The sequence below is a fragment of the Tamandua tetradactyla genome, chromosome 9, assembly GCF_023851605.1.
Source record: "Tamandua tetradactyla isolate mTamTet1 chromosome 9, mTamTet1.pri, whole genome shotgun sequence".
NCBI lineage: Eukaryota > Metazoa > Chordata > Mammalia > Pilosa > Myrmecophagidae > Tamandua > Tamandua tetradactyla.
Window position 1 is genome coordinate 54,902,779 of NC_135335.1, and position 72,089 is coordinate 54,974,867.

At 41.3% G+C, this 72,089-nt stretch overlaps 1 non-coding gene and 1 pseudogene across 1 annotated transcript; one reads left to right on the forward strand and one right to left on the reverse strand.

The window, feature by feature from the left end:
• Positions 1-259: 259 nt before the first annotated feature.
• LOC143645699 (cytoplasmic dynein 1 intermediate chain 2-like) lies at positions 260-48,609 on the forward strand (annotated as a pseudogene).
• Positions 36,677-36,783, reverse strand: LOC143647441 (U6 spliceosomal RNA). Its single transcript, XR_013158068.1, has one exon. It is a non-coding gene; the product is annotated as a U6 spliceosomal RNA (small nuclear RNA).
• Positions 48,610-72,089: the final 23,480 nt, after the last annotated feature.

Below are 72,089 nucleotides of genomic sequence, written 5' to 3' on the forward strand. Positions count from 1 at the left end.
CATGTGCTTACTGCGAGTCTGCTGAGCAGACGCCGCTGGAGAACATGGCTAGGCCCTCTCCCCACTGCACCCCACTTTTGATGAGGTTTCGGGAAGCACAAAGTGCCATATGATGGGAGGGCTGTGGAGAAAGGGGATGAGTGCCGGGTGCGCTGTGAATAGGACCGAGCAGGAACCTTGGAGCGGGGAGCCCAGTGGCCTGAGTGGGCAGAGCCGTGTGCAGAGCTGGGCACTTTCCAGGCAGGGAGCAGCCGGCACCATGCCCGAGGTGGCAGGGAGCCTCCTGAGCAGGGGCCTCTGCCTGCGGGCCTGTGCGCCATGGCGGCGTGCAGAAGCAGAGACCAGGGGAGATGCTTCGGGACAGCTAACTGGATTAACCAGGCCAGGTCATAGCATCCCTGAGCACCAGTGGGCGCCTCTCAAAGCGACTGGCCGCTCTGGGTAGGGTGGGCTGTGGGAGCAGAGGCAGGAGAGGCCCCAGTGGTCCGGGTGCTAGAGGGTGGCCACTCTGCCCTGGTGGAGGGGGTGAAATGGATGATTTAAGATTAAATTCGAGGGTTGAGCCGGCGAGACCTCTGATGGGCTGGATGTGGGTGAGAAGTGAGGCCGTGCCCTCCCCCAGAGCCTCGAGACTTGCAGAGGAGCTAGTGAACTGGTGACCCAACAAGGAGAGGCAGGATTGCAGAGCCGTGAGATGGTCCTGCTCACTGAGTGTTCCCCGGAGTTCAGGGAGGAGCGGCGGTGTGCTTGTGCTGAGTAGGGGCACTGACCTCTGTGGACTCGCGGGGGGCGGGGGTATGCGAGAAGTGCCCACTCCCCGCTGCTGGCTGGTGTGACACCAGCCGGAGTGTCAGCCATGCTCAGATCATATGTAGTTGCCTTGTCTCAGGATCCTGTTGGCTCTAAATCCTGACTCCTGAAAACTCATGATTAGGGTTCCATAATTTTTGAGTTGTTGCAGGATCTTATGTGCTGAGCCTAAATATTCCCATCTGAAATATGTAGTGGTCCCTGTAGGCTGATTCACACAGCTTCGCTGGACCTGGGCACCAGTTGACACACAGTAGTGGGCAGGGGTGGGTTTGGACCTTAGTCCAAACACCTGTCACGGGCGGGGAGAAGAATCCAAACACATCTGTCACAGGTGGACATGTGGAATGATCTAACCTGAACGATTTACAACAGCATGCCTTATCCTGCCACTTAACAATTTTCAAGATTTTTGCTTATCCTTAGGTGGTACAGGTGACCCACGGGAAGCTAATTTAGAGAAGTGAGTGGCTACCATTAAAACACATGACCCAAACACGCCCGCCCACCCCACAAACTTGGGGCTAATTCTTATCACTTAAGAAGGGTTCAAAAATGTGTTTTGTTTATGGGGTTCCATGACTCCTGGGGCGGGGGCATCACAAATAATTAATAGATTAAGAGGGGACTTAAGGCAAACCGCCTGGGGATATCAGTCCTGCTCAGAGTCACAGCAGCATTTGATCTGAGGAAGGACCTACCTGTGACTGCAAACGTTAGCAAGATAAAGAAACCTGGGCTTTCATGGGTCTTAGAAAAAGAAAGCACTGATGAGTGGCCCCTAGAGGCTGACTTGGCCTTCAGGAGAGGTGGTGTGGGCAGCACCCACATGTGGGAGTGGCTACTTGTGAGTCACTTAAATGCTTGCTGAGTTTGTTACGGGAGGCAGATTTCTATTAATCCTGTGCATATTTCATCAAAAACAGGGTTTTGGGGTTAATGGATGTAGACAGCTGTGGCTACAACCCAAGTATAATCAACAGACCCAAACACCTCCCCAGAACTGCCAGAGAGTTTCTAAGTTGGGAAGAGTCTTAGAGATGAAGAAACTTGAGTGCAGAGATGTGACATGTAAGTTGCTTCTCTGGGCCACTCTGCTAAGCAGTGCCAGAGATAAAATGCTGACGCTTTGGACCCCTGCTCTCTGCAAACTGCTCGGGACCCCTTGCTCTTCTCTGATGAGTTCTAGTGATGTCGCTGGGAATTTAGACTGAAAAACATACACTTGTTTTGCACTGCTATTGCAGCCCCGAGGTTCCCTGTAGGTAAAATCTGCCCGAGGATGCACAGCATCTCATCAGCAATGGGAGCAAGGTCGGGGCGCAGCTGGGGTTGGGATGTTTAAATGGTTGTGATAAATCCTCTGTGACTCATGAAATACCAGAGATTTCCTGCTGCACTTCGTTTTGGTTGGTGTTGATACTGGCCCTGTTAAAGAACTGGTTTCTGGGAAAGGTTGCTCTGATGGGTTTTAATGCCGCACAGCTCCTTCCTGGCTTGCTCCCTGTGTGGTCTCGTGGCTGGTGCCTGGCCCCTGGGCCTACCCTCATTCTCCTTCAGCTTCTGCAACAAGGACTCCAGCCCTACATGGTTGTCCTTCGATGGCAGCCCCCTGGCCAAACCCAGTCCTGGATCGTCCTTCCGCCGCCCCGGCCTCGGCGCCCCTGCTTCCCAGGTTGGCCCACAAGCAGACAGCCAGTGGTGTTGCCCACCCTCGGGCTGCCAGCTCTGGGCACACATCCTTCCCTGGCACCTGAGCTGACGCTGCCGAAGATCCGGAGGCCTCGCGTAGCCTTTCCCAGGTGAGCGGACCAAGACGCTGAGATAGCGCAGGTGTTGGAGGGGCGATGAGAACGTTACGTGCCCATATTTCGGTGCTCTCTGCAGTCCTCCGCCTTCCTTCCCCTTTCCCACTAAGCCCAAACTCACGACTCCCCACCTCCCTGCTCTCCATACCCCCTCGGGAGATGGCCGAGCCCCCCTGGCTGCCTGCCCCACCTACAGGCACATAGGTGACAAGGTGTTCTGCCGCCTGGGGACAGAGGCCTGCCCGCGCTGGGGACCCCACTAATCTCTGGCCTCCCTCATCAGACTCCCCTTCCATGTCCCACCAGCCTGGAAAGGCCCCCGAGTCCCTCTGGTCCTGAAAAGCCGCTCCCCCACCTCCGCAGGCCTGCAACCACCTCTGCAGGCCTGCTTGCTCTCTCCTTCCTTCCATCCTGTCTGCTCTGGTTTCCTCCAGCCTCCACCTCCCAGTGGTGCTGTACCCGGCACAGTCTCTCACTCCTACCCCCCAGGTGATCACCATGACCCAGCGAGACCCCACAGCCAGCTGCAGCCCCACCTTCCCCACAGGACACCTCTCCTCTGCCCCTCACTGGCCCTGGCCCCTCCTGAATCTCCCTCTAAAGGCCGGTTCCCAGGGCACAGGCCCTGCTCGGGGGCTTCACCCTCTCAGCCAGGCCATGGCTCTGGCGGTCGCCCTGGCCGAGCCCCACACAAGGGGTGGGTCTCCTGGCCCCAAACCAAGGGGATCCCCCCCACCGCCAACTCGCCAAGTCTGTCTGTGCTGTGCCCAGGGCCGGCTTCCAAAGCCTGCTCCTCTCCTGAACAGTGGCCGCCTGGGCAGTCGTCTCAGCAGCCCAGCATCTGCTCCTCTCCTCTCTCCTTCCCCAGATCTGCTGACTCGGCCTCCACAGGAACTCGAGCCAGCCACCCCTCTGTCCTGCTGCCCTGTGCGTGTTCTCGTCCTTTTATGACCGAGTCACAGAGAGGAGAGCCTTCCCCTTGCCACCGCCTGTGGACAACAGGATGAGTGTAATTACTCACTGCCCACCCCTGCCGTAGCATCTGCCATCACACACTCTTCCATGGGGTTCTATCTCATTAAAAAGAAATTCAGGATCCACTGATGCGCCAACACATGGACTTTGAAAGACATGTCCCTAAAACAGGGAGAGGGGCTGGCTGGAACCTGCCTCCTAGGCTGGAGCTAAGGGCTGGGCCTGGACTGGTCTCTCTCGGGGGTGGGGAGGGGGCTTCTCAGCCTGGCACTCCCCTGTCCCCATCATGAGGCCATGAGTTCCCATTGCGTCCCCATGTCCTGGACACAGCGTGAGCATCAGCTGTCACTGGGGTGACCCCGTCCCCCTCCCCTCCACCCTCCCCGTGGGAGGTGGATGATCAGACTCCTGGGTGTGGGGTCATGGAGGAAATGTGCAGCGGTCTCTGGAAGGGTCATCAACAAGACCTCCAGTGACAGGTGTGGGTTCAAGCCCATCGGCTTGAGTGCTGTGCAGCTTTTAGTGTGGCACAGCATGCAGCAGTCTTGGTTCACTAGCCCCCAAAAATCTGCTCAAATTCTCACACATCCAACTGCTTTGAAAATAGCCCACATAAATGCGTTTTAGTCATTTAGCGTTGACCTGATCTGCATGCCTTGTGAAACTGCACTCAACACCTGCTGGCCATAGAAAAGAGAAGCTCTGGCTGTTTAATGCCCCAATTTGCTTCATCCCTTAGAGCTCTCTGACCCAGAGACTCTCCATCATGCGAACTTTTAACATCACTTGGATGTGCAAACTCTTCCCCCCAGTTCCCCTCTCTCCCAGTGGTTTTCCCATGTCCTGCTTCCCCTTTTGTGGCTCCCTTTTGCCCACATCTCTGGAAGGTCTTCTCATTGAAGGACCTCTCTCACCCAACCTGTCAAAGCCGCTCCCCAATAAATAGCTTATGTGCTGCTGCCATCTAGTGTCACATATTTTATTTGCTCAACTCTGAAATCCTCAAACGCGCTCTCCAAGGACAGACCACTCAGCAACTGGGCTGGAAAGCCCCTGACCTGTTTGACAAGGAGCTTTCTGGGAAGGGAAGTCTCTGGGAACTGCCATGTAGTTAAAACTTCCATTTCTTGTCCCAAGACATGAGGCCCAGGTGATTGGCAGGTAGAATGTGGCTTTACTGACTGAGATTTTGGTGACATGCACCTGTGGCACTCCAAGATAAAATCACCTGGATTGGCCACATAAGTTCATCCACTCAGGGCATGTGGGAAGTAGAATAATGTCCCCTCCAAGACGTCCACATCCAATCCTCAAACCTGTGAGTGTTGCCTTCCAAGGCAGATATGATCAAGTTAAGAGCTTTGTGATGGGGAGATACCTTGGATTATCTGGGTGGGTCCCAAATGCCATTACAACGTCCCCCACGAGGGAGGTAGAGGGGAATTTTACTTCAGCAGAGGAGAGAGTGACGTGATGATGGGAGCAGAGATGGGAGTGATGTGGCCACAAGCCAAGGAGTGCTACCAGCCACAAGAAGCTGGAAGAGGCAGAGGGGAATTCTCTCTTGGAGCCTCCGGAAGGAACCAGCCCTATGGATGCCTTGACTTTAGCCCAGTGAAACTGCTTTTGGACCATGCCTCCAGAACTGTAGAATACATTTGTGTAATTTCAAACCCCCAAGTTTGTATTAAACTGTAACAGTAGCAATGGGGAACGAATCCCCAGGGCACTGCTTCACTTTCCCAAGACATAAGGGTGGCATCCAGAGTTCCTCACATCCTCCTTTCACTCAGTTTTTCCATCAGTAGGCTCAAAGAGGAAGTGAGAGCGATGGATGCATATAGAGTCAGTGAAAGAAAGTGCGGGACTAAGGTTGCTTAAATTAGGGACAGAATTGCACAGTGTCCTAAAGGGCAGTAAAGACATAGTCTTTGGAGACTTTTTTTCCTGCTTCCCAGAAATCATTGACACCTTATCAACAGCCACAAGTTCATGTCTAACTTGCTTGGTTCTAGCAATAGTAATGACATCAAATTAGAGTGTCTTTTCCCAGAAGGTATTTCAGGCAATGCTTCAGGATGGCACTGAAAGGATACATTGTCATACCCTTGCCTTGTTTACAAACTTTGACACATTTTCTTAACACCCTTAGATGTTTCCCACTGCCATGTGGATGAAGCATTCTCAGTGTCTCCTGTGCACAGGGGTGAATCCCAAGGGCACAGGGCAATGGATGTGCCTCTGACAGCCCCTCTGTGTGTGATGGGGAGAGGGTCCTGGGCACTCAGCCTTCACACAGAGCAGGGAAATACCTTCACCTCTGGAATTGCTCTCCCCCAAGATCTTAGAATTGCTTTTAAATATGAGTGGTAAATATGCTATTGGTTTATTTTGTGACGTCACCATTTCTCATCATGCACATGCCCATAAATGAAGCCACATACTTATGCCCTTCTTATTACACTCTCGGCAAAATGAAATCTCTTGCTTTTATCCCCTTGTTGCTTTTGGTTGATACTCATGCGGTCCAGCAAGCTAGCTCTGACAGCAGTTTTCATGTTTGCTCTTTTTATTTTTTATTGATAGTTATTCATATACTATGCGATTATCCAAAGTGTACAGTCAGTGGTTCACAATATCATCACAATCAACTTTTTTTCTTTTTTGTAAAAAATAACATACATACAAAAAAGCAGTGAATTTCAAAGCACTGCAACAATTAATTGTAGAGCAGAGTTTAGAATTTGTTATGGGTTACAATTCCACAATTTTATGTTTTTACTTCTAGCTGCTCTAAGATACTGGAGACTAAGAGAAATATCAATATACTGATTTAGCACTCATACTCATTTGTTAAACTCCTTTGATCTTTCTCCTACTCTTTAGGGGTATTTGGGCTACGGCCTTTCTAAGTTTTTCATGTTGGAAGGGGCTGTCAATAATATGGGATGGAGGATAGAGTTACATGATGTTCTGGAAAAGCTGGCCTCTCTGCATTTCAGGACTTATCTGGTCCAGGGACCCATTTGTAGGTTGCATGTTTCTGGAAAGTTATCCTAGTACATGGAACCCTTGTAGAATCCCACATATTGCCCTAGGTGTTCTTTAGGATTGGCAGGAATGATTTTGGTTGGGGTTTGGCAAGTTTTGCAGGTAGCAATGTTTAACTGAAACTTGCATAAGAGTGACCTTCAGAGTAGCCTCTCGACTCCATTTGAACTCTCTCAATCACTGATACCTTATTTGTTTCACTTCTTTCCCCCTTTTGGCCAGGATGGCATTGTCAGTCCCACGGTGCCAGGACCAGACTCATCCTTGGGGATTGTATTGGGGCACCCGAGATCACCCTTAGTTTCAGTAATTTGCTAGGAAGACTCATAGGACTCAGCATGTTGTCCTAAGCCTGGCTATGATTTATTACAGAAAAAGAAAACAAAGCAAAATGAGCAAAGGGAAAAGGTACATGGGGGGAAGTTCAGAGGAAACCAGGCCTGAGTTTCCAAGAGTACTCTCCCAGTGGAGTCACGTGAGACACGGTTTCTTCTTCCAGCATCGAGTTGTGACAGTGCATATGAAACGTTTTCTACCAGAGAAGCTCATTACAGAGCCAGAGTCCTGAGTTTTTTCCGGGTCACACTGGCCACTCTGCTAGGCATGTACCCATGTTCCAGACTCCTGAACACCTGAAAGCAGGTGTTCACCATAAACCACGTTGTCTGCACAAACAGTCTAGGTCCTGGGTGCCTCTCATATCAGTTTGGGGAATGGTGGGAACCCTCCTGAAACCCGCTGTGATCCCTCTTTCCTGCACAGGGCTGTGTCACAAATGTCTTCTTGCATTTCTGTCTCAGGAAGGGATGCTGGTAGGCAAGGAAGACAGTAGGGAGGGGAGGGCAGTGACCCTCTTGGCCTGTGGTTTCTACCTGCAGCCAAAGGTCTTTCTCCCTTACTGAAAATGACTGCAGGTGCCGTTGCGCACGTGAGTCCGACCTGAGCTCCAGAGTCTGAGCTCTGAGGCCAGGGGGCACTTCCTGGGCAGCGTATTCTTTCCTCTTGTCTTCCTTGTACTGGTTTTCATGAGGTTTGAGGTCGGCACATGGCATCATCCATCTAAGCAAAGCTTGTTCTGTGTTTTGTCTTCTGTCCCCCCTCACCAGCTGTGGAAGTTTGGGTGAATTAATAAACCTCTCTGTGCATCAGTCTCCTCACCTAGAAGATGGGGAGAGGAAGCTTTGGGCCTAACCCACAGGTCGTGAGGGTTACATCAGTGCATTCCGCACAGTGCAGATGTGTGTGATTTCTGCTCCCTCCTGTTGAATTTATGCTTAACACTTCCATTTTAGAGAGAATGCCCCTCTGCTGTACACATGTCCCTGCACTGTTGTGGACCCTGCTTCCTCACACCCAAGATGCTCGTGCCATCTTCCCATGGAGCTGAAGAAAGATGCAAAGGGCAGCAGGTAGATGGGAAATTTCATATGTCCAAATCTCCCTTGAAAATGACTTACGGCCATCCATGCTGGAGGCTGACTTGCCATCTCTTAGAAGCTCCAACATGGAGAGCTCTTTGTCCAGGCCAAGGCCAATGTGCTGTTTCTTTAATTGCACACCGAAGGAGGGTGCTGGTGGGCCTGTGGGAGGCCGTGTCATGTGAAATGGGCACTTGTAGATGCTGGGCACTGTGCATGGCCAGGGTGACCTCCAGACATGTGGCCTTCAGCTGGCACGGGGCAGAGTCACTGACACCTGTTGGCAATTGCTCCTTAAGTTGGTTGCCAGGCACAATGAGCTCCTGTGCTCCTGTGCTGTCCTTCTGTGCTGACTCCAGTCCTTTTCTACTCTGCTGGGCGACCACCAACCTCCTGGTTGATGAACCCAATGAATATTCCAATCTTCATTTTATGAGACCCCTGCCTCTCAGCCCCGTGAGCTGCTTGCCACCTGCTGACACTCTTGCTTCTGGTGGCTCCTGGCCCACCCACTCTCCCAGTGTCCCACGCCCAGGGCTCCTTTTCTATCTCCCTCTCCAGCCATGGGGCTCTGCCCTAGGTTCTTGGCCTCACCCCACATTTCCTGATGGGTGATTTCACGCCCCCCTCTTGGCTTCCCTTATCATTGCTGCAGATTCCCGGTGACCCCTCCTGACCTCCAGACTTGTGCACTGCACCTTCTGCTTGGCTCCGTGTGGGAAGCTCAGGCAAGCACACCTGCCTCCACACCAGTGCTCCTCATCAAGGAATGGCTTCTCACCTACACCCACTAAGGCAGGGCCTCTGGGGTCTGCCTACTCCCCCCTACTGCTCATGGGTCCCCAAGTTCCCTGATGCAGCTTCTTCGCCTCTCCATTATGGCTTTCTCTGCAGGATTGCTGACACTCTTTCTCACCTGTAATTCAGCAATCCCCAAACTCAGCTCCCAGCCTCCTCTGGCCTCTGCCAATCCACTCTCCACATTACACCCTCCACTGACTTTAGAGCCTCTAAATTTTAGCACTGTATTGGCTGACTGCTCCTCTTGGATCAAGTCAGGCTGCTCATGGATTCCTCGACTTCTGTGGTAGGTTCCTTGCAGCTGTCTGGGTCTCAGATTGCTCACCACTCCTCTCCCCTTCAGCACCCACTGCATAGGAGCCAGAGCTGTAGAAACTCTCTCTCTGCCTGAAATATTCCACTCTTATTCACGCACTCACTCATTCATTCACTTGCTCACTTTCATGGAATTTAATGGTGTTTCTGTGCCAGGTACCCCATGAGATTCTGGAATATGTCCTTCTCCTTCTCTCTTCTTTTCTGGCAAGCCCTTCTTTTTGAGAGCAGGGCTGTTAATCCATCCTGGAAATCTTCTTAGCCCTCACCTGTGGGTTTGCTTTTCTGCCACATATTTCTCCAATACCGTGTTGCTCCATGAAGCTACAGGTTGGAAAATCTTTTAGGGATGCCCATTTGGTATTCAAAGTCTAACGTGGTATTTAACATGCACTCAGCAGATGTTCGTTGTAAGAAGGAATGAGTGAAGATGGGGCAGATGGATGTGGCGTACAGAACACTCCTTGGGTCTGGTCCTCTACCCTAGGCAGTGTGGCAAGAGTCCCACAATGCTCTGCTCTATCCTACTCTCTCCCAGCCTTTGAGCTGGGCTGGCTCAGCTGGACAGTGATTTTCAAGCAACACTAAATTCACTGCTCCCTATTAGCCAGATATGAGATTTCAGGGCAGGGATTTCTAAATCCTTTGACCTCCATTTTTCCCCTGCTGGATCTTTGGTGTTCTTGGCACCCTTTTGCACACACGGATGCACACCCATTGTTGACTTGTTAAGTGAAGGGCCAATGCCAGAACAGACAGCTGTGATTGGGGATGGTGTGTACAGTTGGCTTTGCCCTTGGTCACCAGCTCCCCCTGAAGCCTGGGCCAGAAGGAAGTTTCCTACTAAGCACCAGGTTTCTGGTGGGAATGGGTGTGCTCCTGGGACACAGCAGACGGTTGGTGTGACAAGTAGCCCAATGCATTCCCCACCATCTGAGAACTGGGGCATTGCTACATCTGATGGGGGCCATGTGCCCTGGGCTGATTTCTTCTTTGCTGTCTCTCTGACTCACTCTTCTGGGAAGAGCAAGCAAGGTGTCCTGGAAGCAGGCGGACAGGATACAATGATTAAGAAGAACAAGGAATTGAACTTTGCAAGCAGGAAACTTGAGATCTACCTTCCTTGTTGCTGCTTGGCCAGTGGAGGAAGCCACACTAATTCTGTGGTCTGTCCTCACTGGAACAGGTACTGCTTCCATTCCATGAGTCTTGGGCTCAGGACACACACAGCATTTGTGTCTGCCTTCAACTCCTCCATTTGACTGCTCAGTGGACTTTCAGTACCAGGGCTGCTGAGGCCCCCTGGGGATACCCTCTTGCCAGGGTGACCCGGACCCAGCACTGGGAAGGACTCAACTTGCCCTCAGGTCACTGGGAAGTCCTTTGAAGCCAGCTGAATCCCTCTCATATTTTACTGCCTGCTACCATCTCAAGAGGTCTGTGAGCTCCTCAGGCCCACCTTTGTTCTGTGCAACAGGAGGGGCTGGCTGGGGGGCCTTTGGGTTGAGATCCAAGCTGTGCATCCTGTGTCAGTCTTGGGGAGGAATGCCTCTTCCTAATTCTCATAAAAGCATCACATGAACTAGTTGGGGCCTTGACCCTTTGCAGTCTCAGGCAACACTGCTCAGCCTGGGGAGGCAGGCAAGGATTGGTAGTATGGCACAGGGCAGAAGAGGGTCTTTTTTTCATAGTGCATGCATTGAAGAGGGCACAGTTACTGGAGTTGCTTCTAAATGAATGGGGCTCTGAGTAGCTTTTGTAGGTTCTGGTGCAAACACAACAGTAGGGCCAGAGGAATAGGGTGGGAATGAGGGCCTCGAGCTGCTTGGGGCTCACAGAGCTTTGTCCTAATGCACTTGGTGGCCCAGGAAAGTATTAGATTTCAAAGTCTGAGAGTCATTTTTCTTCAGGGCTTTAGAAAGTGGCAGTCCCACCCTTTCCAAAGACCTACGCAGAGGCCTGTCTCTCTCTGAACACAATCTTGGGGGACACTGGGGAGACCACGTTTTTCTGGGCTCCACCCTCTCCAAGGATCAGGGACTCAGGCTCTCTGCCATCTCTGGGGCACACGCTCATGTGTGCCCCATGTGGTGGCAGCTAGGCTCTCCCCAACCCCCCAGGAATGTGTTTCACCCTTTCCAAGGCCTGAGGTGGCATGACTTTTCCACTGCAATGAGGTGGAAGGCCCATTCTCTGCCTTTGGGGCAAACTCACTCTTTCCATGTGCTTGGGTGGGTCCACTCTCCTGGCCTGAGGCTTCCTGACTTCAGACCTCAGCTTCCATGGTTTTGCCTTTGAAGTTATTTTTCCTCCGATGTGTCCCTTCTCTGTGCCTCTCAATCCTGACTGGCAGTGGTTCTCTTTATACAGATCCTGCAACACTCTCGTTAGCTTTCTATGCAGTAGTCTTAGATCGTGTCCATCAGACATAAGGAGTTTCCATTGATCCTTCCTGGATAACTCCATGTCCAATCCTGGCTTTCTCTAAAATGGCTGACTGGTTCCACATTTGGCCAGATCTTCACATGGGGCAATTCTCTAGGGTCTCCCTTCCTGGAACCCCAAAATTTTCCAAAACATCAATTTCTGGTTTCTTTGTACTCAAGAGTTCACTTTTCAGCTTATCTCTCTCCTGTTGCATTTCACTATAAGCTGTGAGGAGAAACCAGGCTGCACTTTCGACATTTAATTTGGATGTCTCTTCTGCTAAATATCCAAGTCCATGGCTTTTAAAATCTGTCTTCCAGCCAAAGCCACTAGTCAATGTTGCCAGATTATCTGCAATTTTAAAACAAGGCTTGCTTTCCTTCCAGTCTACAATAACATGTGCCTCATCTCTGTCTAAAGCCTGGACAGAGGTATCTTTAGAGTTCACATTTCTACCAACAGTCTCTTCAAAGCATTCTAAGGCCTTCTCTATCAAGCTTCTCACAACTCCTCCAGATTCTTCCCCTTATCCATTTAAAAAGCTGTTCCAACCTGTTTGGTATTTGCAAACTGCAGCAGCACCCCACTCTCCAGTACCAAAATCTGTTCTAGTTTGCTAGCTGCTGGAATGCAATATACCAGAGACAGAATGGCTTTTAAAAAGAGGAATGTAATAAGTTGCTAGTTTACAGTTCTAAGGCTGAGAAAATGTCTCAATTAAAACAAGTCTATTGAAATGTCCAATCTAAGGCATCCAGAGAAAGATACCTTGGTTTCAAGAAGGTGGATGAAGTTCAGGGTTTCTCGCTCAAGTGAGAAGTCACATGGTGAACACAGGGTCATCAGCTACCTTTTCTCCTGGATTCCTGTTTCATGAAGCTCCCCAGGAGGCATTTTCCTTCTTCATCTCCAAAGCTTGCCAGTTGGTAGACTCTCTGCTTCTCATGGTTATGTCTTTCTGCTCTCTCAGAATCTCTTGCTTTCTTCAAAATGTTTCCTCTTTTATAGGATTCCAGTAAACTAATCAAAACCCGCCTGGAATGTGTGGAGACTCATCTCCACCCAATCCAGTTTAACAACCACTCTTGACTGAGTCACATCTCCAGGGAGATGATCTCATTAAAGTTCGAACATTCAGTACTGAATAGGGATTAGAAGAAATGGCTGCCTTTACAAAATGGAGTTAGGATTAAAACATGGCTTTTCTAGGGCACATGCATCCTTTCAAACTGGCACAGTGACCTTATTGGGAAATAGGTCTTTGCAGATTTGATTGATTAAGGATGTCAAGATGCAATCATCCTGATTTTAGGGTGGGCCCTAGCTCCTATGACTAGTGCGATGGTTTGAAACTGTTATGTGCCTCAGGAAAGCCATGTTCTTCTAGTCCATTCTTGTGGGTGCAGACCTATTGTTGAGTGGAATCTTTTGATTAGGTTGTTTTCATGGAGATGTGACCCACCCAATACAAGGTGGGTCTTAATCCTTTTACTGGAGTCCTCTGTGAGAGGATAAAAAGACAGTAAAAGAGAGCCCAGAGATGTTTAGAGAGAGAAAATAAAGGTCTAGAGACATTTTGGAGAGAGCTTTACGAAGAACAGAGAGATGGAACCAAGTGAAGGACACAGAAGAAGAGAGATGCCCCAGAGATACTGAGAGGGGACCTACAAGACACAGAGAGCACAGAGAGGTGTCCCTAGAGAAGCAAGAAAGGACCCACAGATGCTCAGAGAAAAAGCCACTGGAAACAGAGTCTGAGAGCAATGGAGCCTAGGAGGAAGGGACTGGCAGATGTCACCATGTGCTTTCCCATGTGACAGAGGAACCGTGATGCTAACGGCCTTTCCTCAGAGTCAAGATACCTTCCTCTTGATGCCTTAATACGAGCATTTTCATGGCCTTAGAACTGTAAATTTGTAACCTAATAAACCCTCTTTGTAAAAGCCAATCCATTTCTGTATACTGCATTCCAGTAGCATTAGCAGACCCAAACAGCTGGGGTCCTCATAAGAGAAAGGAGAGAGACTTGAGACTCAGAGACACAGAGAACAGACAAAGAGAAGAAGGCCATGTGAAAAGGGAGTTGGAGATTGGGGTGGCATGTCCACAAGTCAAGGAATGTGTGCCAATTTGAATATGTGGTGGACCCCAGAAAAACCATGTCCTTTAATCTTCATTCAATATTGCTGGGTTCATTGTTTCCATGGAGATGTGACCCACTCAATTGTGGGTGGTAACTTTTGATTAGATGATTTCCATGGAGGTGTGTCTCCACCCGTTGAAGGTGGAGTTGCTTACTGGAATCCTTTGAAAGAGGAAACATTTTGAAGAGAGTCCCTTTTATAGAGCCATGAGAAAGCCAGTAGATGCCGCCATGTTCACCATGTGCCCTTCCAGCTGAGAGAGAAACATTAAACTTCATTGGCCTTTTTGAACCAAGGTATCTTTCCCTGGATGCCTTAGATTGGACATTTCTATAGACTTGTTTTAATTGGAACATTTTCTCAGCCTTAGAATTGTAAACTAGCAATTTACTAAATTCCTCTTTTTAAAAGCCAGTCCATTTCTGGTATATTGCATTTTAGCAGCTAGCAAACTAGAACAGAATGCAAACACCAGTAGCCAGGAGAAAGGCATAGAATGGATTCTCCCCCAGAGCCTCCAGAAAAAGTCAACCCTGCTGATACTTTGATTTCAGACTTTTGGCCTCCAGAACTATGAGCTAAGATATCTCTGTTGTTTTAAGCCACCCGGTGACTAGTAATATGTTACAGCAGCCATGGGGAACTAAACAGAGAGGTTTGCCTGAAGGTCTGGGCATTGGAGAAGACGTTGACTTCTGGCCTTGAAGGAAGCACAAAGAGCAGGAAGATTACACGTCTTGCTGTGTCTTGGCTGCGGCTAGGCTGTTGGTGAGGGGAGTTGATTATGTGAATGACCCAGAGCCTAAAGCTGGTCGGGACAGGCTGGGGGTGGTGGGGATGGGGTGAGGTGGAGTTCACGTCTGCCTAACCACAAAATCCAAGGGCTTCCTCTGAACTGGACTGCTTCCCCCATCTCTTGTCCTCCTTGTCTGGGAAACTCTACTTAGCTCCAAGACCCATTCCAACATCACCTTTTGTGTGAAGCTGTCCTTCCCCCAGCTTGAGTCTCTCAGGCAAAATTAATTAATTTTATTTATTTATATTATTATTACTTTTTGTATACTGTGCAGTGGGAGTCACAATTCATTCTTTTCCGTATGAATATTCTATTATCACAGCATCATTTGTTAATTTTTGTTTGTTTTTTTGGAGTATATGGGGCAGGAATTGAACTTGATCACCTGTAGGTGAGAATTCTCCCTAAATTAATTAATTTTAAAAGAAATACAGATTCATTCTCGTCTTTTTTGGACAGCATTTCATTGCAATAACTCACTCTGGAAAACGTTTGGAAAACTTAATTTGATGGAGTGGTTGTTAATACTCTCAGTGGGATGTGTGTGTGTGTATGCTTGTGTGTATGTGTGCATGTTAGAGGGTGTGAGAAAGACTGTGATAAGTCATCATAATCAGGAATCTGTCAAGCATCACCCAGGGGATGGGATGGGGCCCATTAATTTTCTCCTCTTATAATTATGTTTTTATCTAAAGCAATTTTTAGTTCCTTTCTGTTGGACAGGCAGCAAGTGAAATATATCTGACCTGGAAAATGACAGCAACACTTTTAATCTTTCCAATTTAACCTTTTCATCTGGGCTTAACCTTTACCTTCTTGACATCAGTGAAGAAATTAGGGCTTTTGACTGCTACTGATTTAAGGAAATGAAAGAGTCTCCACTTGGGAGAATGAACATGAGCAGTTAGCTCCTCCAGCTGAAAGAATAGGCTCCGTCTTTAGGGCTTGGGACCTCTGAGAAAAATTGTGTTCAGTCCAAAGCACAGCCTTATGATGGGCAGGATTCAGAGCTCAGAGCCTCAGTGAATTTCTACAGGGCTTCCTTCGTGTCAGTGTCTGTTTATGGAATTCTAACGACTGTCCTATGAGTTGAGCACTGTTGCTGTCCACTGTTTGTGGGTGAGGGACAGAGTGAGGTGATGTGCTGTGGGTGCAAACTAGTGCTCTGTCTGCCTTGATGCCTAGGTGAATGAATGAATGCATGAATGCATGAATGGCACTGATGAATATGGCCAGCACCTTAGTGTCCTGGGGCTGCCTTAACAAAGCACCACAAACTGGGTGCCTCAAAACAATAGCAGTTTACTCTCTCACAGATTTGGAGGCCAGAAATCCAAGAGCACAGTGTCGGTAAGGCTGTGTTCCCTCTGAAATCCATAATGAGCTTTCTTTGCCTTTTCCAGTTTCTCGTGGTTGCCGGTAATCCTTGGCATTCCTTGGCTTGTCCATGCTTTACTACATCTCTTTCTCCTCTGCCTTCACACAGCCTTCTCGCTGGTGTCTGTTTGTGTTTGTATCTATCTCTTCTTCCCTACTTATAAGGACATCTGCCATATTGGATTAGGCCCCATCTTATTCCAGCATGATGACTTTATTTTAACTAATCACATAGTCAAAAACCTATTTCAAATAAGGTCACATTCATGGGTCTTGAGGTTGAGAATTGCAGATGTCTTTTTTAGGGAACACAATTGAACCCGTAACAATAGCCTATGAAAACTAAGTCCTGTTCTTTACCCACCTTAACTTTGGGTTGATTCCACTCGACTTCCTACTCCTTGACTACAATTGTAGAAGTCTGTGAGCAGCAGTAAGAAAAAACCATTACAAAAATAGAAAATGATGTAAATAGAAAACTCATAGAAAAAGAAATTCAGATGACCAATAAACATGAGAAGATGGTTTACCTCAGTAGTTAATAATCAAGGAAGTAAAAATTAATAAAGTGAAATGCTATATTTTAACCAAGTATTATCAAAATTTTAAGTTAGAACATAAAAGTATGGTAAGGATATAGGAAATAGCTATTCTGGGAGTGTAAATAAATGGGTCCAGTCTATATAAAAGACTGTTAGCATCTGTGTTATAATCACAAAGATGCATTCCCTTTGACTTAAAAATTCTACATCCCTCATTTATTCCAGTGGTTCTCCGTGGGTGAGAGAGCTGTGATTTTGCTAGGTAGGGGGAAATAGTAAATTTTGTAAAAATTTACAAAGTATTAAAGTTGTGGCTTCTACTTGTCCTTTCCTATCATAATAGCCCTCATCCCATGAGTCAGGGAAACAATGTGGGGATCCTGCCGGTTTCTGATGTCAATTCCTATTATGCATTCTGGAACTTAGGAAATAACCACAGAATGGAACTAGGGACTCACTAGGTGTACCGTGAGTGGGACCTGAGCTAAAACTCCATTGATCACCTGACGTCCATAAGCCCCTACTCTGACTAGTGCACCAGAGTGATGTATGGGTCTCCTGGAATAAATGTCATGTCTGAGTCAGTTTCTAGTAATCCACAAGGTATCTGATCATTTCCTTTCCCCAGTGCACATTTTCCCTAGTAAAAGACCATAGGTCTCCTTGGGGAAGTCTGGGTGGAAGGTTAACAGTGTAAATTTTTGACAGTGTAACAGGTCCCTTCCCTAAGGGTACCCAGCCTTCTCCTCATTCAAAGGGCTCTGTCTGTCTCAAGTCTTAGAATTAAGGGGCAGTCACTCTCTGTTTGTAATTTAAGTTGGACTTCTGTTCACTTGACCTGGAATACTCTGCTTATATAGCTCGAACAAGAATTTTGTAGACTGCCCATCTATTTTACATCTAGGTATCCCATGATCTACTAGCCAATGCCACAGGTCTCTGCGAGTCAGATTATTTTGACTGCTGCTTTGAGTCTGCTGTCCATTATGGTAGTTACACCCATCTTGTCTATGGCAATTAACTGTTGCCACATGGCTTCTGCCAACTCAGGATCTAATCATTCCCATTATATTGAAAGATTCCAGCTCAGTGACAGCAGTTCTCACAGTAATATCTGACCTACAGAGAAGGGTGACTACAGAGCTTTTCGGGGATGATGGGACTAGTCTCACAAAGTTATTCCTCGAAGTCCTGGTAAAAGGTGCATCCTCTGGACATTCCTGAGGTGTATGAGCAGACCTTCCATGATAAATCCACACTCACTTTCCAATCTCTCTAAGCCTTTGGATCCCCTCATCTACATTATATGTTATACAGGGCAGTTCTGGCATTTGGAGCTCAGGTAATGTTGGACCTCTTTTGATCCTTATTTCAGCCAACCACCCAAAGTGTTAACACCCTTTCTAACCCCTCAAGCTATAACATCGAACGGGCAATCTCTGCTTATGGACCCATATCAATCAATTCAGCTTTATCCAACTTTGTACTTCTTACACCACTATCCCACATCCTTAATATCCATTCCCACATATTCCCCTGATTTTTGTCTATATAAGTTGGAGAATTCATGCAGTTCTTTTGAGTATAGCATACTTCCTCATGGGTCACACTTTGTACCTCACCTTTTGGGGCCTGCTGGGACATTAATCTAGCATATCTAAGATCAATCAGCTAGCATGATTACTCCAAAAAACTCCATTAAGGTGTCAAAAACACTTTCACCAAGAACTTTGCCTTGCATAATCATACAATTAACAGAATCTAATGGTGATATTTTGCATATCTCTATTGTCAACTCACACCGTGGACAGTCAGTGCCATGTTGATTATTGGAAATAGAGTCATTACTGTCTCTGACTCTAATCAGAGTAGAAAGTCAATTGCAAAAGCTCATTTTTAAGGTTCTGTTTCTCAAGAACAAATCTCAGTACAAAGCTATATTAGTCAGGGTTTTCTAGAGAAACAGAACCAACAGGAGATATCTGTAAATATGAGATTTATAAAAGTGTTACATGCAACCATGGAGATGAAAGAGACCAAAATTTGTAGGGCAGGCTGCGAGGCTGGCGACTTCATTGAAGTGCCTTGATGAACTCCACCCGAGTGGCTGGCTGGCTGAAGAAGTGAAAATTCTCTCTTCTCCCTTAAGAGTCTTCAACTGTTTGGATTAAGTTCATCAGATTAAGTTCTCTCATTGCAGAAGACACACCCTTTGTTAGACCATAGATATAATCAGTCACAGATGCAATCAATCGACTGATGATTTAATAACCCAGTCTTCTGGATTAATTAACCAGCCACAAAATATTCGTGCAGTAATGGTGAGGCCAGTGCTTGCCTGGCCAGACAACTGGGCACCATTATCTGGCCAAGTTCACTTGAACCTAACTATTACCACCTCACCATCATGTGAACCTAGGTTAAGTTCACAAGATCATGAAAAAACATTATTATAGTTATTCATTATAGCTGATCATCTACACTATGAGTCACTGTGTTGTGCAGACTTATGTTTTATCTTTTAAATTTTATTCCAGTAATATATATATCTGAAAGTTTCCTCTTTTTAACCACATTCATCTCTATAGTTCCATGCTGTTGATTACACTCAACCATAATGTCCTACCATCACCACCATCCATTTCCAAACCTTTGCCATCAACCTAAATAGAAATTCTGCATAAGTTGAGGATGAACTCTCCATTCTCTAATCCAAATCTAGCTCCTGGTAACCTATATTCTAGATTCTAAATCTGTGAGTTTCTTATTATAATTCATTTATAACAGTGAAATCATACAATGTTTGTCCTTTTATGTCTGACTTATTTGATTCAACATAATTGGCTCCTGAAGATTTATCCATGTTGTTGCATGTATCAGGACTTCATTCCTTCTTACAGCTGAATAATATTCGAATGTATGCATATACCACTATTTGCTTATCCATTTATTGATTGATGGACACTAGAGTTGCTTCCATCTTTTGGCAATTGTGAATAATGCTACCATGAACATCAGTGTGCAAATGTCTATTCTAGTCCCTGCTTTGAGTTCTTTTGGATATATACCTAGTAGTGGGATTGCTCGATCATATGGCAGTTCTATACTTAGCTTCCTGTGGAATTGCCACACTGTCTTCCACAGCAGCTGAACTATTTTATATTCCTATCAGTAGTCAATAAATATTCCCATTTCTCCACATTATTTTTGATACTTGTAGTTTTCTGTTTGTGTAATAGTGGCCATTCTAGTAAGTGAATGATAATTCATTGTGGTTTTGATTTGCATCTCCCTCATAGCTAGTGAAGTTGAGCATCTTTTCATATGACTTTAAGCCATTCATGTTTCCTCTTTTGAAAAATGTTTATTCAAGTCTTTTGCCAATTTTTAATTGGATTGTTTGTCTTTTTATTGTGGAGTTGTAGGATTCCTTTATCTATTCTGGATAATGTGGCGTTCAACTATTTTTCTCCCATTGAGTAGGCTGCCTTTGCACCTTTTTAACAAAGCCTTTTGAAACATAAAAGTCTTCACTTTTGAGGAAGTCCCATTTATCTACTTTTTCTTTTGTTGCTTGTGCTTTGGGTGTAAGGTCTAAGAAGTTACCATCTACCACAAGATCTTGAAGATGCTCCCCCACATTTTCTTATAGGAGTTTTATGGTCCTGGCTCTCATATTTAGGTCTTTGATCCATTTTGAGTTAAGTTTTTTCTTTTTTTAAAAAATTTTTATTGACAAACCAAAACAAGATACAAAAGTGAACATTCTTAACATACAAAATTCCATATTTGGTGCATAATCAATGGCGCACAATATCACCATGATCATTTTTAGAACATTTGCATCACTCCAGCAAAAGAAATAAAAAGAAAAAAGAAAAAACTCATACATGCCATACCCTTTGCCCCTCCCTCTTATTGACCACTAGTATTTCCATCTACCCAAAATATTTTAACCTTTGTTCCCACTACTTTTTTCTACACTCCTTATCGCTCCCATTCATTGATCACTAGTATTTCAATCTACTCAATTTATTTTAACATTTGTTCCCCCCTTTTATTTATTTATTTATTTTTTGCATGGGCAGGCACTGGGAATCAAACCCAGGTCTCCAGCACGGCAGGCAAGAACTCTGCCTGCTGAGCCACCATGGCCTGCCCTATTTATTTATTTTTTAATGCATGTTTTTTACTCATCTGTCCATGCCATAGATAAAAGGAGAATCAGACACAAGTTTTTCACAATCACACAGTCACTCGGCGAAAGCTACATAGTTATATTTTCATCTTCAAGAAACATGGCTACTGGAATATAGCTTTACAGTTTCAGGCACCCTCTAGCCTCTCTAATATACCATAAACTAAAAAGGGGGTATTTATATAATGCATAAGAATAACCTCCAGGATAACCTCTTGACTCTGAAATCTCTCAGTCATGGACACTTTATTTTGTCTCATTTCTCTCTTTCCCCTTTCAGTCGAGAACATTTTCTCAGTCCCTTGATGCTGAGTCCCAGCTCATTCTAGGATTTCTGTCCCACATTGCCAGGGAGGTTTACACCACTGAGAATCAAGTCCCGCATAGAGAGGGGAGGGCACTGAGTTTGCTTCCCATGTTATGTGTGAGAAAGAGGCCACATCTGAACAACAAAAGAGGTTTTGAGTTAATTTTTGTGTATAGGGTGAGATAGGGGTCCTCTTTCATTCTTTTGGATATGGGTAGCCAGTTTTCCCCATACCAATTGTTGAAGAGACTATTCTGTCCCAGTTGAGTGGACTTGGCAGCCTTGCCAAAGATCAATTGAGTATAAATGTGTGGGTCTATTTTGAACTCTCAATTTAGTTCCATTGAGCAATATGTCAATCTTTATGCCAGTACCATGCTGATATGTACACTGTAGCTTTGCAATATGCTTTAAAGTTAGGAATGTGAATCCTCCAAATTTGAATCTTTTTTCTTTTTTTGGCTGCCTCTTCACCTTTTTGACAAAGTCTTTTGAAGTGCAGAAGCATTTGATTCTGAGGAGTTCCCATTTATCTATTTTTCTTTTGTTGCTTGTGATTTGGGGGTAAAGTTTAGGAAGCTACCTCCTATTGCTAGGTCTTGAAGATGTTTCCCTACATTTTCTAGCAGATTTGTGTTGCTAGTTCTTATATTTAGGTGTTTGATCCACTTTGAGTTAATTTTTATGCAGGGTGTAAGATAGGGGTCCTCTTTCATTCTCTTGGCTATTGATATCCAGTTCTTCCATGCCCAATTATTGAAAAGACTTTTTTTTCCAGTTCAGAGCATTTGTGGGCCTTGTAAAAAATCACTTGACCTACAGTTTTGGTGGTCTATTTCTGCATTCTTGATTTGATTCCATTGGTCAATGCTTCTATCTTTGTGCCTGTACCATGCTGTTTTGACCACTCTGGCTTTATAATAGGTTTATAAAGTCGGGAGTGTTAATCCTCCCACTTTGTTGTTCTTTTTTAGTATGCTTTTAGCTATTTGGGGTCTCTTTCCCTTCCAGATGAATTTGACAATTAGCTTTTCCAAATCTTCAAAGTAGGTTGTTGGAATTTTGATTGGTACTGTGTTGAATCTGTAGATCAATTTGGGGAGGATTGATATCTTAACTATATTTAGTCTTCCTATCCATGAGCAGAGAATGTCTTTCCACCTATTTAGATCTCCTTTGATTTCTTTTAGCAGTGTTATGTAGTTTTCTGTGTACAAGTCCTTTCCGTTCCTTGTTAAGTTCATTCCTAAGTATTTGATTCTTTTTTTTTATTAATTAAAAAAAATTAACTAACACAACATTAGAAATCAATCCATTCTACATATGCAATCAGTAATTCTTAATATCATCACATAGGTGTATGGTCATCATTTCTCAGTACATATGCATCAATTTAGAGAAAGAAATAGCACGACAACAGAAAAAGAAATAAAGTGATAACACAGAGAAAACACAAATAAAAATAAAAAGTACAAAAATATATAAGAGAAAGAAAAAAAAACAAAAAAAAAACTATAGATCAGATGAAGCTTCATTCAGCGTTCCAACATAATTACATTACAGTTAGGCAGTATTGTGCTGACCATTTTTTTTTTAGACATCATACCATTCTACATATGCAATCAGTAATTCTTAACATCATCACATAGATGCATGATCATCGTTTCTTAGTACATTTGCATCGGTTTAGAAGAACTAGCAGTATAACAGAAAAAAATATAGAATGTTAATATAGAGAAAAAAAATAAAAGTAATAATAATAAGAACAAAACAAACAAAACAAAACAAGAACCTATCGCTCGGATGCAGCTTCGTTCAGTATTTTAACATGATTACTTTACAATTAGGTATTATTGTGCTGTCCATTTTTGAGTTTTTGTATCTAGTCCTATTGCACAGTCTGTATTCCATCAGCTCCAATTACCCATTATCTTACCCTGTTTCTAACTCCTGCTGAACTCTGTTACCAATGACATATTCCAAGTTTATTCTCGAGTGTCGATTCACATCATTGGGACCATACAGTATTTGTCTTTTAGTTTTTGGCTAGACTCACTCAGCATAATGTTCTCTAGGTCCATCCATGTTATTACATGCTTCATAAGTTTATCCTGCCTTAAAGCTGCATAATATTCCATCGTATGTATATACCACAGTTTGTTTAGCCACTCGTCTGTTGATGGACATTTTGGCTGTTTCCATCTCTTTGCAATTGTAAATAACGCTGCTATAAACATTGGTGTGCAAATGTCTGTTTGAGTTTTTGCCCTTAATTCCTTTGAGTAGATTCCCAGCAACGGTATTGCTGGGTCGTATGGCAATTCTATATTCAGCTTTTTGAGGAACCGCCAAACTGTTTTCCACAGTGGTTGCACCATTTGGCATTCCCACCAACAGTGGATAAGTGTGCCTCTTTCACCGCATCCTCTCCAGCACTTGTCATTTTCTGTTTTGTTGATAATGGCCATTCTGGTGGGTGTGAGATGATATCTCATTGTGGTTTTGATTTGCATTTCTCTAATGGCCAGGGACATTGAGCATCTCTTCATGTGTCTTTTGGCCATTTGTATTTCCTCCTCTGAGAGGTGTCTATTCAAGTCTTTTTCCCATTTTGTAATTGGGTTGGCTATCTTTTTGTTGTTGAGTTGAACAATCTCATTATAAATTCTGGATACTAGACCTTTATCTGATATGTCGTTTCCAAATATTGATTCCCATTGTGTAGGCTGTCTTTCTACTTTCTTGATGAAGTTCTTTGATGCACAAAAGTGTTTAATTTTGAGGAGTTCCCATTTATTTATTTCCTTCTTCAGTGCTCTTGCTTTAGGTGTAAGGTCCATAAAACCGCCTCCAATTGTAAGATTCATAAGATATCTCCCAACATTTTCCTCTAACTGTTCTATGGTCTTAGACCTAATGTTTAGATCTTTGATCCATTTTGAGTTAACTTTTGTGTAGGGTGTGAGATATGGGTCTTCTTTCATTCTTTTGCATATGGATATCCAGTTCTCTAGGCACCATTTATTGAAGAGACTGTTCTGTCCCAGGTGAGTTGGCTTGACTGCCTTATCAAAGATCAAATGTCCATAGATGAGAGGGTCTATATCTGAGCACTCTATTCGATTCCATTGGTCGATATATCTATCTTTATGCCAATACCATGCTGTTTTGACCACTGTGGCTTCATAATATGCCTTAAAGTCAGGCAGTGCAAGACCTCCAGCTTCGTTTTTTTTCCTCAAGATGTTTTTAGCAATTCGGGGCACCCTGCCCTTCCAGATAAATTTGCTTATTGGTTTTTCTATTTCTGAAAAATAAGTTGTTGGGATTTTGATTGGTATTGCATTGAATCTGTAAATCAATTTAGGTAGGATTGACATCTTAACTATATTTAGTCTTCCAATCCATGAACACGGTATGCCCTTCCATCTGTTTAGGTCTTCTGTGATTTCTTTTAGCAGTTTTTTGTAGTTTTCTTTATATAGGTTTTTTGTCTCTTTAGTTAAATTTATTCCTAGGTATTTTATTATTTTAGTTGCAATTGTAAATGGGATTCGTTTCTTGATTTCCCCCTCCGCTTGTTCATTGCTAGTGTATAGAAATGCTACAGATTTTTGAATGTTGATCTTGTAACCTGCTACTTTGCTGTACTCATTTATTAACTCTAGTAGTTTTGTTGTGGATTTTTCTGGGTTTTCGATGTATAGTATCATATCGTCTGCAAACAGTGATAGTTTTACTTCTTCCTTTCCAATTTTGATGCCTTGTATTTCTTTTTCTTGTCTAATTGCTCTGGCTAGAACCTCCAACACAATGTTGAATAATAGTGGTGATAGTGGACATCCTTGTCTTGTTCCTGATCTTAGGGGGAACGTTTTCAATTTTTCCCCATTAAGGATGATATTAGCTGTGGGTTTTTCATATATTCCCTCTATCATTTTAAGGAAGTTCCCTTGTATTCCTATCCTTTGAAGTGTTTTCAACAGGAAAGGATGTTGAATCTTGTCAAATGCCTTCTCTGCATCAATTGAGATGATCATGTGATTTTTCTGCTTTGATTTGTTGATATGGTGTATTACATTAATTGATTTTCTTATGTTGAACCATCCTTGCATACCTGGGATGAATCCTACTTGGTCATGATGAATAATTCTTTTAATGTGTTGTTGGATACGATTTGCTAGAATTTTATTGAGGATTTTTGCATCTATATTCATTAGAGAGATCGGCCTGTAGTTTTCTTTTCTTGTAATATCTTTGCCTGGTTTTGGTATGAGGGTAATGTTGGCGTCATAGAATGAATTAGGTAGTTTTCCCTCCACTTCGATTTTTTTGAAGAGTTTGAGGAGAGTTGGTACTAATTCTTTCTGGAATGTTTGATAGAATTCACACGTGAAGCCGTCTGGTCCTGGACTTTTCTTTTTAGGAAGCTTTTGAATGACTGCTTCAATTGCTTTACTTGTGATTGGTTTGTTGCGGTCATCTATGTCTTCTTGAGTCAAAGTTGGTTGTTCATGTCTTTCCAGGAACCCGTCCATTTCCTCTAAATTGTTGTATTTATTAGCGTAAAGTTGTTCATAGTATCCTGTTATTACCTCCTTTATTTCTGTGAGGTCAGTAGTTATGTCTCCTCTTCCATTTCTGATCTTATTTATTTGCATCCTCTCTCTTCTTCTTTTTGTCAATCTTGCTAAGGGCCCATCAATCTTATTGATTTTCTCATAGAACCAACTTCTGGCCTTATTGATTTTCTCTATTGTTTTCATGTTTTCAATTTCATTTATTTGTGCTCTAATCTTTCTTATTTCTTTCCTTTTGCTTGCTTTGGGGTTAGCTTGCTGTTCTTTCTCCAGTTCTTCCAAATGGATAGTTAATTCCTGCATTTTTGCCTTTTCTTCTTTTCTGATATAGGCATTTAGGGCAATAAATTTCCCTCTTAGCACTGCCTTTGCTGCGTCCCATAAGTTTTGATATGTTGTGTTTTCATTTTCATTCGCCTCGAGGTATTTGCTAATTTCTCTAGCAATTTCTTCTTTGACCCAGTCGTTGTTTAGGAGTGTGTTGTTGAGCCTCCACGTATTTGTGAATTTTCTGGCACTCTGCCTATTATTGATTTCCAACATCATTCCTTTATGGTCCGAGAAAGTGTTGTGTAAGATTTCAATCTTTTTAAATTTGTTAAGACTTGCTTTGTGACCCAGCATATGGTCTATCTTTGAGAATGATCCATGAGCACTTGAGAAAAAGGTGTATCCTGCTGTTGTGGGATGTAATGTCCTATAAATGTCTATTAAGTCTAGTTCATTTATAGTAATATTCAGATTCTCTATTTCTTTGTTGATCCTCTGTCTAGATGTTCTGTCCATTGATGAGAGTGGTGAGTTGAAGTCTCCAACTATTATGGTATATGAGTCTATTTCCCTTTTCAGTGTTTGCAGTATATTCCTCACGTATTTTGGGGCATTCTGATTCGGTGCGTAAATATTTATGATTGTTATGTCTTCTTGTTTAATTGTTCCTTTTATTAATATATAGTGTCCTTCTTTGTCTCTTTTAACTGTTTTACATTTGAAGTCTAATTTGTTGGATATTAGTATAGCCACTCCTGCTCTTTTCTGGTTGTTATTTGCATGAAATATCTTTTCCCAACCTTTCACTTTCAACCTATGTTTATCTTTGGGTCTAAGATGTGTTTCCTGTAGACAGCATATAGAAGGATCCTGTTTTTTAATCCATTCTGCCAATCTATGTCTTTTGATTGGGGAATTCAGTCCATTGACATTTAGTGTTATTACTGTTTGGATAATATTTTCCTCTAACATTTTGCCTTTTGTATTATATATATCATATCTGATTTTCCTTCTTTCTACACTCTTTTCCATATCTCTCTCTTCTGTCTTTTTGTATCTGACTCTAGTGCTCCCTTTAGTATTTCTTGCAGAGCTGGTCTCTTGGTCACAAATTCTTTCAGTGGCTTTTTGTCTGAGAATGTTTTAATTTCTCCCTCATTTTTGAAGGATAATTTTGCTGGATATAGGAGTCTTGGTTGGCAGTTTTTCTCTTTTAGTATTTTAAATATATCATCCCACTGTCTTCTAGCTTCCATGGTTTCTGCTGAGAAATCTACACAAAGTCTTATTGGGTTTCCCTTGTATGTAATGGATTGTTTTTCTCTTGCTGCTTTCAAGATCCTCTCTTTCTCTTTGACCTCTGACATTCTAACTAGTAAGTGTCTTGGAGAACGCCTATTTGGGTCTAATCTCTTTGGGGTGCACTGCACTTCTTGGATCTGTAATTTTAGGTCTTTCATAAGAGTTGGGAAATTTTCAGTGATAATTTCTTCCATTAGTTTTTCTCCTCCTTTTCCCTTCTCTTCTCCTTCTGGGACACCCACAACACGTATATTTGTGCGGTTCATATTGTCCTTGAGTTCCCTGATACCCTGTTCAAATTTTTCCATTCTTTTCCCTATAGTTTCTGTTTCTTTTTGGCTTTCAGATATTTCATCCTCCAATTCACTAATTCTATCTTCTGTCTCTTTAAATCTATCATTGTAGCTATCCATTATTTTTTCTATGTTTGCTACTTTATCCTTCACTTCCATAAGTTCTGCGATTTGTTTTTTCAGTTTTTCTATTTCTTCTTTTTTTTTTTTTTTTTTTTTTTTTTTTAAAGACAGAGAGAAGGAAGGAAGGATAGAAGGAAGGAAGGAAGGAAGAAAGGGAAACATCTTTAAACATTTTCTTGTTTTATTGTATTTTGTTTTTCCGTTTTTTGTTACATGGGCTGGGGCCGGGAATCGAACCGAGGTCCTCCGGCATAGCAGGCAAGCACTTTGCCCGCTGAGCCACCGCGGCCCGCCCCAGTTTTTCTATTTCTTCTTTATGTTCAGCCCATGTCCTCTTCATGTCCTCCCTCAATTTATCGATTTCATTTTTGAAGAGGTTTTCCATTTCTGTTCGTATATTCAGCATTAGTTGTCTCAGCTCTTGTGTCTCATTTGAGCTATTGGTTTGTTCCTTTGACTGAGCCATATTCTCAATCTTTTGAGCCTGGACAGTTATCTTCTGCTGCTGGCATCTGGGCATTTATTCAGATTTCTCTTGGTGTTGGACCCAGCAAGGTTGTAATATTTTTCTGTGAAATCTCTGGGATCTGTTTTTCTTATCTTGCCCAGTATGTGGCGCACGTGGCACACGTTTGTCTCAAGTGTTTGGAATGGGTCTCCCGCAGTCACCAATCTCCGTGACCTGGGGATTTCGGATCCAATTCTCTCCGTTGGTTCAGGGGCTGCGCGTGGTGGGGGCGTCAGCTGCCGCGGCTTGAGGGGACCCTGTGGCTGGTTGCGGGCCGCAGCGGGCCTGGGGGATTCCCCACCGGACCAGGAAGCCTCCCGTGGGGGGGGGGCTACCGCTGCTTGGATAGCCCTCCTATCCGAGACTCGTATCCGCGGACTCGAAGCAGAGACTCGAAGCCGCCCGCAAAAGAGGGGTGCCGCCTGCCTCGGCTTGGGAAACTTGCTTCTCCAATACTCTCAGCTGACCCGGAAAGGAGGGAGGGAGTAGCTCGGATCACCGCAGCTGCCGCTGATCGGGAAATCACGCGCCGCTCGGGGGTCTCACCGCAGCCGAGTCTCGCAGTCAGTCTAGCCAGCCCAGACTTTGGATAGCCCTCTGATCTGAGATTCGTAGCCGCGGACTCAAAGCCGAGACTCGAAGCCGCCCGCAGAAGAAGGGTGCTGCCTGCCTCGGCTTGGGAAACTTGCTTCTCCGATACTCTCAGCCAGCCCGGGAAGGAGGGAGGGATTAGCTCGGACCGCCGCAGCTGCGGCTGCTCGGCAAATCACACGCTGCTCGGGGGTCTCGCCGCAGCCAAGAGTCGCAGTCAGACTTGCCAGCCCAGACTTTGCATAGCCCTCTGATCCGAGACTCGTAGCTGCGGACTCGAAGCCGAGACTCGAAGCCGCCCGCAAAAGTGTGGCGCCGGCCGCCTTGGCTGGGAAGCTTGTCTCTCCGAGTCTCTCAGCCAGCCCGGGAAGGAGGGAGGGATTAGCTCGGACCGCCGCAGCTGCGGCTGCTCGGGGGTCTCGCCGCAGCCAAGTCTCGCAATCAGACTTGCCAGCCCAGACTTTGGATAGCCCTCTGATGCGAGACTCGTAGTCGCGGACTCGAAGCTGAGGCTCGAAGCCGCCCGCAAAAGTGTGGCGCCAGCCGCCTTGGCTGGGAAGCTTGTCTCTCCGCGTCCCTCAGCCAGCCCGGAAAGGAGGGAGGGATTAGCTCGGACCGCCGCAGCTGCGGCTGCTCGGGAAATCACCTGCCGCTCAGGGATCTCACTCACCGCAGCTGAGTTTCGCAGTCAGACTAACCAGCCCAGACTGGGTTACGCTGTGTGTCCATTCCCTGCTGTAGCCCCGGGAGCTGTTCTGTACTGTTTCTGTTCACCTATTAGTTGATTTGGAGTCGGAGGAACAAAGACGCATGTACCTTACTAAGACGCCATCTTGGATCAAGTATTTGATTCTTAATGTTGCTATTTTGGATGGAATTTTTTCCTTAACTGACTCCTCAGTTGGTCATTGCTTGTGTATAGAAATGTTATTGATTTTTGCACATTAATTTTGTATCCTGCCACCTCGTTGAAATTGTATATTAGCTCAAGTAACCTTGCTGTAGATTTCTCAGGATCTTCCAAGTATAGTGTCATACCATCTGCAAATAATGAGAATTTAACGTCTCCCTTTCCCATTTGGATGTCTTTTATATCTTTGTCCTGCCTGATTGCTCTAGCTAGAGCTTCTAGCATAATGTTGAATAAGAGTGGTGACAGTGGGCATCCTTGTCTTGTACCGGATCTTAGGGGGAAAACTTTCAGTCTCTCTCCATTGAGTACTATGCTAGCTATCAGTTTTTCCATATATTCTCTTTATCATGATGAGGTAGTTACCTTTGATTCCTATCTTTTGGAATGTTTTTATCAGAAAAGGATGCTGAGTTTTGTCGAATGCTTTTTCAGCATCAATCGAGATGATCATGTGATTTTTCCCTTTCGATTTGTTAATGTGCTGTATTACATTAATTGATTTTCTTGAGTTGAACCAAGTATAACCCCACTTGGTCATGGTGTATAATTCTTTTAATATGTTGTTGGATTTGATTTGCTAATATTTTATTGGGAAGTTTTGCATCTATGTTCGTTAGGGTGTTTGACCTGTAGTTTTCCTTTCTTATAGCATCTTTACTCGGTTTTGGTATTTAAATATTAGCTTCATAAAATGAGTTAGATAGAGTTCCTTTATCCTCAATATTTGGAAAAGTTTGAGCAGGACTGGTGTTAGTTTGTTTGATAAAATTCCCCTGTGAAGCCATCTGGCTCTGGGCTTTTCTTTGTAGGAAGTTTTTTGATGACTGATTGAATCTCTCTACTTGTGATTGGTTTGTTGAGATCGCCTATTTCTTCCTGAGTCAGGGTAGCTTGTTTGTGTGTCTCCAGGAATTTGTCCATTTCAACTAAATTTTCTAGTCTGTGGTGTATAGTTGTTCATAGTATCCTCTTATGATTCTTTTATTTCTTCAGGGTCTGTGGTAACACCCATTCTTATTTCTGATTTTGTTTATTTGCATCCTCTCTCTTTTTTTCTTTGTTAGTTTTGCTAGTGGCCCATCAATTTTATTGATTTTCTATCCTGGAGAATGTTCCATGAGCTCTAGAGAAGAATGTATATCCTTGTGCTTTGGGGTGCAATGCAATGACCTATATATGTCTGTTAGGCCTAATTCATTTATCAAGTTATTTAATTTCTCTGTTTCCTTGTTGATCTTCTGTCTGGTTGTTCTATCTATAGAGGAGAGTGGTGTATTGAATTCTCCTACTATTATTGTTGAAACATCTATTGCTCCCTTCAGTCTTGTCAATGTCTGTCTCATGTACTTTAAACTGGGAGCATAAACGTTTATGATTGTTTTATCTTCTTGATGAATTGACCCTTTAATTAGTATATAGTGTCCTTCTTTGTCTCTTATGATGTCTTTACATTTAAAGTCTATTTTGTCCAATATTAGTATAGCTACTCCTGCTTTCTTCTGTTTATAACTTGTGTGGAAAATCTTTTTCCATCCTTTCACTTTCAATCTATTTGTATCCTTGTGTCTAAGATGAGTATCTTGTAAGCAGCATATATCTGGATTATGCTTCTAAATCCATTCTGCCAATCTGTATCCTTTAATTGGTAAGTTTAGTCCATTAGCATTCAAAGTTATTACTGAAAAGGAGTTTCTTGAGTCCACCATCTTATCTTTTATTTTATTTGCCAGATCTATATATTCTTTTTCCTCTTTCCCTTTGTATTCTTTAAATTACCCTTAGTGGTACTCTTCAATTCTGTGCTGTCCTCCAGACCTCCCTCTATGTCTTTTTTTTCCAGCTGGCAGAACTCCTTTTAGTCTTTCTTGTAGGGCCAGTCTCTTATTGACAAATTCTTTCAGAACTTCTTTGTCTGTGAAAACTTTAATCTATCCCTCAATTTTGAAGGACAGTTTGGCTGGGTACAGGATTCTTGGCTGGAAGTCTTTCTTTCAGGATCTTGAATATATCATACCACTGCTTTCTTGCCTCCAGGGTAGTTGAGTAGTCTGAACTCAGTCTTATTTGGTTTCCCTTGTATGTAGTAGATTGTTTTTTTCTTGCCACGTTCAGAATTTTCTGCTTCTCTTCAAAATTTGGCAGACTGATTAGTATGTGTCTCAGGGAAGGCCTATTTGTATTTATTTTGTTTGGAGTTCATTGGGCTTCTTTGACTTGTATACTTATGTTCTTTATGAGGTTGGGAAGTTTTCCCTCATTATATCCTTAGCTACTCTTCCTAGCCCTTTGCTTCTCTCTTTTCCTTTGGGGACACCAATTACTCTTATATTTGTGCACTTTGTTTTGTCTATTATTTCCCTGAGATTCAATTCAAATTCTTCCATCTTTTTTGCCATTTGTTGTTTTGAGTCTCTGAAGTCATTTATTCTGTCCTCTGTATCACTTATTCTTTCTTCTGTCTCTTCAAATCTGGTGTTGTGTGCCTCTAGTATGTTTTTTATTTGGTCAACAGAGTCTTTAATCTCTGTGATATCCATTATTTTTTAATTTATTCTTTCAAATTCCTCTTTATGCTCTTCTTCTGTCTTCTTGATCTCTTTTATGTCATTTACTATTCCACTAATTTTATTAAATAGAGTTGTATGAACATCTTTGATTAGTTGTTCCATCTGTGTCTCCTCTGGTATTTTAATTCGGTCATTAAGCAGGGCTATATCTGTCTGCATTGTAATATGCTTAGTGATCTTCTACTGTCTTCATGGCATGTAAATATCTTGAATAATTTACTTTTGGAATTGATTTCTTTCTGTAGTCTACGGCCTTGTGTTTGTAGGATGGTTGTACAGCAGGGAGCAGGCAGGGTACAGGGTGGGGCACTCAGTGTGGTGATTTGTTTCTGGGTAGGTGTAGATGCAGGTTGGGGATATTACGCTGATGCTCGTGAACATGAACACACAGTGGCCAGGGAGGATGTAGCTGTGTGGGTGCACCGGTCTGGGGGCGCATAACACTGGTGTATGCCGGTCTAAGGCATGGGGCCATTTGTGCACATGTGTAGAGCTGTGGCAGCATTGGCATTATGCCTTCGTGGATTGGGGGCAGATGTGAACCGGCTGTGCAGGTCAGCACCTTCTCAGAGCTGGGAAGTGAGGCTGAGGGCCGTGTGCATGTGTGGTTCTAGGACTGCTGTAAAGTGCGGTTCCCAGAGCTGAATGATGTGATTAGGGCCGTGTGTGCATACGTGGGCCTAGGAGGGCTGTAAACTGAGGGGCAGAGCTTGGGGGTGGGTGGTGGGGTGAGGCTGTGTGACACTATGGGCAGGAGGCCAGGGGTAACCTGGGTATGAAGGTTAGTGCCCGCAGCCTTTATACACTGGCAGCATAAAGTTGTAATTCAGGGAAAAGGGAGGGGGAGGTAGTGCTTGGGAGGGGTGAAGGAGAGGTGGGTTGGGCTGCACTTGGGGTGGGGACATGGGGCAGGTATGTGCACTGGGGGCTGGTGGGGTTGGGGTGCCTGGAGCGTGGGGAATGGAAGCTGGTGATGGTGTTCAGGTGCAGGGGATGTGGGATGAGTCGCAGGCCATGGGGCTGCGCTGGTGAGGGTAGCACCCCCAAGGAACTCAGCCTGGCTTACTTCCTAGTACCTGGCTCCTGTCCGTGCACTCCCGCGGGCTCTGTGCCTCCGCACCAGTCTTCAGCCCTATGCCTCTCAGATCCTTGGCCTCTGCAACCAGGGCTGTCCTATGTGGTGCAGAAGGCTCTCCCAGGTCAGCTGCACTCCTTAATTGCCACCTCAGTTGCCCTCGAGCTACTCTATTCAGCCATCTTCCTGGAAGTTTGGTTTTCTTTATCAAGATGTTTTTGGTTATTTGGGTCCATTATCCTTCTACATTTGATAATAGACTTTTCCACTTCTTCAAAGTAGGCCATTGGAATTTGAATTGGGATTGCATTGACTCTGTAAATCAATTTGGGTAGAACTGACTTCTCAATGATATTTGATCTTCTCATCCATGAACATGGAAGTTCCTTCCATTTATTTAGGTCTTTTTTTATTTCTTTTAACTGCATTTTGTAGTTTTCTGACTAAGAGTTCTTTCCATCCTTAGTTAAATTTATTTCTGAATACTTAATTCTTTTAGATGTTATTGTATTTTTTTTTTCATGGACAGGCACTGGGAATGGAACCTGGGTCTCCAGCATAACAGAAGAGAATTCTGCCTGCTGAGCCACTGTCACACAGCCCTAGATGCTTTTATAAATGGAAACTTTTCTTGAGTTTCTCCTCAGATTGCTTGTTTCTAGTGTATAGAAACAGTACTGATTTTTGCATGTTGATCTTGTGTCCCACCACTTTGCTGAACTCATTTATTATCTCTAGTTGCTTCATTGTAGATTTTTTTGGACATTCTAAATATAGATCATGCCATCTGAAAATAGTGAAAGTTTTACTTCTTCCTTTCCAATTTGGATGACTTTGATTTCTTTTTCTTGCCTAAATGCACTAGCTGGAACTTCCAGCACAATGTGGATAACACTGGCAACAGTGGGCATCCTCGTCTTGTTCCTGACCTTAGAGGTGGAAACCTGGTCTTTCCCCATTGAGTACAATGTTAGCCGTGGGTTTTTCATATATGCCCTTTATCATGTTGAGGAAATTTCCTTCTATTCCTATCTTTTGAAGTATTTTTATCAGTAAAGAATCCTAGATTTTGTCAAATGTCTTTTATGTAGCAATCAAGATGATCATGTGATTTTTCCTCTTTGTATTGTCAATGTGGCATATTTAATTAATTGGTTTTCTTATGTTGAACCACACTTCCGTACCTGGGATAAAACCCACTTGATCATGATGTGTAATTCTTTTAATGTGTTGTTGGATTTGATTTGCAAGTATTTTGTTGAGCATTTTTGCATCTATATTCATAAGATAAATTGGTCTGTAATATCCTTTCCTTATAATACCTTTATCTGGCTTTGGTATTAGGATATTGTTTGTCTTACAGAACACATTAGGTAGTGTTTCCTCCTTTTCAATTTTTTTGAACTGTTTGAGCAGGCTTGGTTAATTATTTTGGGGTTGATTGGTAGAATTCACCTGTGAACCCGGCTGGTCCTTGGCTTTTCTTTTTTGGGAGGTTTTTGATGACTGATTCAATCTCTTTTCTTGTAATTGGCCTATTCAGGTTTTCTATTTCTTTTAGAGTCAGTGTAGGTTGTTCATGTGTTTCTAGGAATTTGTACATTTCATCTAAGTTGTCTAATTTGTTGGAATACAGTTGTTCTTAGTATCTTTTTATTATCCTTCTTATTTCTGTTGGGGTCAGTAGTAATGTCCCTCCTTTCTCTTCTGATTTTGTCTATTTGCATTTTCTCTCTTTTTTGCTTTGTCAGTATAGCTAAGGGTTTGTTAATTTTATTGATCATCTCAAAGAACAAACTTTTGGTTTTGGTTTTATTGATTCTCTCTATTGTATTTTTTTTTTTTTCCCTTTCAATGTCTCTGCTTTCTCTCCTTCCCAAACTCTTTAAACATATCCTTTGCCCAGGTCACCAGTGACCTCCTTGTTGCTGAATCCAAAGGCCAAGTCTCATATGTGGACATACAATCCATCCACATCATTTTGTATGGTTGGTCACTCCCTTCTTACACCATGTTCTGCCAGTGGCTTTTTCAGGATCCATCTCAAGGTTCTCCACCTACCTTCCTGAGCATTCCTTCTCAATCTCCTTCCCTGGGCTTACTCCATCACCCAGACCTTGGGACATAAGAGTCCCCCAGAGACCCAAGGAGTCCATCTATTCTCATTTCCCAGGTAAGTGTAACCAGTCTTGTGGCTTTAAATGTCACCAGTACTGTGAAGTTTCAAATGTGAATCTTCAGCCTGGACTTCAATTTGAGTGCATAGACTTGTCTATTCAGTTTCTGCTTTGAATTTACTTGGACATCCACTTTGCATCTTAAACTTGGCATGTTCTTAATTAACAGGATTCTCTTCCTCTGCCTCCTTCTTCCTCATCTCCCCCCTTTCAGGGAATGACACCTCCCTTTTCTCACTTGCTTGGGCCATAATCTTTTAGACCAGCCTTCTGTCCACACCCCACCTCCAAGCTATCCATGAATCCCATAAATTCTACCTTCACATTTTATCAGAATGACCAGTTCTCACTACCTCCGGTGCGGTCACCAAACCACCATCATTTCTCCCAAGATTACTGCAGTGACTTCCTCTCTGATCTCTCCATTTCTGACTTTGTTCCTTTCAGCATATTTTTCAGGGGACCCTTTGAAACCTGAGCCAGATTTTGTCACATTTCCATGCAAAACTCTCCAGTGACTTCCCTTCAAGCGCAGAGAAAAATTCCCATGCAGTCTTTGGCCTGTGCAAGCTGACATCTGTGCCTCCGTCCTGATTTCCGAGCACCCTCCAGCTGTCCCATTCCTCTGCAGCAGTGCGGGCTGTCCTGCTGTCTCCCGGACACTCTGGGATCATTATTACCTTGGCCCTCGGAACTTCCCATTCTTGCTGCTTGGACAACTTCCCCTCCTACCAACATTCTTGCTCCCTTGTCTCCTTCACCTTGAATGAAGCTTTATGAGAAGAGCATGTTCTCAGTCATCCTGTAAAAATGCAGCCCCCTCACTCTCCATGTACCTGGGCTTACTTTTCACCGTGGGACTCTGTGGGTTTTTTCTCCCGGATTCCGCAGCTGTTGTGTGACAGTGAGCAGCTGGCTCACTTTTCATCTCAATTTCTGGTTCCTCACTTGTAATGATACTGACTGCCATTTATTTAGCATCCCAAACACAGTGTTAGACATTTTAAATACATTACTTCCCCTTATCCTGGGATTAGGTGGATAAAGAAACTGAGGCTTAGAGAAGCGAAATAATTTTGTCTATTGTTTTTTGATTCTCAATTCCATTTATTTCTGCTCTAATGTTTGTTATATTCCTTCTGTTTGCTTTGGGATTATTTTGCTCTTCTTTTTCTAGTTCTTCCAGGTGTGCAGGAATATCTTTGATTTTAGCTGTTCTTTTTCAATATGTTTAGGGCAATAAATTTCCCTCACAGCACTGCCTTTGCTGCATCCATAAGTTTATTTTTCTTTTTTTTTTTTTATAAAAAAAATATGGAATGCTTCACAAATTTCCATGTTATCCTTGTGCAGGGGCTATGCTAATTTTTTCTGTATCATCCCAATGTTAGCATATGTGCTGCTGAAGTGAGCACATCCCATAAGTTTTGAAATATTGTCTTCTCATTTCCATTTGTTTGAGATATTTACTAATTTTTCTTGCAGTTTCTTCTTTGGCCCATTGATTGAGTGTGTTGTTTAACTTCCATATATTTATGTGTTTTTCCAGTTCTATAACTGTTATTGATTTCCAGCTTCATTCCATCGTGTTCAGAGAAAGCGTTTTGTATAATTTCAATCTTAAAAAAATTTATTTAGACTTGTTTTGTGACCCCGCATGTGGTCTATCTTGGAGAATGACCCATGAGTGCTTGTGAAGAATGCATATCCTGCTGTTTTGGGTGCAGTAGTCTATATGTGTCTGTTAGAGTTTGTTCATTTATTGTATTAAGTTCTCTGTTTCCTTTTTGATCCTCTGTCTAGATAGTCTATCTTTTGATGAGAATGGTTTATTGAAGTCTCCAACTAATATTGTAGAGATGTCTATTTCTCCCTTCATTTTTCCAGAATTTGCCTTGAATATTTTGGGGCAGCATTGTTAGATGCGTACATATTTAAGATGGTTCTTCTTGGTGACTTTCCCCTTTTATAAATATAGTGTGTCCTTCTTTGTCAGTTTTAAAAGATTTGCATTTAAAGTCTATGTTGTCTGATATTAGCATAGCTAATAAACCCAGCTCTTTTTTGGTTACTTTTTGCATGAAGTATCTTTTTCCAACCTTTCACTTTCAAACTCTTTGTGTCTTTGGGTCTAAAGTGAATCTTTTAGTTAACGGTATATAGTTGGGTCATACTTATTTTTCCATTTTGCCAATGTGTCTTTATTAAAGACACTTTATTGGGGTCTTTAATCCATTGGCATTCTTAACTACTGTTAAGGTAGTACTTTTATACTTCATATCTTCTGTCTCTCTTTTTATACTTCTAGTAACCCTTATTGATAATAAGGTTCATTTCTTTACTCTACTGCAATCCTCACTTTCCTGTCTTTTCCTTTCAGTCTGAAGAACTCCCGTTAGTTTCTCTAATAGGTCAGATCTCATGTTGATGAACTCTCTCAGTGTCTGTTTATCTGTGGATATTTAAAACTCTCCCTCTTTTTTTTCTTTGCATGGGCAAGCAACTGGGAATCAAACGCTTTTCCCTCATTTTTGAAGGACAGCTTTGAGATTAGGAATTCTTGGCTGGTAGTTTTTCGTCTTTCAGTACCTTAAATATATCATACCACTGCCTTCTTGCCTCCATGGTTTCTGATGAGAAATCAGCTTTTAGTCTTATTGAGATTCCCTTGTATTTGATTAATCACTTTTCTCTTTCTGCTTTCAGGCTTCTGTCTGTACCTTTGGCTTTGACATTCTGATTAGTATGTTTCTAAGAGTAGGTCTGTTAGGAGTTACTGTAATATTCTGTCTGCCTCCTTTCCCTTTTCTTCTTCTGGAACACCCATGGCACATAAATTTTTGTGCTTTGTTTTGTCTTTCAAATCCCTGAGACCCTGCTCAATTTTTTTTCCCCATTCTTTTCTCTATGTGTTCTTGTGTAAGAATTTAACTGTCCTGTCCTCTAGCTTGCTGATTCTTTGTTCTTCCAGTTCAAATTTGGCTGTTGCATACTTCCATGGCATTTTAATCTCTTCTTTTGTGCCTTTCATTCCCATACTTTTTTTTTTTTTTAATGTTTCCTTCTATACTCTCAAATTCTCCTCTGTGCTCACGCAATGTCTTCTTAATATTCTTTATCTCTTTAGCTGTAATTCCTTCATTAGGAGATTTGTTTGAGTAACTTTGAATAGTTGTTCCACATTTTGTGTCTCTTCTGAAGTGTTTTTTTTTTTTTTTTAATTTGTTTTTGTTTTGCGTGGGCAGGAACCAGGAATCGATCCTGGGTCTCCGGCATGGCAGGTGAGAACTCTGCCTGCTGAGCCACCATGGCCCACCCTCTGAAGTTTTAATGTGATCCCTTGACTGGGCCATATCTCGTTTTATCTTAGTATGGCTAAGATAAATTTTTTGCTTATGTCGGCATCTGGTCATCTTGATGAATTTACTCTGAATGTTAGCTGTCAGTATCTCCCAGCAAAATCAGGGCCAGGGACCCATGAAGGACATGTAGATAGGCTTCTACCTGCCCTCTGGAGAGGATTAGGAAGGATGCCAAAAGTTTCTGTCTTCTCCCTAAAGCTGCACTTTCCTGATCTGCTCAGCAGATGGAGTCCTTCAGCAAATTCCCAAAACAGTTGTTTCAGATGGTCCTTGACTGTTTAATATGTACTTTCATGGAAAGACTAATTCCTGGCACTCCCTACTCTGTCATCTTCTCTGGAAGTACCCCTCTAATCTGAAGGTACTAATCTGAGTTAAACTTCTGATGAAGTTTAACTTTTAGCCAGTTGGCAAGGGAGAAGATTTTACAGGGTCCAGTTCTGGTTTCATAAAACAGGGTAATGAAGGGTGACTTTGATGCTGAGAGGCTCAAATTGGAACCATATAGGAATGGGTGTGTGAATTGTGGTGTATATATACTTGCATTACATTTAGTCATAAAAATGGTGTCTTATTTTCCCAGCTGCTAAAAGAAATATCATATAATGGGTTGGCTAAAAACAACGGGAATATATTGGCTCATGGTTTGAGGCTAAGAGAATCCCAAAATTGACATATCAGCAAGGTGGTGCTTTCTTCCTGAAAACTGTAGGCATCTTGGGGCTGCTGGTAACCTTTTGTCTTTGGGTTTCTGTCACATGGAAGTGCACATGGTAGCATTTTCTTCTTTCTTTTCTGGGTTCTGTTGACTTCCAGGTTCTATCCATGGATCTCTCTATGTCTGAATTTCATGCTGTTTATAAAGGAACCCAGATTAAAGCCCAATCAGGATTCACTTGGGCCACTGGCCCATGACTGAAGTAACAACTTGAAGAGATCTTATTTACAATGGGGTCACCCTACCAGAATGTGGACTGAGGCCAAGGACATGTCCAGACTGGGCACACAAATCAATCCATCATGAAGGGTATTTTGGAAGGATATTGAATGACAGGGACATATGTTCTGGCTTTAAAACATGTACAGTGGGTAATGCTGTGCATGTACCTGTCCCCCCCCCCCCCCCACACGGAGCCCCTTAAATTCTAACAGCCAGTATGTGTAGCTCCCTTTTGGAAAACAGCCCTTAGAGAGCTGGAGCCGGCTTAGCCCACATGTGTGGGGAGCCAGAAGTACCTGGGAATGTATCTCCCTTAGGGATGACTCTTAATCAGTGACCACCAGATGTCTGAGCTTGAAAGTTCATTTCACTTGCCTTGCGTGGTTCCAACCCTGAGGTATAGCTTACACTCTGGATTCCTCTCCAGGATCAGGCCAAAATTACCTGCTATGGAACTTGGCCTGAGATAGCCCTTTCCTGCTTCCCCCATACACTTTTCAATTTCCTTAGTAGGTCATTTGTGCACAACCACCTGTCACTGGCCATGTACTAAATATTCCATACTGTAAGTGATTCTGAGCAGTGACAATTTTTTTTTTTAACCAATCCATTTTCTAACTTTTCTATATTAAGCATGCATTGCTTTTGCAAAACTATTGATTATTTTCTTCTGCTTGTAAAAAACAATGAAAGGTTTTATTTTTTTTACATGCATAGTCCCTTGAGGAGGACATTTATTTAAATACTAGCTAAAGCTCCATGACAGTAGATGTCTCTATGAGAAAAAGGTCAAATATTGGCCTGACAAAGGGGCTAAAGAGAGCATTGACAAAGAGAAACAAGACCTCAAACTTATTCTATCCTTTTTCCTCTCTGTCAGCTTCTGTTTGAAAATAGACCCAGAAGGCGGGGAGGCCCTGAAGAACATTTCCTTGCCTCTGGGCAGTCGGCGTGGGTGGGCTGTTGTGTACCACTACCGTGTTTGGGCGTTCAATGTTGGCGCTGATTTCTGAGTGGTGACACTCTCGTGGGCTTCCAGGATGGTGGGACATGCTGCGGGGGGTGAGGGGACATCCTCTCTGCTGAATGATGGCAGCAAGGACAAGGTCTTCAGGAAGCCGGCAGAATATCCGCTTCCAGAATTACTGAGAACCTTCTCTTTACTGTTCAAATCGATCATGCAGTAACAGATCTGGGATCAAAAGTAGGTTTTCTTTTATCCCCATAGCCCAATCTGACCAGTTTTCACCTTTAACACCCCGAGGCTGTGAGGTGGACAGAAATCTCTGCTGCTTCCAATTAAACAATTCTTACTTCAGAGGGACCTTTAGAAAGTGACATGCTCATGGAGGAGGGCAGTAATTCAGCCCAAAGAATTTCTCCATGTGCTGCTGAAGTGTTCATGTGAAAGAATATTTCAAATGCTCAGTAGGCATTTTTAAAATTAGGAGATACAAATCTGTACCACTTGCGAAAGTTATTCTTACTCAGACAAGCTGCAATAATTTCTCTGAAACATAACACAGACTCATGATTTAGTCTGACTTGGGGTATAAGAGTAACATCTGTCATGAATCTCTAGACCATCTGCTTCCTTCCATTGAGGACAGAGCTGTGCTGTGCTCATCTCCAAAGCCTACCCTCATCTAGGCAAGATGGAAAGCAACCTTAAAAGTCAGGAGAACACATCGAAGTGACTCTGGCCTTTCAAAACCTGACAGTGTTAACAAAAAGGTCTCAGGGTAGGAATCTGCTTATTTGCTTCCTTTCCCTGCATCTCCATTTGGAAGCGGGTCTGCAACTTAAACTTTTTTTAGCAGGAAAATGCTTTCGACATGACTGTGGTTGGATGCAACATGGCCCAAACTCCCCAGATCTGCCCTCAACTTCTGCTTCAAACTTGAAGGGTGTCAGTCACACTACAGACTGTTCAAAGCCTTCCTCTGGGATTGTGTGCATTGGGAGAGTGTTGTCTTAGTTCCTGGGGCTGCCGTTGAAAGTGCTCCAAACTGAGTGGCTGGAAACAACAGAAACTTCTTGTCTCCCAGTTTTGCAAGCCAGAAGTCCAAAATCAAGGTGCCTGCAGGGCTGAGCCTTCTCTAGGGTATGAGGAGTAATTTGTCCCCTGCCCCTCTCCTGGCTTCACCATCAATGCCTGGTATCCCCAGGCTTGTGGAATCATCACCACGCCATCTCTGCCTCCGTCTCCACATTGCTATCTTCTCTCTGCCTGTCTGCCTAAATTTTCCTATTTTTATAATGACACCAGTCAAATTTGAGGCCCATTATATTGCAGTATGACCTCATTTTAACTAGTCACCTCTTCAAAGACCCTATTTCCCATAAGGTCATATTCATGGGGCTGGGATTTAGGGAGTGAGCACGTCTTTTTGGGGGACACACTTTGGCCTACAATGGGGGTGTCCAATAGATTTTGAAGGGGGCTCCACTTAGAAGGTGAGGGTTCAAGGATTCCGACGGCTGCAGGTAACTATTTAGCTTCTTAAGTTGATTCTACTCAAATCCATTCAAATTGAGTGCACAATCCACACTGTTAAAGTCTGATTCCCAACTTTGGGACCAATTCTGTCACCGTAGCAAACTAAGAACCCCCGCTGAGGACTTTCTCCATCGGGAGTTCCACGACTTTGTCTTCCCATACTTCTATAGAAGCAGCACTGGCTCCTTGGAAATCGGGCTCACTGAGCTTGGGGCCCCTCATTCCACAGATTAGCGCCTCTGCTTGGAATGTAGGGAGACCTTCTCACCTCACTGACATCCTGAGATCAGAGAATGGGCTAATGAACAACTCAGGAAGCGCACCCCGTTTCTCTGGCTGGCTATTTTGGTATGACAACTTGGGTAGTAGCCACTGCTGATAGTTGGGTATCCTGGGAGAGGCTCATACATGGCAGCTAAAGATAGGGGAAACAGGAGCCTTGAGCTGCCTGCTATTCCTGCTGTCTGTTGGAGCTCCCCAGACTCTTCTTTGGATGGAGGTTTTTCACTTTGCCCAACAAAACACCCTACTTCCCAAAAGAAGGAGAACACATTCCCCAGTCTCTGCAGATTGACTTTGCACTGGCAGTCTTCTTCAGTGCTTAGCCAGCCTTTAGTGAGTCTAAAGAACAGCCTGCGGTGAAAGCACAGTGTCTTAGTTCTTTTCTGAACATGTTCTGGTCCTGGGCATGCTTATATGGCATTATCAACTTCCCTTATACACAAATAGTCCCAAATGGACCCAGAAAATTCAAGGTCTTTCCTCCTGGTCCCAGGCGCTACTGTATGCCTCAACCAGTAATCCTTTGCTCTAGGCAGCTTGATTTGATTTTTTTATGGTGCTTTAGCATCCCTGCCAGCTGCTTTAAAGTCTAGAGCAAATTATGGTACCAGCAAGGCAGAAACCAGTTTCCTGTATCAAGCTGCAACTGATGGACTGGCACGTAGACATATATGCCCCCATACATGTATAAGGGTCACTTTGCTCCTTTCAGAACTCAGGACCAGGGATTTACACTGGGAGCATGAGCTGGGGCTGCCTTGAGTTGGGAAAAGGTGGGAAAAGGACCAGAGAAGATGCCACAAAATTTTCCTACCATTTTTAATTTTTTTTATTAGAACAGTTGTAAGTTTGCAGAAAAATCATGCAGAAAGTACCAGTTACCATATACTGCCCCCACCCCCCACATAGTTTTTTCCATTATAAATAGTTTGCATTAGTGTGGTACTTTTGTTACAATTGATGAAATGATATTGTTACAATTATACTATTAACTATTGCCCACTGTTTACATTAGAGGTCGCTCTTTGTGTTGTAACGTTTTTATGGCTTTAAAACAATTTTATTCCAGTAACATATTGTGCTGGTTTGAATTTTGTGGTGGACCCCAGAGAAGCCATGCCCTTTAATCCTCATACAATATTACTGGCTGGGAGCTTTTTTATTGTTCCCATGGAGATGTGACTCCACCCATTACAGGTATGTCTTGATTAGTTTACTGGAATCCTTTAAAAGTGGAAACATTTTGGAGAAAGCTTCAGAATGACAAGATCTGAGAGAACAAGATCCACAGAGTCCACCAGCCAGTGACCTTTGGAGATGAAGAAGGAGAATGCTCCTGGGAGAGATTCATGAAGCAAGAGGACTGGAGAGGAAGCTAGCAGATGTTGCTATGTTTACCATGTTCCTTTTCAGTTGAGAGAGAAACTCTGAACTTCATCAGTCTTTCTTAAATGAAGGTAACCTCTTGTTTGTGTCTTAATTTGGGTATTTTTATAGACCTGCTTTAATTTGGACATTCTCATAGGTTTAGAACTATAAACTTGCAACTTAGTAAATTCCCCTTTTTAAAAGCCATTCTAGTTCTGGTATATTGCATTCCAACAGCTAGCAAACTAGAACACATATATAAATTGTTTTTTCTTGATTCAGCACTCTCCCAGCTACTGCACCGTTTAACTGCTTTCCGAAGCTCTGAGGAAGTTGGCTCTGCCAAAATTTTCCTAGTTTTTTTATTTTGCTGTGTGGGAGTGGAACCATGAAGCATCTCACTCCACCATCATCCTTAGCTGTAGCAAGTGGGAGGAGTTCTTCAGGTCTGAGTTTCTCAACCTCAATGTCACTGACATCTTGGGCCATATAATTTTTTGGTTTTGGAGTTTTGGTTTTCAAAGCTGCTGGAATGCATCTTCAAACGTCTCTCTCTGTGTGACCTCTGAAGTTTTCCCAAAGTGGTTCCCTCTTAAAGGACACTGGTAGGCAACCCCACCTTAAATGGGTGGAGACCCATCTCCATGGAAACCACCTAATCAAAAAGTCCCACCCACAATTGAGTGGGTTACATTCCCATAGAAACAATTTAATAAAAATGATCCCACCCACCAATATTGAATGAAAATTAAAGAACATGGTTTTCTGGGGGTACACAACAGCCTCAAACCAGCACAGAGGGTCTGCCCTGTGCACTGTAGAAGTTTTAGCAGCATCCCTGGCCACCTCCCACTAGATGTTGGTAGCACCCCCCAGTTATGACAATAAAAAGTGGTCTCCAGATATTGCCAAATGTTCCCTGGGGGCAAATCACCCCTCTCCATTGTGAGAACCAGTTGAGATGGATGAGGGTGTGGCATTTAAAGGGTATGTGGGTTTGGGCTTAGAGTGTAGAGGTTGGACCAGTCCTTGGAGGGGCTGGACCCATTCACACTCTACAAACCGCATTTGAAGTCAGCCGTTTCCTACCTCCTCACCAGACTTACTAGGATCCAACTTAAACATTTTTGCTCCATTGATGTTTAAAGTGTGGTATCTTGCTTTGGTTTGATTTTCATTTCTTTGAGTATTAGTTAGTGAGGTGGACCGTCTTCTTGTGTTATCTTTCTCTTTCTGTGGGTTGCTTATTCAGATTCCTTGCCTATTTTTCTATTCTTTTCTTCCTGGATGATCAGAAAAAATATCTGACAGTCAAAGGGCATTGGTACCTTTGAATCAGAATAGACACTTGCTCAATCAGGACTCGTCAGCCCAAAACATCAGCAAGGAGCCCTGATTCAGAGTGATGAGCCAGACATTCACAGTTGTACAATCAGGGACAAAAGTCATATTCCGTGTTCACTTTGGAAAGTGCAATGAGATTGAACATGGTTGGTGGTCCCTAGATGTGAGTTCAGTTCAGTGTGGCACTTCTTAACTTCCTGCTGTGGATGAAGAACAGTTTTCACCCTGAAGTGCTCCCAGCCTACTAGGAAAGGTCGTTATAATTGACAAGTTATGATAGCTGCAGCCGAGGGTCCCACGTGCACCTCCCGAGGCTGCCCAGAGGAGGGGCGTCCTGTCGCAGCCACAGGAGTGGTTGCACTCATGGGGGACAGAGGCACTGAGCTCTTGAGCTTTTTTGCATGTTAAATTCTCTGAATGAAAATGTACATTATTTTAAAAGGATTTACATAAACTTATAAGGTGCAAACAATTACCTAGCAAGGGCCAGTTTGTCATTCTTTTACGAGAGAGAGAAAAATTATTTCAGACTTCTCCTCTGGCAGACTTGTCTTATATCCCCTTGGCCAGAACTGGTCACCTGGTCTTTCCAGGGAAGACCCCACCTACTCTGGCATCGAGGTACCCCTGTCTGATGGTGTAAGCAAACTGGGGTTCAGTTGATGGAGGAAGGGGGGATGGAGTGTATGGCGGAGACAATTGGTGTCCACAGCAATGAAAGATAACGTTGGTTTTCCAGCTCATTATGCTACCCTTCACCATGAACATGCCCATAGTTCTCACACCATAAACAATTTGCCTTAGGAGGACAATGTGTTGGTAAGGAATCAGGTGCCAGGATGAGTGCTGTGGTAGTTAGGTTCAGGTGTCAACTTGGCCAGGTGGAGGGGCCGCGTTCTGTTGCTGTGGACCTGAGCCAATGGTACATGAAGCTCATCTGTTGCTGATTAGATCTGCAGTTGGCTAGGAGGCATGCCTGCTGCAATGAATGATCTTTGATTTAATTGGCTGGATGCTTAAATGAGAGCGCTCAATGTAGTATAGCCAAGCAGCTCAGCATACCTCATCTCAGAACTTGCGGCTCAGCCCAGGCCTTTGGAGATGCAGAAAGGAATCACCCTGGGGAAAGTTGTTGGAACCCAGAGGCCAGGAGAGAAGGCCAGCAGAGATCACCCTGTACCTTCCCACATAAGAAAGAACCTCAGTTGAAAGTTAGCTGCCTTTCCTCTAAAGAACTATATGTTTTAATGACTAAAGAACTATATGTTTTAATGAAATAAATCCCCTTTTATTAAAAGCCAACCCATCTGTGGTGTGTTGCATTCCAGCAGCTAGCAAACTAGAACAAGTACCAATCAAATCTGGGTACTGTGACATATGTATGTGATTTACATATTATTCTTAAAAGTAGATTCATTATGGACATGCAGGTTTGGGGCTTGCAGGTCTCCTGGGGTGAGTCAAGCTATGTGGTGATGTTGGTAGTTGCTTACCCAGCTGGAGGTTATTAGCTTTCATCTTCCAGCTTTTGGCAAAGAGACATTGCCTTGGGTTCCTGGGACGCCTGGGATCCTTGTCTCATCTGTCGGCTTCTGTCTTAAAATTGTCACAAACACGTCAGACAAAAGTGAATTAAAGGCTGAGTTGGAGTGTAAAGAGCAGTAGTTGCCCCAATCAGAGAGGAAAAGAAAAGAATGGAGAAGAAAGGAAAATACAAGGAAACTGATCAGAAGTAGGAAGCAGTTACTACTGTGCAAGAAGAGCGAGATCTTAAAAAAAAGAGAGAATCTGAAACATTGTGTCAAAGCTTGGGACTAACTCCAGAATCCACCACTGTTCCTCCTCCTATGTCTCCATCCCCCAACTCTGTGAGCACACCAGGGTGGTGGAAGTCAAGACTCTGGGGATGGAGCCATGGGATCTAGATGAGGACTCATCAAACTTGGAAGGGCTGAAATGACACAAGTTGGCTTTCTTCCTTGAGAAATCCTCACAAACCCAAAGCTGATGAAAAGGAAGAAGATGCTGTAGTAACTTCTAAACCACCTATTGAATCTGAAGGAGAGAAAATTTTAAAGAAATATGAAGAAAATGAGCTCATGAGCTCCCTGAAGAAGAAAAGCAATAAATCTTCCACTCTGAAGAAGTTTTAAATTTCTCTGGCCATTCTACAAGAATTGTACAAAGAGCCTCTTTTTGAGCAGATGAACATCTTCTTTGACTACAGTGGAAGCTATTTGGAAGACAAAAAAAGAGAAATGCAATCAGGAGCTAAATCATCATTAAATCGACATTTTTTTGATGAACGTGGGTCAAAGCATCGTGCTGTTAGTTGTTCGATTTGTCATGTCAGTATCCAGAATTACCTGCAGTTTCCTATAGTAAGGATGACATACCCCTTGCCAGGCTGATGAGGGATGTGGCTTTTGTATGGAATAAGAAATACAAAAAGATGATGCCAGAGTTTGTGTTTCACTGCCAGTCAGCTATGATGTCTGCTCCATTCAAAATTTCATCCAAATTTGTTGTTGGTAATGTATATTCTGGCCAAATTGCATAACTGTAACCATAAAAGAAATCCAGCGCAGAGAACTCCACCGTTAGCTGCCACACGCACACATTCTATATATTATGCATATGCAGTTGGAACACAAAATGCTCACAATCAGATTAGCATCTCCACTGATGGAAAAAGTTTGTTCATGGACATTGGATGTGCTTTCTCATCCACAGGCTAGGGGGGAGTGGGTTCATGTACACTCACAAGTAGTAGCTGTGACATCTATGTCCTTCCCCGTTGGAGGTGCCAACTTCGCTGTTGGGAGTGAAGAAGGCTCTGTGCTCACAGGACACTGCCAAGGCCACAGAGCTGGAATCAGTGAGATATTTGAGGGCCCTCAAGGATCGATTATTGGCATCTCTTGTCAGGCAGCTGTTGGAGCAGTAGGCTTCTCACATCTGTTTGTCACCTCATCATTTGACAGGATGGTAACACTTTGGACAACTAAGAATAACAAGCCTCTCTGCTCTTTGAAGAAAATCCAGACTCTGTTTATGATGTTGCATGGTCCTATTTGCCAGCCCTATTTGCCTGTGTGGGTGACTGGGGAGACTGGGTTTGTGGAATCTCTATAATGACATGGAGGTGCCAACTGCCAGCCTTTCCATGGAGGGAATCCTGCTCTTAATCATGTAAGATAGACCCATTCTGAAAGAGAGATTGCTGTGGGTGAGCCTGAAGGGCAGGTTGTTATAGATGATGTGGGAGAGCAGATTGCTATTCCCTGCAATGATGAATGGGCACAGTTTGGCTGAACATGTGCAGAAATGAAGGCAAGCCGAGCTGATGCAGAGGAGGAAGCAGCTATCTGAACACACCTGCTTAATTCCTGAAATAGGATGTGCAGCCTTCACAGATTTGTGGAAAACTCTAAGCAGATCCTGAGACTATTTGCATGCTTCTGTATAAATGAAAATTAAAAGGAAATGTCATGGATCAAACTGTGCATTTAATGCAGTAAGAAAATCTTAAAATGCCCCTTTTTATATATCATGCATCTTGGGTTAGATTTGTATCTTTTTTAATACAGCTGACAGAATTTACAGAATGCAGTCTTTTCTAAATAGTTATACGCAGGCGTATATTTGGTATTAATTATTCTTTTGAATTATTTTCAACTTGCAACACTATATGCAGTTATTTATAAAGCACAGATTATGTAAATTCTACATATTTTAAAATAATAACAATTCCCTGTTATATTGATAATGTTCTCATTAATCATAAGTAGGAACATTGTTTATTCTTGGCCATAGCATGCACACATCTATCTAACTTCCATTCTGATATCCTTTTTCTTCCTTATAATTAATGTGATTGTAATCTATTAATAAAAACAAATATGCATTTACTTTAAAAATTTTTATTTTGATTTACTCCTTGCAATTTGATTTTTTCTGTCTCTTTTAAAAACTGTCTTTTTTTTTTTTTTTTTTTTTGCATTTCCTTCTTTTAGCTTAGCCACCTCAGATCCTGTAAAGTTGCATGCCTTCAATACACTACACAGGATATACTGTAGAACTCCTGATGCATTATAAGCTGATACTTGGAAAATTTGTCAGTGAAATAAAAATTCCCCTAGAACTTTCATTTTACTACCTTATGGTAGTTAAGTTCAGGTTTCAACTTGGTCAGATTTTGATGCCCCACTGTTCTGTAACTGTAGGCTTAAATCATTAGCATGTGAAATTCATCTATGGTTGATTACATCTGCAGTTGGCTAACTGGAATGCCTTCCACAATGAGTGAGGTTTAATTTAATTAGCTGGAGGCTCAAAAGAGAGAGGTCAGAAGAGATCTCAGCAGCTCAGCATACCTCATCTCAGCACTTGCAGGTTTAGGTCAGATTTTTGGAGATGCGGAAACGAATTGCCCTGGGGACAGCTGTTGAACCCGAAAGCCAAGAGAGAAGGCCAACTGACATCACTGTGTGCCTTCTCATGTGACAGAAAAACTCAGATGGAAGCTAGCTGCCTTTCCTCTGAAGAACTATACATTTTTAACTAAACAAATCCCCTTATTAAAAGCTGATCCATCTCTGGTGTGTTGCATTCTGGCAGCTTTAGCAAACTAAAACATACCTTATTTTTTTCTATCTAAGATATGTTTACTTTAAAGAATAAATAGGAAACTGCCTAATATTTTCCCTGATTGAAATTACTATGTATGATTGAAAGGAAAACCTCCTTTGAGAGAACTGATTTCATGGTTGCAATAGTTGCAAGGTAAAAGTGGTCAGATGAAGCCACATTGTATCATTGAATCAATTCTACGTTCTGAAATTTTAACCTTGTTACCACAGTCTCATTTTCAAGTCTGAAAGGTAGGTGGCAAATATCCAAGAATTAGTGTTGAAATCAACCTCTTACAGAATTAAATGAAAGGGCTGTTTTCAGATTTTGCTATTATCCACTGTATGTTGTCCATTTCCTTGATGTCAACCCTTTGTCCTTCAAAAGTTTAAACAGAACAGAAATGAGGGGGGATGATTAGAAATAGGAATTTCCACATTGTTTTACTTGTTTTGGTAATAATTCTAACAAAGATTTGATATGATAGAAATTCCAAATAATAGCTTTTTAATTATGATTATTGATAGTATAAGGAATACTTGACCAGGAGTCTAGACCCAAGTTCTAGTTCCACCTCTGGCACTCATGAGAAGTGTGATTCTAGCTGAGTGTTTTCATCTGTGCATCTGAATATATCTCTTGTATATTCAGTTTTCATAACTGATGATACAGTTATAGAGAAGGCCGTAGAGAGAGAAGCCACAGAAGCTGGAAGACATGTGGAACCTGGAAAAGAAAGAAGACACCGGCACATGCAGTACCATGGTTCAGAAAACCCAGAACCCCAGAGATTGCCAGCCAGCCAAAAGATACTGATTCTAGGAATGATCAAGCCTTCTAGCTTCTGACACCATGAGCCAATACATTTCTGTTGTTAAGGCAACCCATTGCATGATACTTGTTTTAGCATCTTGGAAACGAAAACATTACTTATAGTAAGGTGGAAAGGAGTGAGGACAATGGGCATCTGGTCATTGGTGCTTTTTGAAATAGGAAGCAAGATAATCAACTAAGAGTGAGGATCAGAGGGAAGTGTCCCAGCTCTGAGGAGAGCAAAGGAGGAAGTCATTTATCCTGAGCTTACTACAGTGTAAGCTTAGCTTTCAGTGCTGATGCTACAGGGGGAACAGAACACAAATCCCTACCCTCAGGGAGTTTGCATCCTAGTGGGGAGGAAAAATAAACAAGCAAGTAGATGGCAATAAGTGCCTTGGAGAAAAATAGTGTTGGGGGGAGAGGGCATGCCAGGCATGAGAGACGCGGGGCATCTTGGTGTCCAGACTGACAACCTGCAGTAGGATTTCAGGGCTGCTCTATAGGTCCACTGGGTGTTAATATCATGAATCTACAGTGAGACCATTTGGCAGGCTGTGCATTTTCCTCACCACATTCAGCTACATGACAGTAGTTATAGAATGGGCTGAGTTGTAGTTAGCTCTGCTCGGGGTTTTGTAACTTTGATAATGTGAGAGAGTCTCCATGGAGTGAAGATAATGGGACATGGTGTTGAAACTGGGTAAGGAGGAAGCGGGGATTGGAGAGGGCGAGGGGGCTGACTGTGGGAGGAGGAAAACCAGACAGCCGAAAGACTGCAGCTGGTGCTCAGAGAGAAGGAGGCTTACCAACAGGCTTAGGGGGAGGACACAGTCACGACTTACAAATACTCCAGAGTAGGAGGCTGAGAAGGAGGGGGTGTGGTCAAGTCTTTGGACCAGATTTAGTCTTTTCCTTAGCACTTATCACATATTATATGTTGGGAATATTCATTCTTCCCTCTGTTTTTCCAGGATACATTTTTGTTAGTATTCTCTGGTTTCTCTGCCCTTCACGCCTCCTCCTTTCCAGGTTAAGAGGAAGACTTCATTGAACTTTGCAAAAGTACTGCAATTCTTGGCTACTCACTTTCTCTGTCTTTGGGATCTGTAGAAATGGTACCCACTTATCTGCTCACTCTTCCTTGATCTGAAGGCAGATTCCTCCTCCAGAGGGTAGGCTCACAGATTTGGGGAACGTTCAACTTAAGAGAATGTGAAAATTTAAGAGAACATCCTTTGGCTCTCTCACCTGCACCATCGTTCCCCTCCACCTATCACCAGAAATTCTATGGGTAATTTTCATTTTTCTCAGCCCCACCCCTCTTTCTCAATTACTTCCAAACTAATTGAGCAGGGAAGAAGGTTTTATTATCTCCCAGAAGCCCTGACAGTTTAGTTCCCCATACCTACAGGGTACTCAGTGAAAGCTGGTTGAAAAATGGAATGAGTGAATCAGTTAAAGCACTATTTTGTTGAGACTTAAATTTCTCAAGGTTCTGATGAAAGCCTATAAGCAAACCATGGTCTTTGTAACCCTAGAGATCTGACTCCAAACCCAGATGCTGCCATGAATAGTCTATGTGATTTTCAATGGAATCGAGTTGTGTTGGTCTGCCTGCCTGGAAGGACAATCCTGTCTACAAACCTGACAGTGGCCTCTCTGGTTCTGTCTGGGCATGCCCTTGGGGGAGCACACACCCCGCAGGAGTGCCCCACGCATGGCTGGCAAGCCCGGTCTACAGGCAGAGGAAACGGAAGGCGGTGCTGTGGCGGTGCAACCCCTTTCTGGGGGTGGTGGAAATGGCCCAGCTGCTACCTCGCCTTGATTTTGGCTGCAGTCGGGTCTTTGGGTGTTAGTCTCTAGCCTGGGGATTTTGTGTGTCGTGAGGAACAGCACGTGAAAGACAGCCGAGAAGGAGCTTTGCCTCTGCTAAGCGAGCTGAGATTTTGACTAAATTTATCCTGAATTTCCTATGATGCCAGATCCATTTTGACTCTGAACTTTAAGAGAACGGCTCTTTGGGTTATGCAACTGGCACCACACTGAATCTTGTAAAGATTGTAAAAAATCTCGTTAAAAAAGTGGAAAAGAATCTTTTTTTGTTTCCTGCCCCAAGGTAGGTGGTGTTGGCAGACTGCTAGGCAAGGAGTGGGGCGTGGGGAGAGGGTCCCCTTACCCTGACTGACCCTTTTCCAGGCAGGACTCTACCCACTGGCCTCCACGTTCTCTCCAGGCCATGCCGGCCCTTTCCTTCAAGGCTGTGCAGGAGTGGGGTAGGTTAACTGGAAGCCCATTGCAGTTAAGGTGTGAGTGCTGTCACGGCTTGAAGCAGTCATTTTCAACCCTGGCAGCTCATTTAACTCACCTGGGGAGCCGGTAGAGCCTACTGACGCTGCAGCCTCATTCCCAGGGATTAGGCTTTAATCACGGTAGGTGGAGCCTGGAAATGAGCCTTGAGCTATTACATTTCCAGTTTCCAGTGTGATGTTTAATAATCTGATGATTTTTCTGAGTACCTTGCTTCTCTGTGTAAAAGACGGTCTGCACTTAGGTGCTATTTGGTAGCTGGGAATATTATTTATTGCATGTTTTCAGCTCTTTATTATCAAGAAAATTCATTCACACGGCTCACTCAGATTGTGGTGCTCATTCTTTCACTTGAGTCATGTTGATTATCGCTGATAAATCTCACATTTAAATCAAGCAGGTGCTGTTTATTCATTGATTGTTCCAAATAACCAGATCTCCTGACCTTTGGACTCGTTATTTCCTGAGCACTTTGAGTCATAAGACTTCTGTATTTAATGGGGGCTTGTAGGCGCTCTCTCGTTGAAGTGGGCTATCGTGATAGTACAACACTGGTGCTGTTCAACTCCTCGAACCACACACCCACATTCATATACAACACACACAAACACACATATAGCACACATACAATGCACACGGACACCACACACACCACATTGCAATCCCCCAAGACACACAGAAAAACACAGCACAAACACCACACAGTGCACATATAACAACATACACTGCAATACAGGCAAACACCACACGCACCACAAATACACACATACCACAGTTCAGTGCAACACAGACACCACACAATGCACACAATTCCCCATAATACACACAGACATGAACCACACACATTATACCTCACATACACATTATACATATCACACTTACACAATGCAATATAGACGCACACCTCTCACACCTACATAACATATGCTGCACACACAGAGGTCACACTGCAAACCCACCACACATACCACAATATAATGTGATGCAGACACCACACACACCACAACGCACACATACTGTACAATGCACACACAGCACACAGATGCACACAATACTACACAGAGACATGCTTCATGTATATCACATGCATATACACCCCCCTCATGGTTATACAGAGAACCTACAAATAACCACAATCATACTACCCCACTCCCACTCCCAGATATGCTACCCAATCCTTCACTCCCTCTCTCCTTCCTTCCTTCTCTTTGAATAATTGCAAATTCTTCAATCAAAAAATTTCAGGGCCAAGTGACAATGTTAAAGATAACATGATATTGCATTGTGATGACTCAAATCAGTTATAACATCAAAATTTAGTTCACATGAATAGGAGCTGAAGTTTCAAAAACTGTTCTTTAGAAACACATTTCTTTATTTGAAAAATAATGTAACCTTGGCATGATTTGATTGGTACTTGTTTTCCAGGTTCCTCTTACATTAAAGCGTTTTGAAAAGTGTCCATCTTCACTAATTATATTTTTATTGACTTGACTCTTGGTTACCATGCTATCCTAGTTGGAAAATATCAGTTTTCAGTTAGCAATATTGTCGTCACCAGAGTCATGCTTTCTCTGACGGGTGGGAAGCATTTTGAGGAAAACTTAGATAAATAAAATTAAAAACAGGCAGTTTTGCCAAGATTTAATATGAATGTTCTATTCCACTGTTTTAATGCTTGAGTGAAGAGAGTTCCTATCTCACCTGGAAATACCTGGTAAGTTTATTATATTGGAATCTTACCTGTTAGCATCTCAGTTATGCAAATTGAAGGATGTAACACTTTTTTGTCCTACTCAATCTATAAGTGAATCATTTAATGATAATTAGTCCCTTTACAAAGATGGCATAAGTGTTGTTTCAATTAAATTTAAAGGGGATATGGCGCATATGTACGAACTTTCTATTCTAAACACAGGAGCAGATACTTATTTCATCATAGTTTGAAAAAAAAAGAACTTAATGTAATTTGTGATAGTTGGATTATCTTACTACCTTCTTATCTTTTTAAAACATTTTATTGAACAATAAAAATCCAATATGGGAAAAACACCTGTAACAAATGCATAGCTTAGCAATTTATTTCGAGATGAATATTCTTGCAGCTACCACACAGGCCAAGAAGTAGAAATTTGCCAGCCCCCTGGAAGACTCTCCATTTGTCTTGTCCCTATTACTAGTTTGAGTTTTTAAAAATCATGGATGAGTGTTAAATGTGTCAAATGTGTGTTTTTTGATCAATTGAAATAAAAATGTGATTTTTTTCTTTCAAATTTTTTCTTGATATCATTGTGTCAAATGTGTTTTTTTGAATCAATTGAAAAAATAATGTGATTTTTTTCTTCCAAATTTTTTCTTGATATCATGGGGAATTAGGCTGATTGTTTTGTAAAGCAAACTGCCCTTCCATTTCCAGAATAAACTTCACTTCTTCATAATGTGGGTGGGAAGAATTTTGAGGAAAACTTAGATAAATAAAATTTAAAACAGGCAGTTTTGCCAAGTACAAATTCCTTTGTACATACCACTGAATTGAAGTTGCAATATTTATTCAGGATTTTTTAATACAGTTGTTCACAGGAAACTTGTATAAGCATTGAGACTTATTCCCTCTCTTGATATTCTCTAAATGATTTTATGTAAACGTGTTATTTCTCAATAAAAATTACTGGTAAATTTATTTGGACCTGGGGATTTCTTTCTGGAAAAGTTATTAGTAAGTTCATTCCTTTTTCTATGTATCAGACTATTCAAATTTTCTATTTATGCTTGTTAGAATTGGGAAGTTGTATTTTTTTTTAGATATTTGTTGGTGTCATCCAGATTGTTCACATCTTTGGTGTAAATTTGTTGATAATATCTTCTTATATTCTTTTTTTTAATTTTTATTAATAAAACCAATCAATATACAACACAAACGTTCTTAACATATGAACATTCTATACTTGATGTGTATTCAGTGGCTCACAATATCATCACATAGCTGTAAATTTATCACCATGATCATTTCTCAGAACATTTGCATCACTCACAGAAAAAGAAATATAAAGAAAAAAGAAAAACCTCATACATACCATACCACATACCCACCCTCTCATTCACCACTACTATTTCCCTCTACCCAATTTTTTTAACATTTGTTCCCCCTATTATTTATTCATTCCTAATCTATATTTTTTACTCGTCTGTCCATACCGTAGATAAAAGGAGCAACAGAACAAGGTTTTCACAATCACACAGTCACTCTGTGAAAGCTTTATCATTATACAATCATCTTCAAGAAACATGGCTACTGGAATACAGCTCCACAGTTTCAGACACTTCCCTCCAGCCTCTCTAACACACCTTGAACTAAAAAGGGGTTGTCTATAATGTGTAAGAATAACCTCCAGGACAACCTCTCGACTCTATTTGAAATCTCTCAGCCATGATACTTTATTTTGACTCATTTCTCTCTTCCCCCTTTTGGTTGAGAAAGTTTTCTCAATCCCTTGATGCTGAGTCCCAGCTCATTCTAGCATTTCTGTCTCACGTTGCCAGGGAGGTTTACACCCCTGGGAGTCATGTCTCATCTAGAGAGGGGAGGGCAGTGAGTTTGCTTGCCTTGTTGGCTGAGAGACAGGCCACATCTGAGCAACAAAAGAGGTTCTCTGGGGGGGACTCTTGAGGCCTAATTTTAAGTAGGTTTAGCCTATCCTTTGCACGGATAAGTTTCAATGAACAAACCCCAAGATTGAGGGTTTGGTCTACTGATTTTGTTGTCCTCACTGCTTGTGAGAATATCAGGCCTTCTCTAAATAGGGAAGTTGAATCTTCTCTCTTTCTCACCATTCCCCAAGGTGACTTTGCAAATACTTTTTTATTCACTGTTCAAATTACTCTGGGATTTATCAGGGCATCACTCTGGACAAACCTACAAAATCTCATGCCCTACTCAAGGTTCCATGTACTTATGGTATTCAATTAAACTGTCCATATAAGTTGTATTAGGAGATGAACTAGTCAAAATATAAATTTTGCACAAAATAAACATTTTTTTACTTTAGTCTCACACAGAAGCTGAAGTTTTAAAATATGAATGACCATCTATTTTCAACACCCTGCAATATTGACATTCCTTTTTTTTTCCTTATGCAAAAACATTTTTTAATTTGTACATTTAGTCACTATCATTGTACACTCTAGGCATTCCTAGATTATACCATCTCAGTCTTTATCCTAGATTATACCATCTCAGTCTTTATTGTCTATCTTTCCTTCTGATTTCATTTGTGCCCCCAGCCGTCCTCCCTCCATCATTCTCACATTCAGCTTCATTCAGTGTACTAACATTATTGTATTACAGTTAGGTAGTACTATGCTATCCATTTCTAAATTTTTACAATCAGTCCTGTTGCACAATCTGTATCCCATCAGCTCCATTTACTGAAAATCTACCCTATTTCTATCTCCTGATTACCTCTGTTCTTAACTGAAATTCTCTAAGTTTATTCATTAATGTTAGTTCATATCAGTTAGACCATACAGTACTTGTCCTTTTGTTCCTGGCTAATCTCACTCAGCATAATGTCCTTAAGGTCCATCCATGTTGTTACATACTTCATAACTTTTTTCTGTCTTACAGCTGCATAATATTACATAGTATGCATATATACAGCCTGTTTAGCCTCTTGCCTGTTGATGGACATTTGGGCTGTTTCCATCTCTTGGCAAGTGTAAATAATGCTTCTATAAACATTGGTGTGCAAATGTCTGGTTGTGTCCTTGTCCTCATGTCCTCTGAATAGATACCTAGCAATAGTATTGCCGGGTCATATGGCAATTCTGTATTTAGCTTCATGAAGAACAGCCAAACTGCCTTCCACAGCGGTTATACCATTTGACATTCCCACCAACAGTGGATAAGTGTGCCTCTTTCTCCACATCCTCTCCAGCACTTGTCGTTTTCTGTTTTATTGATAATGACCATTCTGGTGGGTGTGAGATGATACCTCATTGTGGTTTTGATTTGCATTTCCCAAATAGCCAGGAAAGTTGAGCATCTTTTCATGTGCCTTTTAGCCATTTGTATTTCCACCTCTGAGAAGCGTCTGTTCATGTCTTCTGCCCATTTTGTGACTGGGATGTCTGTCTTTTTGTTGTTGAGTTGAACAATCTCTTTATATATTCTGGATACTAGACCCTTATCTGATATATCACTTCCAAATATTGACTCCCATTGTGTAGGCTTTCTTTTTACTTTCTTGACAAAGTTCTCTGATACATAAAAGTGTTTAATTTTGAGGAGTTCCCATTTATCTATTTTTTTCTTCAAAAGATCCAAAGTTTAGGTCTTTGATCCATTTTGAGTTAATTTTTGTATGGGGTGTCTTATATTTTTAATGTCTATAAGATCTGTGGTTGTATTTCATATTTTTTTCCTTATTTGAAGATCTGCATTTTATTTCTCTCTTATTTTGCTATGAATTTATCATTTCAAGAACCACCTTTTGATGTTGTTGATTTTTAATTGTATTTAAAAATTTAATTGAAGTTTTGATCTTTATTATTTCTATTCTTCTTAAGTAGGATTAGCTTTTTTTCCCTAGCTTCTCAGATGGAAGCTAAAATACTTGACTTTTCAGATTTTTTTCTTTTTTTCCTATTTTTTTGTTTTTCCTACTTTATTCTTTTTTAAAATATTTTTACTTGAAAAAATCTCAAATGACAAAAGGTGATTAGTTCTCTCTCTCTCTCTTCTATTTATCTATCTATTTGAAACATCTTAACATCTGAAAAATACAAAAATCACACAGTTGATAAGCTGTAAAGCATATGATGTATGGACTAACCTATTGGTATGCACAGCCCCTCCCCTTCATCATCTGTGATGTGTGAAATTAAGAATCAACAATACAAATTATGATAATCACTAACATACAATTTTCGATGTATAACAGCTACCAATGCTAAGCACTTAACATGTATTTTTTCACTTAATACTACTGCAAACCTTATAAAATGTTCTGTTATTATTTGTGCTTTACGGGTGAGGAAACTGAGACTTAGAGGGAGGTTGAGTAATTTCCAAAAGTAATATAAATAATAATTGCATTAACTAAGTAGCGTGAGGCACACCGAAACTAAGTTACTGGACGTAGTAATGCAAAGATGAGTGGCTATGAGTATCAAATCCAGGGGAATAATGAATAATTCTGTCAGATCATGTTATTTTACACAGTATCAACAATCTTTGAAAATGCTTTGGGTTATTTTTCTATTCTCTCTCTTTATGATGAATATTTGGTTTTGGGGATGTCTTCACATACATTTTATGGAAAAACAACACCAAATGCATTTCTATCCCCCCATCTTCTGTGACAGCGTGAGCTATTTATCCTCTCCTGGCCCATGCGTCCTCATTTTAATTTGAGAGGATAAAACTACATATTCAGTAAGATCCTGTTCATATGAAAACACAACATGTGACCTGTGCAGTGTACAAGGTCCACGCTTAGAAGGCCTCTGCGCTTAGATTGATGCCATCTTGAAATTCTTAATAATTTTTGAAAAAGGGCACTGCATTGTTTATTGTATTGGACCCTGCACATTTTGTAGTTATTCATGAATACAATGATCAATTTTTATTATTAAATGAGCTTGGGGAGGTACTTAGAATTTATCTTTACCATATAATAAAGCAAATTTCCCCGGGGAAGAAATTAAACAAAAAAAATCAGAGAATTTCAACATCCATATCTCTGCCCCATACATACAACACTCTACTTCGGATTTATGCTGCAAAAGTTTGTGTGGCCACTGAGAAAAGTGAAACATTTTGATTTACCAACCCAAGAGCTTTCTTAATGTTCTTTTCAGGCCATATCTTTAAACAGAAATATAGTTATGACAGGTTCGATCACAGCATTTAGCACATTTCTAGGAATTTTTAGATTTTACACGTTTTCTGCCTTTCAAAAAGATCTGAGCCAGATATCTCAGATACGAAACAAATATCTTTTTTCTTGCATTTTCTTAGATGTGCTGTCACCCAAACATTGACTGGAAATGTATTTTTTGCTAGCAGGAAAATTTGAGGAGTGTGTTGATCTTCCCACATTTACTTTTTTATGAGCATAAAATTTAAAAGTAATCAATCTTCTACTATATATTCATTGATAGCTGATAAACAAACATACACTGTATAGTTTGAAAGCCAAATTGAAACACAAATCTTGGGATAATTTGTATCTCAGAATTTGGTAATTAAAGGTACAATATTAAACTAATGCACTAATGAATAAATAATAGCTTTTGCATGGGTTAGTGAATAGGGAATTATTATGAGTTTGTGCTTGTGGCATGAAAGCTATCAATGGTTAATTAGTACTAATACAGAAGCACTTGCTATAACAAACCATCATTTTCTTTTAAATATCACAAACTTCTCTTTGCTATAAAGATTATTTTATTTTAAATATCATAAGCTTCTCTTTGCTATAATCACAATATTTTGAATTGAATTAAATCTAAGATTATTCGCAAACATGTTTCTATCAATTTAACTTTGTCTTCTGATATTCAGACCATTTTGAGCATCCTCTTCATCTCTTGCCTTTTATTACTACCCAAGAGATTGCTTCCCCATATCTTACATTATTTTTCCCAACTCTTCAACCTGCATCTCCTCCTTAATAAACATCACTGCCTTATTGTTTTGTGACAGATCTTAACTATGGTTTCCCTGTATCAAGAATGCCTTTTCACTGTTTCTACAAATGTTTATTAATCACAGACGGTGTGCTTTATTTTATACTAGATGTTAGAAAAACAATGTTGCATGGTATAATCATAATTATCTCTTCTGAAGGAACTCACAGTCTAGTTCAAACATGCTAAAGAATCTACCCATATTTCAAAGGTCAAGTTCCAGTCTTCAAAAAAACCCTGCTTGTATGTAATATTGATGTTTTTCCTAACTGTTTTGCATATCAACAAGAATATGCTTTCTATGAATCCTGGAGCTTGATACAGTAAAATAAATATATTTAATGGTTGACTGATTAAAAATCGAACAGGTTCAACATGGGATAAAACTAATCCTTAGCGTTATTTTTGGTTCAGTCCTGTTTCAACTAGATTTTGGCTGTAATGACAAAGTCAATTTATGATAACTACAGTATGGCCCAGACACGTACCATATTCTAAAGGTAAAAGATATTATTAAAAGGACCAGTCTTCTATCAATGTAGGGATTAATTGAAACCATGCTCTTTTCATTAGATTCTCTTGACCTTCCTTTCATCATAACCATATTCTTATTTTAAGTGAACAAAATCTCTGTATTTCTTTTTCTCACATGTACTAGGATATTTTGTTAAAACAATATACGGTGTATATATGCATGTATATATATTTATAAATAATAACAAATCATATTATGTAAATAATCATAAATCATAGTTCAGGGTGTGTATTAGTTTGTTGAGCTGCCAGAATGCAATATACCAGAAATGGAATGACTTTTAAAAAGGGAATTTAATAAGTTTCAAGTTTACAGGTCTAAGGCTGTGACAATGTCCAAATTAAGGCACCAGTAAGAGGCCACCTTCACTCAAGAAAGGCTGATGCTGTCTGGAATACCTCTGTCAGCTGGGAAAGCACATGGTGTCATCTGCTGGTCTTTGTTTCCGGTTCCATTGCTTCCAGCTTCTGATGCCAGCAGTTTCCCCTCTAAGCATCTGTGGGCCTCCACTCAGTCCCTCTGTGACACATCCCTGGGTTCAGGCTTGCTTAGCATCTCATGAGAAGGCACTTTGCAATGTCTGCTAGGCTTTTCCTAGGCCCAGACACCTTCCCTCTCTGTGGGAACTCCAAGCATCTCTGTACATCTGTGTCTCCGAAGTAAATGTTCTCCAAGCATCTGCATTGGCTCTGTCACTTCTTCATTCCAGAAAGGCCGATGAAGTTTAGGGTTTCTCTCTCAGTTGGAAGGGCACATGGCAATATCTGCTAGCTTTCTCTCCAGGCTTCTTGTTTCATGAAGCTCCCCGGGGGGTGTTTTCCTTCTTCATCTACAAATATCTATGGCAGTATGAGCTCTTGGCCTCATGGCTCTGCTCTACCCTGCTATGGCTTTCTTGTGTCTCTAAAAAGGTCTTCTTTATTCTTTTTAATACATGTATCTAGGACGATAAATTCTCCATTGCTTTTTGCTTCTATAGTTTTTTTGAGAAGTCAATGGTCAGTCATTTTTGCTCGTTAGATGGTAATGTGTCATTTTTTTTACTGCTTTTACAATTTTCTTTTTTTTGTCATTGAATTTTCAGCTATTTGATCTTGATGAGTTAGCTAGATAAGGTTATCTTTGTATTAATTTTGCTTGAAGTTTTCTGAACTTCTTGAATGTAAGGCTTGATGTCTTTCATTAGTTTGGACTATTTTTAGTGATTTTTTTGAATATTGTTTCTGCCTCATTCTGGCAATTTAATTACATTATTTTAGAACTTTTGGATATGTCTAATATTTCTCTTAATTTTTAAAAATTATTTTTATTATTATTTAAAAAAATCTTTGTCCTTCATTTTGGGTATTTTTCTATTAAGTTGCTGTGCAATTCACTAATTCTGTATTCTTTTGTGTCTATACTGCTGTTAAAACTATACATTTAATTCTTGATTTTGGATATTGTACTCTATATTATCCATTTAATTACTCTATAAATCCTAAATCTCAATTGTAATTTGCCATTATTTCATTTACTTTGCCCCTTATTCCTTTATTTTCATGAACAATTGTTCATGAAATCAATCATAATTGTTTTAAAAGTAATTGTTTGCTACCTCTAGTATCTGGGTCATCTGTAGGCCTACTTCTATTGTCTGTTTTTTATTATTGGGCATTTGGTCTTTCTTTTTTATATTTCCTAAGTTGAATATTATGTATAAAAGACCAGAGGCTCCCATGATGTTATCTTCCCCTAATGAGGGTTCCTCCTCTCTTTTGTAAGTCAGATCAAGAGAGGCGATTGGTCATCAGCATCCAATCAGGGATTGAATTGTGCCAGGGCTTGGGGTGGTTTTGGTAAGATTTAATTTACGTCTGTTCCCAGGGCTTCAACTGACAACCTGGCAAGTCTTTGTCTCTTTAGTTCTGAAGGACTGTGGGTGATTCAGCTCTGCCTTTAAGAGGTTTTAGCTCAGCTCTTTAGCCTCCTAACTGTGGCACATCAGCCACTTACTGTTATTCACCACTTAGCCAAAAAATTCAGTAAATCCTTTGTGGAAGAAGTGGGCTGCGCATCTCAGGCCCCTCACCTGTAATATGATTTATCACCATGGTCCTACACCACCACTGAAAGCTTTTCTGGTTTCTCTTCTTCCCAGTAGCATCCTCTATCTTATCCAAGTCTGATCATTAGGCTTATAGCTGGAACTGGAATATGTTTTCAGGGGAAAAAAATGTACAACAATCATCATTACCCTTCTTAATGGTTCTTCTCTCTCTGGAATTTTAGTTCATTTAGTCCTTGTTGATTCCACAGCTCTCCAATGTTTTAAAGCTATGATTTTTGGAACTTATTCATCATTTTCTAGTTTTTGAGAAAAGAAGCACTCATTGGCAGTAATGTACAATGGAAGGACCTACTTGAAAGTTGAACTTCTGGGCTACAAGCTTTGACTTCATTTTTCATAGTTTTTTTTTTTAACTGCATTCAACATCAGTGCCCTCTGTAGCCTGTGGTATTCATTAGGACTCAATATTTTTACTTATAAAATAGTTGTATTAGAGGCATTTTCTTTGGTCACAGATTGGGATTATTCTTTGTGCGTCTGAGTAGTCTTTAAAAGAATAGAACAGTGAACCTAATTATTATAATTGTGACATGACTCTTAAACTTTTGGACTCATTTAGTTTAAATTCAGGGTGCAATTTCTTAAGGATCCTATACTTCATTGTAAAATAATGGCTTTGCTAATGTATTCTGAAAGGGTGGTGCCCTTTAATCACTGATACTCTTGGCATTTTGTAGTATACCGTTTAAGGCATGAAGGTGAATGGGGACTTCATCTTGAGTTTTTGGCTTTTGTTATGTGTGGGATTATGTGTCAGGGTGGCGAGGGCAGAGGAATTAGATCCAAGTCTGCCCAAACTTTTAAATTTGATTCAATAAGGTATAAATCTCTTTTCCCGTTTTCAGGCTGGCTGATCAAGGACTCATCAGCACATGCCACTTTTGAGTGTGGGAACAATTATGTATTTTTTCATTTATACTTCAAGTAGACCTGCTCTTACCACCTTGTTTACAGGCTTAAACAACTGAAAAATTTACTCTGTATTTATAATCCAGGAGAGCACATTGATTCGTCTTTTCCTGTAAGGCTGGCAGTGAACAGAAGAGGGATAGGACAAAAGCTTAAGGGAAGGTTCTTTCACAGTGGAAGAGAAAGAACCAGTTGGAATGTAGTGGATGGGGCACATTACATTTGATGGTGTATGGTAGTTACAGAAAGATGTACTTAGGGATCTTCAGTTTTGAAAATAAAGGGCACATCAATTTCTCTGAATGAGAAGCAAAAGATGCAAGAATTGGTGCCAATGGAATGTAATAGGCAGAGGGCAGGAATTTAAAGTAGAGTGTTCCCACCTGCTTAAATTTCCATCTTCATTCTCTTGCAATGTCCGTCCATTAGACTGGAATGATTTCTCCGGTTCAATCCATCATTTTTAGTTCATGAGCCTGCTAAGATCCTGCTGATCCCCCTGATTACCTCAGTTGGAAGCGTTTTCTCCTGCCTTTGCACTATTAAAGGATATTTATGTATTGCCCTAGTTGGTACTGTACTCATTGGTGAAAATCTTCTCTCTCTATTTGGTGGCACAGATTTGAGGGTCAATATGTTTATAGTGTTATGAGTATATTCTCTGGACTCAGATTTCCGGGATAAATTTCTATATCTGTTCTTACTATCTGTATCTAGGGTAAGTTGGCTTTGTTTTGTGCCTTCCTTTTCCCATCTGTAAAATGGGCTAGATCTTGGTAAGAACACCAATGAGTTTGGTGAGTATTAAAGAAACTATCGTATTTAATTTAATTAAGATCTACAAAGCACTTAGAATATACTGAGTTCTCAGCAATTCTTAGCTACTATTTCTCCTACTAGTATACTTCAGTTAATACACACAAACACCTGAGCACATTACACTTTAGATAAATGTTATTCTTACCTGAACGGTTAGCTCTCTGATGATAGAGATTATATTTTAGCTGCAGTGAAAGACACAGGAAGAGCTAAGCTTTTCCTAAAAAAGTCTGGGGTGTCAGAGAGGTGGGTGTCTAGGATTCCAGGAAAAAAATGACAAGGAGGACCTTGTAAATGATGGATAGGCTTCCATTTCACATGGATTGTAACAATTAATTGTTACAACTTATGGTATGAGGGTCTTCAAAGGGTGTGCTCACTTAAAGGGCCAGATCACTTAAAGTTACCTGAAAGATCCTTAAGAACTCTAAGACCCATGGAGGGGGGTTTGTGAGGAAGGAAGGGTAGGGGTGGGGATCTTGGAGTCTAAGAAAGGAAATGGGACAGGGATCCAAAGCCAAATGGAACTTTGATGATCCCCCTAGACTCATATTGGTCACTGAGGCTGGTGGGTGCCAAAAAGAGTTTCCAGTTTCACCTTCTTTAGGACTTGGATTTACTTCTCAATATGTATTTGTTGAATAAATACTGGAGATAAATCAATGCATATCGTCATCTCAGGCTCTTAGGAGTTGACCCTTCCATGAATCCACCTGTGGATATAATGTAGGCTCTACTGCTGCTTGCCCTTCCGTTGAGGGTTGTCTCAGGCAGAAATTCTAAGGATGGTGGTAACATCTGGCCAGATGGGAAAGCCTCCTGGCTGTTTGTGAGAGTTATAGCTCTGCTCTGAAGCAGCATCAGCCACTGGACAGCTGTTCTCATGCCAAGGAATTAAGTTTACACAACAAGGTAAATTAAGTTGTAAAGAATAATGTGATTAGAGAAAAAAAATCATTTGTTATCCTGCAGTCTGCAGGACATGATTTATTCACGGTTTAGGGCTTTTTAAACAAAGAAATGATAAATCCTTTAGAAAAGCAAACTGACAAATATTTTGTAAAATCTTTATAAGATGCAGAACTTATTTATATGCGATAAATCATTAAATAATTTTTGTCCTATGAAAGGTTGTTTTTGGAGACAATGACAATTGTTCTGGAAGAATATGTAAATTGGCAAGGATAAGAAAACACAATAAAGCCTAGATTTTAATCATTGTGATTTGATTATATTTTCTGGGAAAACACTTAACCAATGCTGTTTACACTTTTAATCTTTTGTCATTTTTTTTCCACATTTGTGACAAAGGTGAATTTGTCTAACTCATAACAAAAATAATCAAATGCATGATGGGAAGAAAACCAGCTAGGCTAAACTTTCTTGGTCTCTGATTCTTGAATGATAGCAGCCTCAGTAATTCAGACTTATTTTATTAGTGAATGAGTAAACAACTTGGCTTATAGAACATTTAAAAATAAATGCTGTTTATCCTCCTGCATCTCTCCCACTTTACAGTGGAATTATTGCAATTTCTGGACAACATATGTGAACAGAAGCATTGGCAAAAAGGAGAAGGGCTATTCTTAGAGAAGCCAAGGATAGTGGGTGGTTATAAATCATTTCACAGTATAGGAACAGTTGAAGAAATGGAGTTCTTTATATAAAGAGCAAAATATTGGGTGGGAATCATGAGGTCACTCCTCTGATATATGAGGGGTTTGTGTTTACTTTTTCTCCCTCTGCCCTTCCAGGGAGGGGTTGTTGGTCCTATTGTTGCTTGTCCTTTAGTTGGGGGTTGTCTTAGGCAGAAATTCTAAGGATGGTGGTAACACCTGGCCAGATGAGAGAGCCTGACTAATTGTGAGAGTTACAGCTCTGCTCTGAGGCAGACCAGGGGGTTGCCTGGCCTTGAGTCACAGGAACAAGCCTGACCACAATGCTGTGCAGTGGACGAAGAGGGAGGAGGTTCTTGGCCCCATAGATGAGGGGATAGATTTGTTAACGTAGTAGCACATATTGGCCAAAACTGCCAAGAAACAGTATTGGTGTGATGTAAGTGCTTTATCCTGAAGAATCAGAAATTTCTAGTCTTTTGATTCAAGTTTTCATAGACCCTGAAATGCTTGTCCTTCACAGTGCCCACAAGGATGACCAAACCAAGCTTGGCTTATGAGCTCTTGCAGCTCAGCAGTCTCTAGCCTTGGAGTGAGGCCCCTGTTGTCTTCTTACAGGCACCCTCAGCCTCTTAGAGAGATTCTCTAGGGGTCTTCCTCAGTTTTCCTTAGGGGACATGAGGAGAAAGCCATGCACTCCCCATCAGGCCACTCTCTGCTCTATCAGTTCTCTTCAGCCCTTTGTACATTTCTAGTTTTCTCTTCCATATGCTGAAGATGAGTGATGCAGCTTGATATTAGTTATTTTTTAGTAAGTTGGGCCTGAATGTGTGCAATGCCTTTCTTTAGAAAGAGGTGTTATCTTGTCTTGACTTTATCCCTGGGCTTTTAGCCAAAATTCTTAGAGAATAAGAAATGTCCCATTTAACTCAAGGAAGAATGGCTCAACCTCTACTGAGCCTTAGAGCCTAATGGTTGCTCCCTTAGCTCTTTAAATGAATGTTTTTGTGGATGTATTTACTGAGTGAAGATTGGACTTGATAACCTTAAAATATTTTTGTTCTGAGCTTATAGGACTTTAAGCAAGCATGGGGCTGTCTATCCTAAGTGGTGATACCTATTCTTTCATGCAGGTTGAGGTTTTCTTGATTATTTATAACATATGAGCAATAATAAATGTTTCTTTATGCTTAAGAAAAATGTGTATTCTTTAAGTTTTGGATAGAGGACTCTATATCTGTCCATTAAGGAAAGCTTGTTAATTATAATTTTCAGCTATTTTTGCTGAACTTTTTGTCTGATTGACTTATTGAAAATTGATGTATTTATCCAATATGATGGTGAATTTATCAACTTCTTTTGTGTAGTTTAAAGCTTCTTGCTACATAAATTTTGCTGAAATTTTCTTAGATATGACATTAAAAATTACTGTATCATTTCAATAAATTGAATCTTTTTTGTTAATATAGTGAGACTCTATATCCCTAATTTCTACTTTATCTTAATATCCCTTTTACCTAAATAATAGTAAAGTTATACCAGCCTTATTTTTGTTGGTAGACATTGATGTCTTTTTTCTTCCATTTTTACATTGATTTATATTTAAAACTGGCAATATCCATCCACTTTTGACCTATAAAATAGCAATTTCATATGACTCAACCAATGCAGTCAAACCTTACATGTTAATATGCTTTAGGTGGGTCTCTTGTATGAAGTGACTATGTGGATTTTATTTTTAATCACTTCTTTTAATCTTTGTATTTTAACTGTGAGTTTAGCCCATTTACATTTAATATAACTATTGATATATTTGGCCCCATTTCTACCCATCCTGACTTATTATTTCTGTTTGTCCCACCTTTCTATATTTTAAAAAGGGATCTTTATAACAAACCCTGCCATCATCATGATATTATCAATTTCTAGAATGATACAAATGTTTTATATCTCTGCTGTCTAACATGTTAGTCAGTAGTTACATCGGTCTATTAAGCACTTAAAATGTGGCTAGTGTGACCAAGGAACAGATTTTTAAATTATATGTATTTTTGTTTGTTTGTTGTTTTTTGCATGGGCAGGTACCAGGAATTGAACCTAGCATGGTAGGCGAGAACTCTGCCTGCTGAACCACTGTGGCTCACCCTAAATATAATTTTTTTTATTACATGAGCTGGCACCGGGAAGCAAACCTGGGTCTCCAGCATAGCAGGCAAGATCTCTGCCACTGAGCCACCGTTGCTGGCCCCCTAAATGTAATTTTAATAAACTCAAATTTAAATTTGAATAGCCACATGGGTTAGTCGTTGATATATTGGTCAGCACACATCTATATTACGAATTCTGTATTATTTTGAGTATCTTTAATCTTTTTCTTTGTTCCTAGTAATGTAAAGATAACAATAAACTTTACCAAGGTATAGATTATATTTACTTATTTACTACTACAATATCTCTTGGATTAGTTTTTTGTTTATGTATCTCAAATTGTTGTCAATGTGCCCCTGGTTGGCACAATATCTAAGGCTTTGTAAGCCTGAAAGTATTCTTATTTGAAATATAATTAAGCTAAATGTACATTGGTATCTTGAAAATGCCAAATTTTTTTTTGCATTGTTGCCACTGAGAAATCTGACATTTGTCTAATTTTTGATCCTTTGTATGTGATATATTTGTCTCTAGAAGCTTTCAATTTTTTCTTTTTGTCTTTGACATTCTGAAATTTCATAAAATATGTTTAACTTTTTTCTGCTTTTTGACTCTTCATGGACCCTTTCAATATGAATTATAACATTAAAAAATTCTAGGGCACTTATATTTTATTTCTTCAAATAGTACTCCAATTTTATTGTCCTTTTTTTTCTCCCCTGGGGACTTTTTAATTTTGATTTAGCACATCTATTTCTATTCTCCATTACTCTTTCATTTTCTTCTTCATTTTCTATTTCTTTGTCATTTCTTGTTTCTTTCAGGGTTTAATATTCTCCAACACTCTGGTGTTCCAGTTGTATGTTTTATTTCTTAGCTGCAAAGATTCTGCTATTTATCCTAGTCTCTCTATTTTCTATTTTAACTATTATAATTTTCCATACCAAATCTTTATATTTGGCTTTTTAATTTTTTGTTTCATATTGCTAATATATTCTCTTATCTTTAATTAGCCTCATTTTAAATCTAATTATAAAAAATGTTCAAATATTTATGCTTCTGATGGAATCTGTAACACAGTATATTTCTCTTTTCAAAATGTTATGCTCATGAAAAATCTTGTTTTGGTCAGAGGGTTCCTTTCAGGATAATTAACACAATGGTACCAGTGATGTAATCAGAGGTGATCTAATTATTGAGCATGTGCAGATGGATTCAATGCTTAGTCACAGAATGTATATATGAAAATGGCAGCCTTAATATGACGAGAGGCATGATTTTTAGTTTTATAATGAGGTATAAGTGACTTGTAGGTTAAAGTCTAAGCAATGGGGTATGTCAGGTAGGCTCATTTTGGATAGATTCAGCTCTGTCTATCAAGATAGCTTTGGAAGGTGGGTTAGTTCTGGGCTGATCCTAGTTCTGGGCTGACCCAAGTCCTGTCATCAATAAGCATTAGGGGCTGTCTTTAGTGATCATAAGACTCTAAAGTTGAAAAACAGGATCATGGACTATAAGTGAGGGCTAGTCACAAGGGTTTTGCAATCACAAGATAAAGGCTATATAGTTATACAATCATTATCAGAGATCAAGGCAGCTGGATTACAGCTCAGAAATTCCCTCTGTCTATTCTAATATACTAGAAAGTAAAAAGAAATATCTATACAATGATTCAGTAACTATAATCATTTCTTAAATCCTAACTTCTTGGTTACTGGGGCTTTCCCCAGTGCCCTATGAAGAAGAAGCGTTAGGGAGAGACCCTCCTGAATTGGAATTCATCAGCCCTGGGGACATGGGCAAGCTACTGACTGAAGTTAGTCAGTCTCCACCTAGTTTTCTCAGCTCCCTACAGACACAGCTTGTCTGGAGTTCCGTTGTATTCCTCCAGTGGCCATCTGGACCAGGGGTCTGAGTTGCCACAGTTATGGGCCACTGACAGCCTCTCAACACAGTGGGTGGGAAGATGTCAGCTGAACTTCAGCAGTTCCGCTCCTGTTTTCATCCTCCTGTGGTGTGCCAGGCTGCTCCTGCCCCCGTCACACCCACCAACCAGCATTGTCTCCTCACCCCACTTCTAGATATTTCACCTCTGGGTTCTCCTAATCCTGGGTTGTCTAATCTTGGTGGAGGGAACCAGGGGTCATACCAATTCAGCATCTTGATAGGAACCTGAACTCCATTCAGTACAAAGAAAATACTTTTAAAAGCCTCTGATTAGAACTGCACTTGTTTGTATATAAATAAATGCCATAAAGTCTTTGTCCCTGAGCATGTAAATACAGCCTCCATCAATCCAATATTAGGCTAAATTCAAAATTTGTAATGATTTGGACAGAGTTTGAGAGGTTTTACCATATCTTTGAGTACAGTATTCTCAACAAAAATTAATTGGCATGTTGGCTGTGGCTATTCTCAAAGTGGATTAGATAAGATAGTATAAATATGTCTTCCTTTCAAACAAAGCTAATAGGAAAACATCTCTCTCTAGGATTCAGCACTTAAGTCTATAGAAGTGCTTGACAAATGGAATTAGTTTGGGTGTGGTTTAACTTCTGGTTGCCTTAGTCAGAGTTTAATTTGTTCTCAAGCAACTAATACTTGTGCCTATGAGATAATTACCAGACATGAACTTTACAGGGCAAGAAGCAGTATTGCATTTCTGTTTCTAAATTTAAGTCTCCAGAAAATTAGCTCAAGGAAATCATGAAGAGTGTAAAAAAGAGGACTCCAGAGACTTCTGTAAGATTTAGAAGAAATATATCATTTACTGAAGATCATAGTTCTTTAAGTTTGGAAAAATTTAAAAATATACAGAAAAACTTGGAAACCTAGGCATCCATAGTTTAATAAATGTTGACATTTGGGTGCTTTTCCTTCATGTTACTTTTTTTTTTATGTTTTACACTTTTATGTATTTAATCCACTAAAAATAAGTACATAAAAAATTACAAAGTAATCATGATCATGTATTTGATGAATATTCTTCAGATCCATGCTTTTATATAGTATGATATTCTTCACTTAAAAATTTAAAATGTGCAATGTAATGCTATGTATTGCTTTTGAGGCAGGAAAGGAGAGTAGCACTTGATGTGTTGTTTCTGCATAAAGGAATCCAAAGGACTTAAGACCATGTTAACATTTGTTAACTTGGGGTGAGGGTGGGAGAACTGATAGCTTCATGGATATATCTGTATCTCTCTCTCTCTCTCTCTCTCTCTCTCTCTCTCTCTCTCTCTCTCTATCTATCTATCTATCTCTATTGCTGAATATAGATACAGAAATGTAGATTCATATATATGCATGTATAAATCATTGTTTTATATTTCAAATCATGTGGT